This window comes from Leopardus geoffroyi, chromosome B4, assembly GCF_018350155.1.
Source record: "Leopardus geoffroyi isolate Oge1 chromosome B4, O.geoffroyi_Oge1_pat1.0, whole genome shotgun sequence".
NCBI lineage: Eukaryota > Metazoa > Chordata > Mammalia > Carnivora > Felidae > Leopardus > Leopardus geoffroyi.
In genome coordinates, this window is record NC_059341.1 from 49,780,872 (window position 1) to 49,841,819 (window position 60,948).

General features: G+C 38.7%; 1 protein-coding gene and 1 long non-coding RNA gene across 9 annotated transcripts; one reads left to right on the forward strand and one right to left on the reverse strand.

Moving 5' to 3' along the window:
• Positions 1–33,473: 33,473 nt before the first annotated feature.
• On the reverse strand, positions 33,474–42,653 carry LOC123591919. The gene is made up of 2 exons (XR_006709495.1): positions 41,749–42,653; positions 33,474–35,179 (listed from the first exon to the last, which is right to left on the reverse strand). It is a non-coding gene; the product is annotated as an uncharacterized LOC123591919 (long non-coding RNA).
• A 135-nt stretch (positions 42,654–42,788) lies between these two features.
• MGST1 (microsomal glutathione S-transferase 1) lies at positions 42,789–59,059 on the forward strand. 8 transcript variants are annotated; one of them, XM_045466560.1, is made up of 5 exons: positions 42,789–42,922; positions 45,088–45,221; positions 48,911–49,058; positions 51,285–51,379; positions 58,453–59,059. In XM_045466560.1, the coding sequence occupies exons 2-5, from the start codon at positions 45,172–45,174 to the stop codon at positions 58,697–58,699; spliced, it is 540 nt and encodes a 179-aa protein (XP_045322516.1). In that variant the 5' UTR covers positions 42,789–42,922; positions 45,088–45,171; the 3' UTR covers positions 58,700–59,059. The 8 variants fall into 8 exon arrangements, with proteins under 8 accessions (XP_045322516.1, XP_045322521.1, XP_045322517.1 ...); XM_045466565.1 differs by lacking the exon at positions 45,088–45,221 and adding an exon at positions 45,776–45,891 and having other exon boundaries at positions 42,797–42,922; XM_045466563.1 differs by lacking the exon at positions 45,088–45,221 and adding an exon at positions 45,776–45,891 and having other exon boundaries at positions 42,817–42,953.
• Positions 59,060–60,948: the final 1,889 nt, after the last annotated feature.

Sequence of the window (60,948 nt, forward strand, 5' to 3'; positions counted from 1 at the left end):
TTACGGTAACATGGGAGAATTTTCCCATTCTATCTCTTCAGAGTTATATACTACATTCATTAGGGAGGATTTTAACACAGGGGAAAGGAAGCTTGCTAGAATTTGAAGCCAGATGGACTTCCATTCAAATACCAATTCTTCCACGTCCTAGTGAAACATTAAAAATGTTATTTGCCTTTCTAAATCTCTGATTTCTCATTTAAAAATTGGGAATGGCAATATAATACTCCTATGATTGTTGTGGGGATTAAATGAAATAATATATGTAGTATATCTTGGCACACGGTAGACATTCAATAAAATTTTTATTTCTTCCTCCTCTTCCATTTTGTTAAGAAGACTATTCTACTACACAAATCAATGAGGATGTGTTGGAAAATGTAGATAAACATCTGGGATAAATTTAATATGTATTTTATAGAACTAGGAAATCAAAGTACAGTTTATGTTTAATTATTAATAAACTACCACAAATGACATTAAATAGAAAGTTCCAGGTAGGTTCAAGATACTACTGCTACTACTAATATTATCCACTTAGTGATTTGTCACATCCCTTACTAGCTTCCTCTTCACCAACAGAGGCCTTTAAACTTTTTTTCCAATGTATCTTTCTGTATCCTCAAATATTATTTGGGGCAACTCAGACTTGCCTGTTGTCAATAGTATGTAAATGTGTTGTACTAAAAAGTCATCTCGTGTTGTGGAGGACTTTTTTTCCCCTCTTGTTTATGATCCATTGGTCGATAATATTAATTCAGTTCTTGGAGCAAGCAAAGCGTGTGTGTGTGTGTGTGTGTGTGTGTGTGTGTATTGTTTTGAGGAGGGTTGAGCAAAAAGTGAAAGAAATATGCCATTTAACTGGATCCTGTTTCCAAAGCTTCCATCATCCTCCAAGCTGATTTTTGGGGCCCTTGAAGCCTTATTATTTGTTTTGTATTACTGTATATCTTACTTTGTTGCTTAAATAAAAGCCAGTGGATTCTTTGGATTTAGGATGTCAGTGTGGTATGGGAATCCAGCATGAGTGTCCCAGCCTCAAACTACCGGATGGATTTCTTGTTAGTCTGGGCCAAGACTGCAGAAAGCCAATTTGGTGGAGGTCCTATAGAACCTGTGTGGATTGTGGTCTTGAGTGCATTAGCTGTGAAAAAGCTAGTGGTGTCGAGGATTTCTAGATTGTGTTTCAAGCTAAGTTATGATTCATTAAAGAGAATCCATCTTTTATTTTGCTCTCTGATTTGTTTTCCCAAAATCAACCCTGGTTGATTTTGAAGAAAAATAATTCCTAAAGACAGATGTTTACTTTACTTGTTTTTATCTAGAAACCAGCTCTGATCCCATTAAGAGAAGTGCCACAGCAGTATTAATTTGGTTATTTTTACATAAACCTGCATTAATATCCAAGACCCTACTCCAGGTGTGCAAAATAAAGTAGCATTAATTAATTAACGTTACTTCTGTCAACTATATTCAAGCCCAATATTCAAAGCATGAAAGTGGCTGAAACACACAACAGGTATATAAACAAACCAATTAGAGCTTACTCATGCTTAAAGGAGACACACAAAGAAAGTTTGTACACACACACACACACACACACACAAAAGGTGGATGTCACGAATAGATACTCTCATATGTGTAATTGGAACCATGGCCACTCCCTTTCAACTCCTCTCTGCCTCCCCTACCCCAAAAGGACATGTCACAAATAACAATAAACACCCACAAGCTGGAGGGACAAAGAGCCTTAGTCAAGAACTTGATAAAGCTTCCATATACAGGTTTTCAAATTCTCTTATTATTTCAGCATATCTAAAAAGATATGACCTGCCCTCAGAAAAAATCAGTGCAACATTAAATGAGGTCGGGGTAGGGAGCTGAGCTTCTCTCTGTTAGCATATTGTGGGTGTGGGGGAGTGGTTTGAGAGGGAGGTAGAGGGAAGAGAAGGGCATGGAGGGAAGGAGAGAGTAACGAGCAGGTCTAAACAATAAGAGAGACTGAAGTTGCTGCAATGGCTGACTATGTACTTTGATTCACTGGAGTAGAGAATATTACACAGGGAGAGATTATGGAAGAAGAAGAGGGTAAAACTTTTCGGAGACATGGTAATGTATGAAAAAGAGGAAGAAAAAAAAACCCATGGGAGAGATTAAAAGCAAGTTTTCTTTTTCCCAAATAAGCTCCATCTTCTTAACTTTCATAGTACAGACATAGCACATAGCTCATAGTGTGGTTACCTCCATCCTGGACTATCACTAACACCTTTTCTCTGGACTTTGGAGAAAAATTGAAAGCAGTCTAATTTTTACCAATTTTTGTATTACATTCACATATGAACATTATGCAGCAAGTAAACCGAGTGAACTAGAGCCACATGCATTAGCAAGGAAAAATCTCAAAAACACAAGGATGAATGGCAAAAATATGCGAAATGATATATCCAGTGTGACATCATGTATATAAAGGTTAAAAACTAAAAAAAAAAACAATAATTGTCATGGATACACACATATGAACGGGAATGATAAACAGCAAATTCAGTAGAGGTTATGTTCAGAGAGAAGGTAAAGTGAATGGGATTGGGCAGATGTTGATACAGGGGCAACATCTCTATCTGCAATATCATATTACACCCTTTCCTTTCTATAGGAATACAACTTCCCCCCGAGTTTAAAAGGCCACATGGCTGCCTGGCTAGAGATTACGTTTTCCGGTTGTATGCTGTTGTATGCTCATATGACTAAATTTTTGGTAGTGTGATTAGAAGTGATGTGTGTGATTTCACAGTCACTTCCTTAGAGGAAATTGCTTGTTTCTTCTTCTTTCCCAAGTATGGGAATATGGGCGTCATGCTGGCAATCTAGTCTTACCCCTGAGGACGTGGACAGTACTCTGTGGCAGGTGTCCTTGGGCCAATGGCCTCATTTGATTCCTATAGTAGTAATTCATTAGCCTTCACTCCTGTCTTATTTTAGTGTGTGAATACACCATGGTTTATCCTGTTGATTGACATTTAGATCATTTCCTGTTTGGGGCTTTTAAGAATATCTTTCTGGGGTGCCTGGTTGGCTCAGTCGGTTGAGGGTCCGACTTCAGCTCAGGTCATGATCTCACTGTCTGTGAGTTCGAGCCCCACGTCGGGATCTGTGCAGACAGCTCAGAGCCTGGAGCCTGCTTCAGATTCTGTGTCTCCCTCTCTCTCTGACCCTCCCACGTTCATGTTCTGTCTCTCTGTCTCAAAAATAAATAAACATTAAAAAAAATTAAAAAAAAAAGACTATCCTTCTATAAGTCTCCTTCCTGAATGGTTAGAGTTTCTCTGTGATATTTTCTGTCTTTGTCTGCTTGGGCTACTATAACAAAAATAGAATAATCTGGGTGGCTTTTAGATATATATTTATTTCTCACAGTTCTGGAGGCTGGGAAGTCCAAGATCAAGGTATCAGCAGAGTCAGTATCTGATGAGCACCCAGCTTCTAGATGACCACCTTTTCTCTGTGTCCTCACATGGCAGAAGGGGCAAGGGAGCTTTTTCTGGTAGCTTTCAAAAGGGTATTAATCACTGATAGCTCCAGCCTCATGACTTAAATCACCTCTCAAAGGCCCTGCCTCCTAATGTTATCACCTTGGGAATTAGGTTTCAACATATGAATTTGCGGGAGGCACAAATATTCAGACCATAGCATATATATTTAGGAATGGAATTGATGAATCCTAGGATAGGTCTATGGTCAATTTTCCTTAGTACCATCAGAATAAACTTTTTTCCAAGTGGCTGTAAATCTATCATCTATCTATCTATCTATCATGTATCTATTTAAAAAAAATTTAAGTTTATTTATTTTGAGAGAGACAGAGACAGCATGAGTAGGGGAGTTGTAGAGAGAGAGTGGGAGAGAGAGAATCCCAAGCAGGCTCTGCACCACCAGCACAGAGCCCAACACAGGGCCCAAACCCACAAAACGGTGAGATCGTGACCTGAGCTGAAACCGAGAGTCACACACTTAACTGACTTAGCCACCCAGGCACCCCAAAGTGGCTATAATAATTTAAATCATCACCAGCAATGTGTTAGAGACTCTCACCTTGTTTTTGGTTGAATTTAAAATTTTTAATTTATCATCATTATAATTTTCACAAAATTATTCATTTTTTTCCCTGTGTTTTTAATTTACTAATAAGGAGAGGCATCTTACATATGCTTTGGGCTCTTTGCCTTTGCTGTGAAATGCCCATTCACATTTTTGCCCATTTTGCTATTGCATTGTCTTTTTCTTTTTTTTTTTAATTTTTTTTTAACGTTTATTTATTTTTGAGACAGAGAAAGACAGAGCATGAATGGGGGAGGGGCAGAGAGAGAGAGGGAGACACAGAATTGGAAGCAGGCTCCAGGCTCTGAGCCATCAGCCCAGAGCCCGACGCGGGGCTCGAACTCACGGACCGCGAGATCGTGACCTGAGCTGAAGTCGGACGCCTAACCGACTGCGCCACCCAGGTGCCCCTGCATTGTCTTTTTCTTATTAGTTCTGCATATAAATGCTTTGTTACAAATATGTGTAGCAAAAGTCTCCTGCTCTGTGATTTGTCTTTTTAACTCCTTATGTCTTTCGATCAATGCAAGTTTTTAGATTCAATTTAACAATATAACTATCTTTTATATTGTTTTTTTTTTTAATTTTTTAGCATTGATTTATTATTGAGAGACAGAGTGTGAGTTGGGGAGGGGCAGGGAGAGAGGGAGACGCAGAATCCAAAGCAGGCTCCAGGCTCTGAGCTGTCAGCACAGAGCCCGATGCGGGGCTCAAACCCACAAATGCGAGATTGTGACCTGAGCCGAAGTCCAACGCTTAACCCACTGAGTCACCCAGGTACCCCATCAGTTTTATAATCGTTTAAGAAATGCTCACACTCTGAGGTTGCAAAGATATTCTATATTTTATTCTATAATTTCTATAGTTTTACCTTTCATATTTGCCTTAAATCTACAACTAGTAATTTTTTGGGTATGGGTTAAGAATCAAATTTAATTAATTTCCATATAGATAACCAATTGTTCTAGACCCACTGATTTAATAACTATTATTTCCCCCACTGATCTCTTCCTGCTCCATGTTATTTGTGTGGGATTATTTTAGGACTCTATCTTCTCCATTATTCCACTTATCTAACACCATGCAAATGTTACATGTTCTTATTATAACTTTAATAGAAGTAAGTGTTGGTGGCAGATAGGCCAAATCTCCCTCTCCTCTTCTAATGGAAGATTATCTTGAAAAGTCTTGTTTCTCTGCTATTCTATCTTACCTCAGAGTCAGATTGTCGGCTTCTTCCACTGTATCTGTAGATTTCACTGTTCCTATAGATTAATCTGGGGGATAATTTTGGCTTCTGTTTTTAATTTGTTTTTAAGTTTACTTAAACATACTTCTTTTGCATAACTTCATCATAAGCCTGACTTTTATACTTTTTTGTTTTATATAGGTTTTATGTAGGTTGATTCAAAATTAGAGAAAGTAAAGAGGTAGTTGGGGAAGAATTGTTTAAAAAAGAAGAAGAAAGGAAAAGAGTTTTGGTTGTTGCTTAAAGGAAAAATTTATACATTCAGGGGAAAAAACACCTTAGATGGAAACAATGGAAGTGCGGGTCGTAAAGGATAAACATGAGGTGCAAAGCATGTGCTTGATCTTGAAGCATGAGATAAGGAAGTAGAGGCCATGCTGGCTACCAGCTGGCCCAGATTGGTGTAGGATGGCTCAGCTGCATTTTGGAGCACTCCCTGAGGGAGAGAGCAGAGGATCCTGAGGTAAATAGTGAGGGTGGGAAAGAATGAGTTCATTATGTAAATAATAGTTGCAAGCCAGATGTTCATAGCTTGGGTATACCTTACTTGCCTAAGGCAGTAGTACAATGCATTTTGAGCAAGTTTTCATATCCTCAGGGGTCGTGCTATCAAATTCCAAAATTACTCCCTCTCCTCAGACAGATTTCCTCGCAACTGCTGAAAAAAGAAACTGTTAGGAGGGCTTCACATTGAGGAGATGTTGGTAAAGTGTGTTGCATGCAAACAGGAACATAGTGGGAATTAAACAATTCAGATAATTATTGTCATGAAGGCTGGACTGTGTGAAAAGAAAAAGACTTTGCTTTTCAGTGTTTATATACTGAAGTACATAAAATGAAAAAAGAATGCCACGAACCTAATTTTTTAAAAAAACTGAGTAGGCTTTTAGCTGTTCAGATCCCATAAAAATCAAAAGGACGAATGTGACTTAAACTTGCTTTACTGAAGCAAATTTTCACAACCTGGCATTTAAATTGAGCTTTGGGGCCCTCAAATAATCCCACAGCCATGTAAAATCTGATACTATATCTGCATCTAACTATTCTGCTCTGGGATTTGGAATCCCAATTGGCAACCTGGGAAAACCATATTACTTACACTTGCTCAAATAGTCTCTAATTAGTTCTTCTGACCCTCTTGTATACTAATAAATGGCCCATTACGGAACATTAAAACTGAATTCTTTCCATTAAAAATGATTTCCTTGCTAGTGAACATGATCTAGGTTTAATGTACAATGTTGGGTAACATTAGATTGTTCTAATGTACAGTGAATGCTTTCTAGTATGAAGTGATTGTAGTACTAATTAGGCTTTCTGGTTCAGTCAATTAGCTGAGAGGGGGATGAGTCTTCCTACAGTGGTCTAAATATTGCTTATATTCTTAGTTTGTTTTTGGTCTATTACGTTTTGATCTAAAGAGCTGAAAACTCTAATGTGAAATTGTATAATGAGCCTTGGAAAATTATGAGCCTAAAGAGACTTTTAGATCACCTCATCAGGTCAATTTTCAAGTTTTATTTGGTTAGTGGTACAAACAGGCTGATGTAATAAGAACTCCTTATTCTGGCACGCTCCTCAGACCATCCAAGGCCCTGTTGGCGCCTAGTGCAGTGTCCAATGACTACATGTTAGGTTAATGTTGTAAAATGCTTCTAAGTACTATTAATTAATATTTCTGACATTCTTATCTAATCAAGCAATATACAAATATTAATTGAGCACCTATATGTGGCAAGAATTGTGCCAGACAAGCCCTAAGGAAAATTTGAAAGATACATTAAATTTGGCTCTGTGAAACAATATCATAGGGATTATATTATATTATATTATATTATATTATATTATATTATATTATATTCTTTTAGATAATTATAATGATCTTAGATTAGGAGTATCCCCCCCAGAAAACTGGGCCATAGGCTTAATAACCACATGTTAGAATGTTGAGTAGGAGGTCAGGGAAGATTTTAATGCAACAAGCCCATTTTTTTTTTCTGAGTTAATACATTGAGAGTTTCACTCACTGAACTAATATTTATTGAGTACCTGGCATGTGCCCGGTGCCCTGCTAGGTTCTAGGTACATAGATGAAGTGTTATATCTGCCTTTCAGGAAAGAACGGTCAAATGGAAAAGAGGGAGACATGCAAACAAATATTACAGTTAAATGGAGTGAGCATGGCAATAGTTGTGATGGCAGTTTTGGACTGATGGACGCTACCTCCGTGCTGAGCTGGTCTTTGCTTATCCAGATCGAGAGGCAAGAATCCTGACTGGATAAGGATAGCAGGTGGAGCCAAAGGAATTGCTCAAGGGTGTTAGATAACTAGGACTGTACAGGAAATAGGAAGTTGATGAGGAAGGAGGAGATACTTGTTGAATGGCATGGAGTCGGCTAGAGCTTTGGGGACTTAGTTGGCACCCAGCATTGCAAGTGCTTCCTGACTGCTCTTCCTGTTTTCAGCCCGAGCTCATAATTATCAAGTGCATTTTTCTCAGTATATAGCACATTTATGCCCCCCTTCAAAGGTCTCCCTATTTTTAAAAAAATTTTTAATGTTTATTTATTTTTAAGAGAGAGAGAGAGAGAGAGAGCGAGAGAGAGAATGAGTGGGGGAGGGGCAGAAAGAGAGGGAGACATAGAATCCAAAGCAGCCTCCAGGCTCTGAGCTGTCAGCACAGAGCTCGATGTGGGGCTTGAACTCACAGACCTCGAGATCATGACCTGAGTTCCAGTTGGACACTTAATCGACTGAGCCACCCAAGTGCCCCAAAAGTCTCCCAATTTTTTAGGAAAATAGGCCCAATCTGCTTATTTTGGCTTTTGAGGTTATCTGCAGTTTGACTCAACATGCAATTTTGACCTACAAAAATAGTATGTTTATACATTTCAACCACATACCTTTGTCTCTACCTTCTCAAAAACATGCTTAACTTTAGTCAACCTTGACTCCTTTATTGTCTCTGTGCCTTTTAAGAAGTTTTGCTCATTGCTAACAGCCCTTTGCTAATACTGCACTTCGATGGTGCTCTTCCTGGTCCTCCTTCACTGCCATCCGCAGGGAGATTCTTCTTCACTTGAATACATACTGTGATTGATTTCTCTCTGTGGTATCTTCTGTTTTGTATTACAATTATTTATGTACATGTATGTTTTCAATCTGTTTGATTATAAGAGAATCTTATTGTACTCGACTTCTGGGTTGTTTTTTTTTTCTCACTCTGCTTATGAAGCCCATGTTCACCTCGTCATTTCAGATGAAAGAATGAACGCTAGAGATCATATCACCCCAGGCACAGCTGGACCAACCAAGAAACCTATAGGAACGCAGCTCCACCAGCTTACAAGTTGCTAATCAGTCCCTAAAGATGTAGTCACCAGATATACCTAATGAAATCTCTAATGTAGTGAATAAAGGTCTTTTTCAGATTCCAAGTCTCCTGAGATGCAAAACACTTCTGGGGACCAGATGAAGTAGCACCAGAGCATCTGCTGACATGACCTTATGGGCCTCCAATCAGTGGTGTCCACCTTCTCAGAAGACTCCTGCCCCAAATTTTGCCCTTAAAAACCCTCATTTCCAAGTCATTAGAGAGTTCAGGACTTTTGGGCATTAGCTCCCCGTTCTCCTGGGTGGCGCCACGCCAGTAAATAGCCTATCTTTCTTCATTGCAAAAGATCGGCATCAGTTTCTATTGGCTTGCTGTGCAAGGGGTAGAGGAACTCCCGTTTGATTCAGTTACACTCACGGCAATGTGCATAATGTAAGACCGTGCATAACAGTTACAAAAGAAAAAATTGAGTGCCAGACAGAGTTGATAGTGAGAGACTTCAAAATCCCTGGCAGAAGATAGGAGAGATGGGAGAGATGTTGTGTTGTGCTCTGCCAGGGGACTGGTGGAAGAATCTTTCTTGTTCTTGCTCTCTCATTCTCTCTGTCACACGTGTGTGTGTGTGTGTGTGTGTGTGTGTTTGAGGGTCTTCTAAATATTTAAATCAAGATTAGGAAATCTCTACTAAAAGCATTAATAGCTGCAACTATGCAAAACCATTATAACCTCCTTATTTATTGTGTAATGAGATTGACAGCCTCATTTAAACGTTGTGAATAATGCAAAATGCCTTTGTTGAGGATTCTAATGTACAATTTTCCAACAGTTTCAATTAATGAATACAAATTATTTTCAATGCCAGCAATTTCTGAGAATGATTTGACCCTAAAGATTTTTGTCCCTTACTTGCATAATAATTTTATAAAGACATATTATATATATACGTATATATATATACATTAAGAAAATTATTTAGAAGTGCAGCAGAATATTTGTGGATACAGACAGAAAATCTGGATTCAGTACTTGTATGATGAAATATATGTATGAAAAAAGTAAAAGGAAACATAAGGGAGAAATAGAACAGCATATTCAAATAAATAGTGCTAATCTGTATCTGCTAACATTATTTCCAGATATAGCTAGCTTACAACTTATGATGCTCTTTTCATACCTGAAGGAGATCAGCATTTTTTCAGATTTGGAAATAGTCCTAGAAAGATCAAGTAATATGTTTTTTTTATTAAAATTTTTTTCTAAACTTACATCCAAGTAAGTGCATATAGTGTAATAATATATATAGTGCATATAGTGCAATATAGTGCAACATGCACTATAATATGTATAATAGTGCAATAATGATTTAAGGAGTAGAATCCAGTGATTCATCCCCTACATATAACAGCCAGTGCTCATCCCAGCGAGCGTCCTCCTTAATGTCCCTTGCCCATTTAGCCCATCCCTCAACCCACAACCCATTCAACAACCCTCAGTTTGTTCTCTATATTTAAGAGTCTCTTATGTTTTGTCCCCCTCCTTGTTTTTATATTGTTTTTGCTTCACTTCGCTTGTTTCTGTGTTTTGTATCTTAAATTACACGTACGAGTGAAGTCATGATATTTGTCTTTCTCTGACTGACTAATTTTGCTTAGCATAATACCCCCTAGTTCCATCCACATTGTTGCAAATGACAAGATTTCATTCTTTCTGATTGCTGAGTAATACTCCATTGTATATATATAGCACATCTTGTTTATCATGCAATGTGTTCTAATTTCCTTTCTTTCTTGCTCTAGCTTTTGCTCTTGATTTCCTCACCATTTAAAGAAAAACTCATCATGACTGAAGAACTCATTACTCTATGCTCATACTCTATACTCTTGCTCTATTCTATTTTCTGGCCAACATTTTAACCCCAGATTCTATTCTAAAATAGCAAACTGTTCATGAGTGACCGGGTGGCTCAGTTTGTTAAGCATGTGACTCTTGATCTCAGATCTTGTCTCGGGGTCATGAGTTCAAACCCCACATTGGGCTCTGCTGGGTGTGAAGCCTACTTAAAAAAAAATAGCAAATTGTTCAGATGAGGACACTGTTACTGAAGTTAGGCAAAATTTCTTTGGTTTTAATCCCTTCTCTTTCTCTGCCATTCCACCTAGCAGCTCTAAAATACAGTTTTTATCTTCATTTAATCTAGGCTTTATATCTGTATTATTATTCCTGTTTTTCTGATAAGTAGAATGAGGCCAGAAAATTTATGAGTCTTCCCCAAAGTCACCGGGATTCTGGGATTATAGGTTGAATTGTATCTCCCACCTCCTGCCCCTACACCCTTGCCTCCATCCATATGCTGCAGTCCTAACTAACTACTAATACTTCAGAATGTGACTTTATTTGGAAATAAGGTTGTTGCAGATGTAGTTGGTTAAATTGAGATGTGGTCATACTGGAGTAGGATTGGATTATGACTGGTATCCTTATAAAGGAGGATACAGACACACGTACAGGGAAATCACTATGTGAAGATGAAGAGAGATTGGAGTGATACTTGTATTAGCCAAGGAATTCCAAAGATTGACAGCAAACCTCCAAAAGTGAGGGGAGGCACAGATTCTTCCCCATAGTTCTCAGAAGGAACCAACCATGCCAACACCTAGAGTTTGGACTTGAAGCTTCTGGAGCTATGAGACAGTACGTTTCTGCTGTTGAAGATGCCCAGTTGGTGGTACTTTGTTATGAGAGCCCTGCAAATGAGTACAGACTCCAACCCAGACCACTCAGGCCCTGTGACCTTTCTACTACATCACAATTCCATTTTCTGAAGAGATGTCTCTGACATGGGCCTTAAGATTAGGTTAAATTATGGGGAAACACAGAAGAGGAAGTGACTTCTTTTGTCTGGGTGTTCTACAATGTTTTACTGAAAAGCTATCATTTGATGCCGGCTTTGATCACAGCATTGCAGTCTATCATATACAGGCAGATTGGGGTGAGGTTCGGGTAGCAGAAACAACAGATTTCACATTCAAAGATAGGAAAAGGGAAGGAGAGTAGATTAGAAAAAGATTAGGGAGGGTAGATCAATTAGGAAAATGTCCTAAAGACTTCTAGGCATGTAGAGTTTTAATATTTTAAGAAAATTTGTAGGGGATTGATGTGCTTCAGTAAAAACAGTTCTGACCATGAGGATGGACTTAAAAGGAGGTCAGGGGAGGCTGCTCTCCCAGTTACTGCAGTAGACCCAAGGTTATGCATCAGCCCACATCCACCTCGCTCTACCAGTCCCCAAACCCTGCCACTATTAACTGCCTTTCTCCCTGGCCTAGAAGTCTCAGCTATGTCCCTGAGCAGTCTCATGAGCCTCTAGAACAGCCACAATCATTTCATCTCCTAATACCACCAATTGGCTCAACCTCATCTAGAGCAAGGACATCTTCTGGCACAACCTTCATAACTGCGTGAGATACAAATCTCCTTTAAAGCTATCTGTGACTTTAGGGGCTCCTGGGTGGCTCAGTCAGTTAAGCGTCTGACTTTGGCTCAGGTCATATCTCACAGTTCATGAGGTCAAACCCAGCCTCTGTGCTGACAGCTCAAAGCCTGGAGCCTGCTTCGGATTCTGTGTCCCCCCTTCTCTCTGCCCCTTCCCTCCTCTCTCTCTCTCTCTCAAAAATAAATAAATATTTTAAAAATGTAAAAAAGAATAAAGCTGTCTGTGACTTTAATAGTGTGTTTTAACTTGGTAAGGAGGTGCCCAAGCCTATCATTTTCTTTTATTAAGGCCTCCTATGCCCTCACAAATCCCTATCTTACACAACAGTCTTCATAACTGTCAATACCCCAAAGTATAATAGATACTTCCTTTCCTGGTAATACCTTGCTTTGTGTATGTATTCTTTCACCAATTAACCATAGGAGTAAACTTTAAGAACTGAGATCCTTATCCATTCTTATACCATCAGACCAGTGGGTAATTCAATGTCAAAATTCCATTCTGAGTCTGCTGCCTAATATTCCCCCTTATATAGATGTGCTAACCTATCTCAGAAACTGAGGCAAAATAGGCATGCTGGTGTTTTATTTTGGGGGTGGGAGAGGGAAATGAGTCATGATAGTCTGAGAAAGAAGAAATGAAGGGAAAAAAAAGTGAAGTAGGAAATGAAACAAAGCAAATGTAAAGTGAACTGGTTATGGTATCTAACAAAAAAACCCAAAAACCCACAGCTGACTGGCAAGCCTGAATGGCAACTCCACTCAGAACTTGTCAAAAATAGAAAGCAGTTCATTTGCCAATTCTTCCCTGTCTTCTGTCTTTAATTGGCCAAAACCTGTGGGTGTTGATTCCCATTTACCTCTGGGTTGTGTTACCTGGCCCCTCTGGGCAGCTGAGGGCAAAGCCAAAGTCACCATGTAAGGTTGGTTCCCACTATAATAGGAGAGGATGTAAATACAAGGTGGGATTAGTTGTGCTGTTCTGTGACTTTCACCCAGCATTGTCCTCGATATTCCAGTACTTCCCTAATGGGTTTATAAACAGAGTGACCATGGTGGCAGCAATGGAGTCTTAAGATGAGTTCAACGATAGGGTCTTTCACTTACTAAGGCAATCTCACAACTAGCCTTGTGGAATGCAAAATTCGCCAGCAGCTATGATTAACACCCTTTGTAAGCCACCAATTTTTTGGAGCCAGCCATATGATCAGAGACCAATTACATTGAACACCTTCCATCTTGGTGAAGACAGTAGCTCATCCTTACCAGAACTGATAATAGATTGAAGCATAGAAATTTGTTAATATAGGACAATTTTTGTGCTACATAAATGACAATTTTATGTGGTTCAACAAAATGCATTATTCTGGATGTGGGTGTGGCAGGCAGAACAATGCTACCCTCTCCCCAAACACATCTATGTCCTTATTCCTGAAACCTATGAGTATGTTAGTTTACATGACAAATGGGAATCAGAGTTGCAGATGGAATTAAAGTTCCTCATTAATTAGCTGCCCTTAAAATAGAGAGATTATCTGGATTTTATAGATAGGCCCAACATTATAAGAGTTCTTAGAAGTGGAAAAAGAACCAGAAAGATGGCAGTGTGAGAAGGACTCAGCTCAACATTGATGGCTTGGAAGGAAAAGAAGACCGTGAGCTAAGGAATGTGGGTAACTTCTAGAATCTGAAAAGGCAAGGAAATAGATTCCTCCCTAAAGCCCTCAGAAAAGAATTCATCTTGCCAAGACCTTGATTTTAGACCAGTGAAATCCATGTTGATTTTCTGATCTATAGAACTGTAAGATAATTAATTTGTGTTGTTGTAAGCCACTAATTGTGGTGATTCATTATAGCTGCAATAGGAAGCTAATATAGTGGGTTTATTCTCCACCCCGGCGAAGTGCCCATGCCAGCATTACATTTCAGTCCTTTATAGAAAGGGTTATCCATTCGCATGGTGTCTGACACAACATTGCCTTGGTGTAAGAGAGCCATTGTTTGGCAAGGAAGGTACAACATTTGGCTCATGCCCAAGATATTAATGTGTGTTTCTCATAACCCACAAGGAAGCTTGACAAAATGTGGAAGAGCCTATTTGAGGGCTCAGGGCAACAGCTTCGGGGCAATCTTTGAGGGGGGTGGCCAGTATATTGATTATACCTGCAACAAGTAGGTGGAGCCATGTCCCTCCCTGGTAATAAAAATATTTAGAATAAAGAATGAAAGGATAGGAATAGGATTTGTCTATTACATATATATGTGTGTGTGATATATATATATATATATATATATATATATATATATATATAACACAATAAAGTTTGTTTATTTTGAGACAGAGACATCAAGAGTGGAGGAGGGGCAGAGAGAAAGAGAGAGAGATAGAGAGAACCCCAAGCAGGCTCCATGCTTCCAGTGCAGAGCCCAATGGAGGGCTCAAACCCATGAAACCACGAGATCATAATGGGAGCCAAAACCAAGAGTTGGACACTTAACCAACTGAGCCACTCAGGTACCCTGTCCATTTTTATGACACTTTCATTCTCCCACTTACCTCTTATCCTAGAAAATTTAGGCTCTGTGAGGTTAGAACTGGAAGCTATAACTACAGCTTGGGCCCTATGGGGCTTTGTGCAGTAGACCACCAGGCAAAAAGGAGTTACTGTATAGGCCAGGGTAATTGACCCTGACTACTCTCAGGATCTAAGGATTCTACTACACGTGGAAGCAAGAAGGAACGTGCATGGAACTGATGCGATTCATTGGGTCTTTCCTTGATGCTTCTGTGCCCTATAATAATTGTGTACAGGTGACTGTAGCAATCACAACCTGACAAGGACAAGGAAACCAGAGCTCAGACTCTTCCAGAAGGAAGATGCAGGTCACCCACCAGGTAAGAAATACAGACCAGCTAGAGTGCTGGCCAAGGATGAAGAAAATTGAAATGGATGAGAGAAGAGAGATAGGATACATGTCGATATGACTATAGGATTGGCTAAAGCAGCTGGGAACGAAGCTTGGGTTGCTAACCTCTTCAAGTTGTTTTAGGAGATGTCAACTGACACAATCTTAGATACCTGGATTTGTATGTCCAGGAAGTGAGGGCATCTTTTTTACATATAAGATCATATATTAGTAGAGGGTGAAAACAGAACTGAATTGCTCTGAGTGAGCTTTATCGGACTCGGTCAGTTGTGTCCCGACATTGGCTTGCCTCTTTACTCAACCTCAGTAAGTTGCCTTACTTTCCATCCAGATTCGTCCCAGCAATGGCTCACACCATGCCGTGCTGCAGTCTTACTCACCTTATTTCCTAATACCACCGATTGCTCACACCTTCCCCAGGAGATGAGGACTGGGCTTCTGCACAAACATCATGCCACCCACTGCGATGGGGGAGCCATAGTAGTTGTACTGTTAGGTCCTACTTGCTTGAATATATGGGGGCTCTGACTCCTCCAGTGGCTGTCCAGCCAGATCCAGTAACCAAGATGGAACCGTGGGGAAGTTAAAGTCGCAAGAGGTAGACTTTGACCAGTGAAAGATGGAAGATAATCTGCTTGCCCTTCCTTTCCCATAGAGCTTTCTTAGCAATGCTTTTATTCTGCCTTGTGTAACTGAAAAATTCCTTGGATTTCTTTGAGAAGCTGGGCCAGTTCCATAACAGATCATCTTGTATTTGCTTTTCCCTTTTCCCAGCCTCAACCTCTCCTTGTTCTTTATCCTTCCCCTCAATAAAATGTTGGTTAGCATTTGTGTTTTGCCTTAAACTCTGATTTTTAGAAAACCTGGGCTAAGATATTGCACTTTTGAGACATGTTGAAGACTTGGACTACATGAGTCACAATGCAGATGGCAAAGAGGAGTAGATGTGTGAGATAATTAGGGAGAATAAATTCCTGCATTTGCTGTTGCATTGGGTTGGACTTGGAGAGCTGAGTGAGAGTAAGGGAGGCAATTATGAAAACTTTGAAGTTTATAGCATTGGCAACTGCTTAAATGATACATTAACTGAGATTTCAAATATTAAACGTTTGGGGAGAAGGTAATGAGCTGAATTTTGAATCCATTCTGCTTGAGATAGCTGTGGGACAGCCAAGTGTTGAAGTCTAGGAGGAAGTTGGAAATGTGTTCTTGGAGCAAAGGCAGTGGCTTTGGTAAATGAAAGGTTGAGGTCAGCTCACTACAGTGTAAATTTTTTATACACATAGATTTTTTATGGCCACATTTCTGGCAGACACGTAGGTGTGTTTCAGCAGTGAATATAACACCTTTTGGAAAATAAATCATCCAATAGCATTTATTTGAATGTCCCATGCCCTAAAACATTTTAACACTCCTGTCATTTATTTCTTCCAAATCATCTATCATTTATCCTTTCCTGGCTAAGGTTACATTTTTCCACAGGGCTGGCTACGATGTGCTATCACAGGAACCAGTAAGGCTGCTCTCTCAGGAAGCATCTCTCTACTGCCTTGCTCAAGCTTGATATTCACAATTAGTGGCTCTACTACTGAAATGAAAGATGTAATTCATCAAAACTCTGTAGGTCATTAGTGGGTTGGAGAGACTGAGAGTACTAGATTTTTCCTGGGGGGAAGATTTTTATTATAAAGAGAGATGTATGTGTGTGCATGTGTGTGTTAGGATTGGGGGAGCAGGAGGTGGGAAGTGAGAAAGAGAGAGAGAGAGAGAGAGAGAGTTAGGGGTGTCATGAACGGTGTAAAATAGTGGTTCTATTTAGTGGTTAGGAGCTCAGGCTGCCTGGATTCAATTCTAGCTATGGTGACCTTGGTTCTAGCATCTTGGAAAAATTATTTTACTGAGATTTAATTTTGCCACACCTATAAAATTAAGCATAATCACTGTAAATGCCCGTAGGACTGTTGTGTGAATTACATGAGAAAATGGATGAAAGGCACTTAGGTTATAGAAAGCTCTCAAAAATTATTAATAGTATTTTTGAAGTATAGATTGTGGAGCCAAGGACAAACATTACCTACTTTATAATTCTATGTGGAAAAGGCCTTTTTGGTCATGTATCTTCATTTATTAGTGACTTTAGATTCGGGATCCAATTTCTTTTCTCTCAATTCACTTACTGTATAATTTAAATAAATAAATTTATTCCAGGCACCCCTTACTCCACCCCAGTAGAAGTCTCATCCACCTGCCTCACTTCTTGGTTCACTGAGAATGCAGCCTAAAGGGTTACAATGTTCACTCATTTACTTGGAAGGTGTACTATCTGCTTTACCTCCAAAATACACCGTAAATTTTCTCCTCTCATCATCTACACAGCCTTGACAATGAAAGTGACCTCCTGATGGCACCCTAATTTTCGTTTTTTGCCCCTACCATATGTTTTCCTCTCAAAACAGAGACCATGTTGAGAGTCATTCAGTTGATTCCTATTTTGATTAGAGTGAAAGCCAAACTTTTAAACATGGCCTCCAAGCTCTTCTATCAGTAGATTCCTGCCACACCTCCCACCTCATAATGTGTCACAAACGTGTCTTCACAAGTGATGTTCCTACTGTGATTGTTACCACAACATATCCTTCATTTTCTTCATAGCTCTTATATCACAGTTTTTTGTAATTATCTTGTTTATTTATTATTCCATTTGTATAAACCTCTCTCTCTGAGGCTAGATGCTTTATTCCTACCTTGTTTATCTTTGAATCTCTACTGTCAAAAGAGCCTGGCATGGAGAAGTTCCTCAATAAAGATTTGTTTAGTAAATGAATGAATGAATGAATGAACACAGGGACAAATACCACCCATCCACGTCTCCATAAATAATGGTGTCAGAAAATGAAGTGACAAAGAAGACCACCCACATGACAGCAAATACAAAGTGGCTTTATGCCTATGGGTAGTTGAAAAGAAGTAAACGTGAAGGTTTTAACAGCTAAGAAAGCAGAGCATAATAATAGCAGACACATGGTTTTTGTTTGTTTATCAGGGATTATTCCAAGGAATTTAACCATATTAACTCATTTAGCTCTCACTATAACCTCACAGAGTAGAAACTGTTATTAGCATCCTTCCTTTATAGATGAGGAAGAGTCACAAGGGAGTTGAGTAAACTGAGGCTCAAGATCACGCAGTTAACAAGTGTCAGGGCAGGCTGTGAACCCAAGCAGTCCGTTCCAGAACCCACACTCATGCGCACACTACTCTCTGACTCTCTAAAGTAGTCTAACAGACTCATCAGTGTGACACTGATGTGACGTGAAGAAAACAAGAAGCATATCTCATAAATGTTTATATCTACCCAGCACTTAATCCGTTGCCTTACCTGTGATGATTGTGTATCAAATGGAATCTGATATTAAAGTCCCTGAAAATGTCAGCAGGGCTGGTGAAGAAGTAAAGGCCCTAAGATAGACCTTAAAGATCAACAAGTTAGTTGGAAAAATGTTCTAGAGATTGGCAAAAAAGTATGATTAAATAAAATTGGGAAGCATGGTGATAATAAATTCAAATAATAGACTGTTCATGGAATCCCGAAAAAAAAAGTAGGGTGAGAATGAATGTGTTTCTGGGGAAAGAATGGCATTCAAAAGAAAAAGGGTAACTTTACTAGAGAATACAAATATATGATTAAATTGGCAAACATAACCCTTCAGTGGAGAGGAATGACTCACCAGACTGCAGTTTGATGAAAATATCATCTCTTGAGGCCACACGATTTCCATTTCTCTGATTCCATATTTACCAAGCAACCTTTGAATTTAAATTCAGTTTCTCAATGTTTCCTAGCATGGATGAGAAACAAAAAACCAAACATGCAAGCAACCTGTCTGCTTTAAAGTAAAAATTTTCATGGGAAATTATTAGACTTTCTCTGGATTATCAATTCCAGCCATGCTGTTTGAGCACTTTGGAAAGACCTCTTTGAGCTGTGGTGTCATGTGGAGATGATTGGAACATCCTGCTCTCAGCTTACCTACGGTGGTTGTGAGGATGCTTGTTTTTAGTATAAATGTGGGCCTTATTATCATCTGGAGGAGGTGACCATTAAATTCCTTGATCTGTAGCTGTGAGGATCATATACTGGATCCACATTGTCTTGTAGTAGTATATCTCCACCTTAAATGCTCATTTTTCTAGGAAGGAATGTCCCTTTGAGACAGTTTGCTTATTTGGCTCTGTTCGACCTTGATCCCTCCTCCTTCTCTATCCTGTGAACTAGTACTGATCTGGTGAACCAGCAATGGACATTTCCCCAACTGCAGACTAAAATAATAACTGGCCTTCCATGATAGCAACATCCTGTAATATTGGTGCTGTGATCCCCTTTTTAGTTGTGGCCTTGGGAAAACCTAAGAGATAGAGGTTGTGTGATCTTGGCAATAACTTGGAAGATTTTTTTTATTATTCACTTGCATCAAAAAGCCACAGAAGAATGAAGCATTTAAGCCTGTTTTAAAAGTAATCACTTTCAGGGCACCTGAGTGGCTCAGTCAGCTGAGCGTGTCTGACTCTTGGTTTCAGCTCAGGTCATGATCTCACAGTTCATGAGTTCGAGCCCTGCGTTGGGCTCTGTGCTGACAGCACTGTCTCTGCCCCTCCCCTGCGCTCTCCCTCTGTCAAAATAAATAAATAAATAAATAAATAAATAAATAAATAAACAAACTTAAAAATAATTTTAAAAATAAATAAAAATCATTTTCAATGAAGAATTATGTAGCATAATCTCTCTCTCTCTCTCTCTCTCTCTCTCTCTCTCTCTCACACACACACACACACACTGAATATCATTACACAGTCTTTCAATTTTATCATCCCCCCAACACAGACAAGACCACACATACCGTGTGGGGTGAAGATTTTGGAAAGAGGCATGGAAATAACATTAGCTTGAAAGACTTAAGTGAACTTGTTAACCACTGTGACCTTCACCTTTTGTCCTACTTCTAAGCTCCTAACATCTTCTGATTTTCAGCATCACTGCACAAGCTTTGGTGCATGGGTCCCTCCCAAGGCTAATGTTAATAAGTAGATATAAAAATACTCACAATTATGTAGATCTTAAATATGAACACACTCTAAGACAAAGGGAGTGGAGTTTATCACAGAATGGGTGTTTGATAGGTAAGGAATATGGGCTGGATGGCTAGAACACTGCTTTGTACTCTTGCATCTGTGACCTTCAACCCCATGCTTACATACCTAGGCCTCACCTCCACCTCCGGGCTTGACTGAAATCATCTATGCTACATATGAGGCTTTTTTCTTCCCACCCCCTTTTCTCCTCTGTTCCATTACTTTTTCATACTTAATGTCTATGTGGAACTAACTCACTGCACTGTTTTTCAATTCGTACTCCCCAAAGCCTCCTCTGGAGTCATAAAACCATGAATAAGAGGAATTAGCAAACAGAAAGCCTATGATTTTAGAGTATCTGGGGTAAATGGGAATATAATTAGGCTGGTGCTGGTTTACAATTAGGAGAGGGATTATATCTGCTTTTACTCACTATCTCTGAAGGTAACCTGGAGAAATATGACTAATTTGGGGGAGAATTATCACGTTCGCCCATAGCTCTAGGTCAGGCTCTCTCTCCCCCAGCTGTGGTAACCCTACAGGCCCCTTCTTACAGAGAAAGCACCAGCTAGCACCCCTGCTGCTTTATAAATGCTCTCTCCAACCTGAAGGGATTGTGCTCACAGCACAGTGCAATTTTCATTTAGAAATGGGCTTCCAATTGTGTTGACACACCTCATTAGCTAAGCCCTACCTCTTAAGTCAGGGACTTTTGTGCAGGTGTTAAGTACTGGGGGAAAAAATAACAAGGAAAGGAAGAAAAGCATCATTCTTCACCTAAATAAATAAAGGAGGACAGCATTCTTTGTCCCAAGTCCCTTGTACCATGTAATTCTAAACTTTATTACTGTTGTTATTATTGTTTTGTTCTTGCTCACTTTCGTCACTCCAGGGCAAGAAGCCACATTATCTGTAGAGGATGAGGGTGAGATTAGATATGGGTTTAGCTTTTTAGAATTATAGAAAAATTGCTCAATATAGTTTTTCTCTAAAGGGCTTCCACCGCTGTGCATTCTCTTCATTGTCAGGTGTGCCATTTGGAAGTATTCAGTTAAATTTATTTAAATGTTTCATTTTATCAGCCTCTGCTGAGGGCATATTTGGCACTTTATTTTACTTATTGGTTTATTCGATGAGTTGTTTCTCAGTTGTCTACGGGAATATGTGTACTGATAACTGCAGCAGGTGTTTAAGCGTTTGGAAGAGAACCAAGCCAGCTTGGGCCACGTCCTGTGGTAGTAAATTTCAGCTCCACTGTAGGTTTCTCTTGCTCGTCGATGATTTACACGTCAGGAAGAGCATCAAGGAGGTTCTATTGAGTTAGATGACTCTGCCATCCTCAGAAATATTTAATGAATCAATTCTCGTTATAAGACCAGGCTAGAGACAATTGCCCGTTCACTTCACTCTTTTTCTTCCTGTTTCTTTCCAAACGCTTTCCCGAGAAAGGGAATTGCAGCATAAACCTGCTGTGTGCAATTAATATGCGATGCTTGCTTTTTTCTGGACCCTTTTGTATGTTTCCTGATTAGCTTTTGTGAACAGCAGAAATAGGAGACAGAATGTCAAGAGAGAGAAGGGACTGAAAAGGCTTTTGTAACAAACCATATTGTCAAACATTACCAGGAAACACACGGCGGAACAGTGGCAACGTGCAGGGAGGAAATGCACCAATGGCCACCGCAGACAACAGAGTACATTTAATTTCCTTTAAGCTCTTTATTTACAGGTTATGGTTCTGCAAAACATATTCTGGAATGCTCTTTGGGCAAATTGATAGTTTTTGGAGCCACAACATTCATCTTTGTGAACTCAGCGCCCCCTTTCCAGGTTTCCTGGAATTATTTTTGTTTTGGCTCTCATTCTATGTCCTTTTCGTTTGACCTATTTTTAAACTGTACTCTTCCTTCATTCTAATTATTGGCTGCCTCTAATGATGTTTCCAGAGACGCCAAAGCATGATTCTAGTTTTGAATTGCGCCACTCCACCAAAAACAATCAGCAAAGTAGCCCACCACCTGATCCTGTTCTGTTCAAAAACATTTCTTACAGTCCAGAAATTGTGTTTAAGTCTTCACTTGCTCATTGGAGACATGGAGACATCACAGTAATTCCAGTCAGTCTCCAGCTCTGTTCTGGAAAAATTGCCCTAGAGCGGTGTTCCAAAGCTTGAATAACCATAAGAATCAACTTCTTGAAAATACAGATTCCTGCCTAAAATTAGACTGGCTTAGATCGGAATCTCTAGGAAGAAGGTCTCAGGAAGCTGTGATTTTGACAAGAGTTTATTCTTACTATCAAACAAGTTTGGGAAATGCTTCTGTGTCTATGAGCTACTGGTCCAGAGGAAAGAGAATGATCTATGAACAGCAGACATAGGTTTAAGCCTCTGCTTTATCATTTACTAATTACATGGCCTTGAATGAGTGAACTTCTATGAATCTCAGTTATCTAATCTGTAGATTAAGTGTAATACTAATAGTCAAGAGCTGATGTTAAAAATATTTGATAGCTAGAATGGGATGGCAGCAACCAATCAGCATCAACAGTGTCCCGAGCACTGGGCAGGGCACTAACTCTTTAACTGCTGGATCATGCAAGTGGTGGCAAGAGAACCGGGATAGCCAGGGACTCAGGTGGGGGCACTTGGAAGACTGAAGAAGTAGCTACTTACTAATCCATGAAAAAGTATTACAGGACTTTCACAATTGGGAAGGTTATGTTCATATGCCGTTCAGCAGACTATCAGCCCTATTGACATGAAAATGTATGTACATTGTGACTAGTAAAATAACGCTTGAAAACACAGTGTCCGGTATTTTGTAGGTATTCAACAAATAGAAGTTATTATTATCAGTCATGCTTTTTTTATTATATCTATGACACCTGTTCTACTTGGAGTACGAAGTTGAACCTGACCAAAGAAGGTTAGACCCAAGAGTCCATAGACACGTCAGGGCTTCTAGAACAGGATTGCAACTGTATTATTGATCTAGACTTGAGGGGACAAGGATGTGAATATAAAAAGGGAATTCGAAGTTGGGAGATGACTCCAGGAACAAAGAACAGCTGGCATATGAAGTGGGGTTAGAATGAATCTCATGTGTCACCCTAAGCAGAGACAGAGCAGGGACTTATTATGGGAACTGTCTGCCCCCAGAGAGATCTGGCAAAGATCCAAGGAAATAGCTATTCAGACATTCAGGAGTAGATGTCAAGAGCCTAGATGCAGAGATGGGGCATAAATTAGGTGAAAGACCAGGTAATAAACATGGCTCGGGGACAGGAACCCAGACTTGCAGAAACTTGGCTGCATTAATCACAGTGTCATGAAAACAAACAACTTGATGTAACATGGAGATAAAACTTCTCAAATATGAACCCTTAAACTCCTCTGCCTAAGGACTGGGCTGATTGTATTGTATGGGGTAAGTCTTAGCCTATAGATGAAGGCTGAGTGTACATGTTCCCAAGCAATACTCTGATCTACATGGTGAGAGCCAAAGACATCATTGCAAACTCCAGGGAGGTACCGAGGAAGGAATGCGTGAGAGACTATGGCAATGATTTGAAGAAAGACAGGCCTGGGAAACAGGAGTAGTCAGCAGGCATGGAAACTGTCTTTTGGTGACACATCAGTCTTTTTCTTCCTATAGTCACCAGCTCTGTCTGCCTCTCACCAATTTTTCTTTCATCTATCGGACATTTGTTCCCCAAATAATGTAATTGTGTGTGGAAGCATATCTCCATTGCCCTGGGGAAATATTATATACATTTATTAAATGAAAACAGAACTGTATGTAGTAAGTAAACCTGGTTTTTTTTTAATTGAAAATACTACTTTTAAGATAGTGACAGCAGTATAGCCTGCAACCCTGTCATTGAATTACTGTTGGAAGGAAGAATCTAGCAGCTGGCACCTCCGCGGGGCTGGGAGAACCATTGGAGCCAAAACTGAGAAAACTTCACGTTTTGTAACCCACAGCAGTATTGATTATTCTCTGCTGCCTTCTGTGGGAACCAGAAATAATTGCAGCAAGAAGGCTGGCCAGGGGCAAGTAGAAAAAGAGGTTTCCAAGTAGTTGAAGAAGCACCAGGGAGAGGAGTATCTATCGACTGGGATCTCCTGGTCCCAGGCTGCCTTTTGCAACCTGCCTCTTCCTCCATTTACCTCTGGCCAGTATTGATGTGGAGTAATTGGGAACATTTCTTCACTCCACTTAACCAGACTGCCTCCTGGCGCTCTCATTTCTAAATTTTGAGCTGGTGACTAGAGTTACTACAAGGTGGGTACCTGGTACCCAATGACTTAAATAATGCATATTTATTTATATCTTTGAATAAGTTTTTTTAGGCACTTACTGTTCTAAGAACTGTCACAGTGAAGCTGAAGGGGGGTGAGTTTGGGCTGGGAAGACAGTTTCTGTTTTTTGAGTTTAAATTAAATCCTTGACATTATAAAACATTACAGATACATTACCATTGTCGATTGTGTACCGTTCGTATGTTTTTGCTATTGCATTATTCAGAATTAAGTTAAAAATTCTTTTTATTGTGTCTTAATGTTTCTAGGATGTGGACAGATCAATATTTCTAGTCTGTGCACACACTCTACCTAAGGGCTGTGAGTCATATTTGCTTTGAAAGAAATAGCACTTAAGGACTGTCAGTCAAGTCAGTTGTAAGAAACATAGAGCTCTTTAAGAATTACTCTGCTTCCTCCTCACATCTAAATATAGCTAACCAGTTGGAGTATCTGAGAAAGATAGCTAAGCTGTATTTAAAAAATGGTATAATTACAATTAATCAATGCAAAGAAGAAACTCAAGGTCTTTGTCCCTATATGTATTGGATATAGAATCTTTATTAAATTAAAATTTGTACAACACTATGAGTGAGGAATATTTGTAAGGAAATGACCCAGTTTACTATAGTCATTTGTATGTCAATATTATGGTGTTCTGTTTTAATAGGTTCCTATGCCCTGGTTGGGAAAGCACTGGGCAGTGTGTTCACACACTGGGATGGGATTTTTAGTCTCCATTTGGCCACTGCTTAACTGCATGGCTTTTCATTTCTTCCTCCCCAAGGTCTGAATCTCGTTTCACACTACAGGTTTTGAGGACTACTATTAAGAATTAACTGTATATCTTCAGCTTTACTTGCTGTGTCCCCATGAGAAGCTGACATTAATATCAGTACAGTTTGATATGGAAGAAATTCTCCTTTAGCACTAAAACTGGCTTGCCTAATTCAGATCTGTTTACTGTCCCTGATAGTAAATAAAAGCAAAATTGTCCCTTTGGTATCTAATAGACAAATAATGTGGCAACTGTTTATCCAGTGACTACTTACCTTTGCTTCTTCAATGTGTTAGGTGTGTGTATATTTAATCTTCTCCCTATATGAACTTCCATTTACCTACCACATAATTTATATTTGCAAAGTGATATTTGGATTCTTCTGGCATATTACTGTCACGGGTGCCAATAAAGGAACCATGCTGTGCCCTAATATCCTTGATTATATTTGTAGCAGTGTCTGTAGAGGTTGTATCAGCAGACGGAAGAATGGACTGTACCATTAAATTAGCACAATTTTGCAGCATTGCCTGGCAGATGCTCACGCTTAATCCAAGAGGTTATTCAACCCTATCCAATATGATTACTCTATAAATATTTGCCCAAGCTCAGCACCAGCCGTTATATCACTAATCACACACAGGTTTGTTATAGCGAAGACCCCCAGTGTCAGCAATTTGAAAAACAAAGCTAATTAGTTTTGATTTAGGGATGGGAAAACTTATTAAGTTGAAAGTGAAGAGTTTGCATAGGATGGCGGCTATTTAGAACACATATGAATAGGAAAGAGATTTACTATTGTTTGCATGGGATTTTGAGAAGGAATGGAAGGACTGCTAGGCTAAGGATAAGGGCATATGCGACAACAAGCAGTGATGACTGGGGTGAGGGTGGGACAATAGCACAATCCCTTTAAAAATGCTACAGCAAATAAATATACATGAAATAAACAGTGTACTTTCCATGCAGTCAGCTTTAGGACAAGTCTTTGGTTTCCTATACCAAACAGATCACTGCTTCTAAACTCCTCCAATAGAGAATTCTGGTACCAAAAACAGAGTTTACCCATATAGTTTGATTCGTGAGGAAGGTAGCAAAGGAGACCTTTACCTCTATATCCCTCAGTTACCAGTCTACTGTGGTACTGAGGTTGTTATTATTGTTGTTGTTGTTGTTGTTATTATTATTATTGTTATTATTATAATGTTGGAATCCTTTAAAAAATATTTTGAATTGCAAAAATTTTCCATAGTAAAATATATCTTTTTTTTTGAGAGAGAGAGAGAGAGAGAGAGAGCACATGGGTGCAGGGGAGAGGCAGAGAGAGGAAGAGAGAGACTCCTAAGCAGTCTCCATGCTCAGTGCAGACCCAGATGGGGGCTTGCTGAGATCATGACCTGAACTGAAGTCAAGAGTTGGACACTTGACCAACTGAGCAACCCAGACGCCCCAACATATATCTTTATTAGTACCAAATAATCCAGTACTACTTATTCCAGGGTTTGAAAGGCACTGTCATTCAATGGAAAGATCTCTATCCTGAGACATGAAAGGAAGAGAACTCACATTGAGTCCTGACATTGGGTCATCCTCTGGACTGCCCTTTTTAATTTTTTTTTAAATGTTTATTTATTTTTGAGAGAGACAGAGACAGAATGCGAGTGGGTTAGGTGCAGAGAGAGAGGGAGACACAGAATCCAAAGCAGGCTCCAGGCTCTGTCAGCACAGAGCCTGACGCAGGGCTCGAACCCACAAGCTATGAGATCATGACCTGAGCCAAAGTCAGACACTTAACTGACCGAACCACACAGGCTCCCCTGTGCTACCCTCCTTAATATGCTTTCACTTAATTTAATTTAATACTCACTTAAATTTAATTTAAGTTTACTTCGTAGGGCCCATAATTTCCCCTTTAAAGATGAGGAAACTCAGACCCCATGGGCTTAAATAACTTGGCTATGGTCATCTCACACTGTCTCCCATTGAAAACCAGATTCTTCTAATAATAGTTGAGATCTTGGGTAAGCTGTTTCCTTCTTTGGGGTCACTTGCCTCCTCTGTGATCTCTTCTGTGAGATCACTGCTTTCTCAACTTTTTTGATTACACTATCCTATCAGTAAAAAAATGGGCATTTACTCTCTAGCACATATGTATTATAAGATATACATATATACATATACATATACCATTATGAACCCATTCTTTAACTAGCAAGCTCATTTCTTTCTTAAATTACACATTTAAAATGCATAAAAATATAAATCCCAATATATTTCTCCCTCAACTGAATGAATCAAGACTCCTGTGCACCCTACTTTGGAAACTACTGGACTAGATGATCTCCGCAAGTTCTAAAAATCTATGATTTTAGGTTGTCTGTTCAGTTCTGTAAACTATAAAAAGAATGCACTGATAAAAAATCTTACAGCCATGGGTAAATTATGATACAGGAGCCAGAAAGAACCTGGAAAAACTAGGCCAGGCAAGTTCAGCTGAGAGCAGCGAGAAATGTAATGTGGAAAAACTAGGAATTCAATACATAGGGGAGAAGTAGGGATCAAAGGAGATTATAATGAATAATAATAATAATAATAATAATGATAATTACAATAGCATACTTTCTCTGTTCCAGGCCCTGTTTTAATAATTTTACATGTATTTATTTATTATTATTTTTTTAATGTTTATTTATTTTTGACAGAGAGAGAGCACAAGCGGGGGAGGGGCACAGAGAGAAGGAGACACAGAATCTGAAGCAGGTTCCAGGCTCTGAGCTGTCAGCACAGAGCCCGATGCGGGGCTCGAATTCACAGACCGTGAGATCATGACTTGAGCCAAGTCGGACACTCAACCAACTGAACCACCCAGGCACCCCTACATGTATTTATTTATTTAATCATCACAAAACCCTATGAGGTAGGAACTATTATTATCTCTATGAGAAACAGAGACAAAAATGAGGAACAGAGACAGAGGCCAAGTAACTTACCAAAGGTCATTTATCTGATAAGTTGCTGAACTGAGATTCAAACCTAATCACTTGTCCTAAAGAATGAGCTACAAAAGGAAGCAGAGAGGACAAAAAGTCACAAACAATTGTTAGGCCTTTGTGGATATTTGTTCATTGTCTTACTAGAAGCCAAGCCTCCCTACTTCCTTCCTAAAACCATTCCCAGTCTCTCAATCAACATTTGGATGAAGCTCTCTCTTATCCCCACCTCTGGAGGTAGAGTCACTCACCAGTTGTATTAGTCAGGGGTCCCTGGGGTTCCCCAGAGAAACAGAACTAGTAGGATAAATAGATGAATAGATGGAGAGATAGTTAAATTAGATAGGCAAAGAGGTAAATAGATTTATTATAAGGAATTGGCTTGTGTGATGATAGAAGCTAGAAAGTCCAAAATCTTCAGTATGGACTGGCAGCTTGGACACTAAGGAGAGCTGATGGTGTAGACGAACACCACTGGCAGTCTGCTGGAGGATTCCCTCTTGTTCTCAGAGGCTGGTCTTTTTGTTCCATGTAGGTCACCAACTGATTGGATGAGGCCCATTCACATTATATAGGACAATCTGCTTATTCAACGTTCACAAATTTAAATATTAATCTCATCTCAAAACACCCTCCATGTTGACACATGGACCATTTAACCACCACACGCATGACCAACTAACCACCACAACAGTGTAAGTATTTCAATGTAAGTTATTTTATCTACCCCTTTTCAGAGATGCATAAGTGACCTAATTAACACCAAATAGGGTCAGGAAAGCTTACCTCTACGACTTGATCTATTTCTGGGGACAGGACTAGCTTGCAAACATGAGGGGAGAGGGTGCCTGGAATGCAGCCAACATCAAGCAAGCAAAGCTGAGTAATGGAGAGAGATTCCAAATTCATTTTATAAAACTTCATCTAAGTCCTTAAAGAAACTGAATATACTTGTGGACTAACCAATTGTGTGAGTTAATAAATCTCTTTTAATTGAATTTGGGTTGGGTATTCCGAAGGTAAAAAACAAACAAACAAATAAATAAATAATAATAAAAAAAAACCTCTAACAAATAGAGAGAGAGAACTTGGGCAGAGGGATGAGCCCAAACTGTTTGACACTAACCTTAGAGTGTAGGCAGCTGCCATGCTATTCCATAAAAGAATCAGGACAGCTGACTCTTAGATCCGGAACAGCACTGCAGACATTTACGTATATTTCTAGGTGCAGAGAAAAGACTGGATGACATTTTCTGCCAGATGAACTCTTGCCTACCTTATGGTTTCACCTAAGGCTCACTTAATGACTAATAAACAAAGAGAAGGATGTGGCCATACATGAATTAAATCAAAGGCAGATACATGAAAGGATTTATGACTATAATTATCTTAATATACTCTACAAAATTATTCATCTTAAACTCCAGTGAAAAATAATCTTGCATGAATCCTTCTGCCAACATTTTACTTTTTTTTTTTTTCAATCAGGTCAATCTCTATGTATTTCTAAACAATTAAAAAAAATTTATTGAGAGATAACTGACATACATCACTGTACCAGTTTAAAGCATACAGCCTTTGGGCACCTGGGTGATCTTGCCGTCTGTGAGTTCAAGCCCCGTGTCAGGCTCTGTGCTGACAGCTCAGAGCCTGGAGCCTGCTTCGGATTTGAGTCACCCTTTCTCTCTGCACCTCCCCTGCTTGCTCTCTCTCTCTTTCTCTCTCTCTCAAAAATACAATAAACATTAAAAAATAATAATAAAAATTTAAATATTTTTATTTTTGAGAACAAGAGAGACAGAACACATGTAGGGGAGGGGCAGAGAGAGAGGGAGACACAGAATCTGAAGCAGGCTCCAGGTTCTGAGCTTTCAGTACAGAGCCTGATGCGGGGCTCAAACCCACAAACCGCAAGATCATGACCTGAGCCAAAGTCAGACATTCAAAGGACTGAGCCACCCAGGCGCCCCATACTTTTTTGAGGATCCTCAATCCTGTTTTCCATAGTGGCTGCACCAATTTACATTTCCATCAAAAGTGCACAGGAGTTCCCTTTGCTCTGTATCCTCACCAACGTTTGTTATCTGTTGTCTTTTTGACGACAGCCCTTCTAACAGGTGTGAGGTGATATACCTCATAGTGATTTTAGTTTGCATTTCCCTCATGACAAATGATGTGGAGCATCTTTTCATGCACCTGCTGGCCTTTCATATATCTTCTTTCGTGAAATGTCTATTCAGTCCCTTTGCCTATTTTTAAATTAGATTATTATTCTTACTTCCTTATGGAGTCTAAGGAGTTGTTTATATATATTTTTATTTAATTTCTTATCAGATACATGGTTTGCAAATATTTTTTCCCATTCTGTATGTTGTCTTTTCACTTTATTGATGGTTTCTTTTGCTGCACAAATCCTTTTAGTTTGACATAATCCCACTTGTTTATTTTTATTCTGTGACTTATGCTTTCAGTGTGATATCCAAAACATCATTACCAGGACCCATGGTGAAGAGCTTATTACTATACCTTCCTCTAGGAATTTTACAGTTTCAGGTCTTGCGTTTAAGTCTTTAATCCATTTCAAGTTGATTTTTGTGAGTAGTGTAAGATACGGGTCCAGTTTCATTCTTGTATATGGGAGTATGCAAATATCCCAACATCATATATTTAGACTATTTTTGGCTTCCTTGTCAAATATTAGCGACTCTATATGCTTAGGTTTATTTCTAGGCCCTTGGTTCTATTTCATTGGTCTATTTGTCTGTTTTTATGCCCGTACCACACTGTTTTGATGACTGTAGCTTTATAGTATAGCTTGAAATCAGGAAGTGTGAATTCTCCTGTTTTGTTCTTCTTTCTCAGGATTTCTTTGGCTATTTGGAGTCTTCTGTGGTTCTTTATAAACTTTAGGAGTAATTTTTCTACTTCTGTAAAAAAAATGTCATTGGAATCTTGATAGGGATTGCATTGAATCTATAGATGCCTTTTGGTAGTATGGACATTTTAAGATTAATTTTCCAATCCATGAACACAGGCTACCTTTTCATTTATTTGTGTCTTCTTCAATTACTTTCATCCATGTCTTAGTTTTCAGCATAGACATTTTTCACCTTCTTAGTTAAATTTATTCCTAAGTATTTTATTCTTTTTGATGCTGGTATAAATAGTATTGACTTTTTAATTTTTTTCTCAGAAAATTTGTTGTTAGTGTAGAGAAATACTACTGATTTTTATATGTTAATATATGAATACTGAAACTTTATTGAATTCATGAATTAGACCTCACAGTTTTTTGGTTGAGTCTTCAGGATTTTCTCTATAAAAATCATATCATCTGCAAATAGAAACAATTTTACTTTTTCCTTTCCAATTCTGTTAACTTTTGTTACTTTTTCTTGCCTGATTGTTTTAGGACTTCTAGAACTATGTTGAGAGGGGTGTGAGTGGGCACCCTCGTGTTGTTCCTGATTTTAGAGAAAAGCTTAGTCATTTGTTGTCTTATACCATTACTTTGTAGACTTGTGTGCATGAAAAAAAAAAAAAAAAGAAGTTATATATCACTTCAATCATTCTTAGAAGACCAAGACAGAATGTACTCAAGGATTTTCTCTATGGGCTTGGCAAAAAAGAGAAAGCATAATCACGGAAAATTCTAAATGTGTTGCTCAGCTTGGCGGTGGTAAGTTTAGAGAAAAGCACATGGAAGCTGAAGTGCTTTCAAAATGCAAGGTCAGCCCAAATGTGTAATAGACAGAAAAGATGAACCTTCAGGTTCAAACAAATCCTGTCTGTCAAAAGAGGAACAATGTAGCAATGAGCATATGGTCAGATAAGAGGCCAGGCATTAAGACAAGCCCTGGGAAATCAGATAAAAGCTATTGAGTATCAGATTTTTGGCAGGGAAGCCATCTCTGAGGTCTCAAATGAAAGCAGGACTCTAGACATTGAAGACTAGCAAAGGGTAAGGAGCCAAGAATTCAAATCACGTGTATGTCAGTCTAGAATTGAGTCAGAGAAATGTAATGCTCTAAAATAATTGCAATTAGGAATTAGGACATTATGGCATAATAGCCAGAACCTTAGACTTAGAAAGTGTAAGCTCTAGTTACCAGCTGAGTTATCTTGACAGATATTACAACCTCTCTGCATCTCATTTTACTCTATGGTAAAAATAAGAGGATTGGACTAGAGGAACCCCAAGATTCCACGAAAGTGATTTAGGGATTTCCTAGCCAAGGAAATGCATATTTGCTCCAATCACTAGAGATTTAGGACCATCTGAGAAACCTGTACCTTGGTGTAAATTATTTAAATATTAAGAGTCTGTGTAAGATTTTGTTTAAAAGCATAATTATACTTAAAAAATAGTTTGAGGGGTGCTTGGGTGGCTCAGTTGGTTAAGCATCCAGCTCTTGATTTTGTCTCAGGTCATGATCTGACCATTCATGAGTTTGAGCCCTGTGTCAGTCTCCACACTGACAGTGTGGATCGTGCTTGGAATTCTCTCTCTCTCTCTTCCTCTGTCTTCCCCTACTCCTTGTGCATTCTCCCTCTCTCTCTCTGTTTCTCTCTGTCTCTCAAAAATAAATAAATAAACATTTAAAAAAGTAGTTTGAAAACCACTTGAACTGGTGCTACTTGAGTTTGTTTTCATTATTGAACATGAGAACTAAGATTATTTATCCTTCCTGCAAATAACCCTACATGGTCACTGGCTTGTATTTTATTGATATCATTTGAGAGTATTTTGTGGGGAAAAAAAAGTTTGGAAAAGGGAGTACTCAAATATTTGAATTTCTGATCAAAAATGTTTGTTATTGTATTTTACATTAAAAAAAGTAATGGATATTATGATGGACATTTTTCAAAAATAGAGATAAGTAAAAGGAAGAAAATGGAGATCATACAGATGCCTATAGGCCAGAAAGTACAATTATCACCATTTTGTTTATTTCCTTCTAGTTTGTGTGTGTGTGTGTGTGTGTATGTGCGCGTGTGTGTGTCCACATGCATGTACACACATGCACATTGTTTCTCAACGTGCTTAGAGCCCTATATATTCACTGTGTATTTAAAGGTGAGTATGGGTAGTCTAGTGGGAGTGTTATAATGTTATGAAAGCAATCAAATCATAAGATAATGTAAACATACCATAAAAAAAGTAAAACAAAAGTTCAGTAGAGAATGAAATCACTTTTAATTTGGCAAAAGCCTCAAAATTAAGGGAAAATAGAAGTTAGGTTAAGCTATGTGAATTTTAGATAGACTGAAGTGAAAAAAGAAGATATTCTCAGATAAGACAACAGAGGAGAGGTACAGCAATGGAAACTGGTAGAACATATGTCGATTAACCAACCCCAAAGTAAGCAATGCATTTAGACTCTTTTCCCCCAGTCTTCTGATTTCTCTGCCTGTCCTGGAATTTCATATATAGTTAAGATATCAATCATTTGTACACTGGCCCCATAAGCTATTAAAGTATTTTGGCATTCCTAAGCCATCGCTGACAGAGATTAGGAAGGAGAGAAGCTTCACAGTGTTGACAGAAAGGGTCTTGTCACTGTCAATGTAGAGCAATCTATTTTCAGATCTCATGTGAAGCAGGAAGCAACTGTATCCTACTAGAGGGTTTAAACCCCGTCTCTAACTTGCTTGTTCATTGTAAGAGCTTAGATGGTTACTGATATTACAAAGAGATGGCAGACGTAGAGAATATCATTGTTTGCAGCCAGTCAGCACTTAAAGATCATATTGAAAAGAAAAACTTTTCCATAGAAGCTATAAATAGATTTCTGTATGTATGGACTGCACTAGGGGCAAGTGCCCAAGTAAAGATCAAGATATCATAGTAAAATTTCTAAAGCAAGATGCAGCATGGGTTTTGCTGGACAAAAATAGAGTAGAATATATAGGGGGAAAAATCATTCTGGATCAACTTATTGCCAGTTATTGAGTGATTGAATCCAATTATTGCCATTTTCTTCCCAAGGAGGACTTGGAACTGTCATCAGAGTCACTGTATATTCATTGTACCTTAGTGGTTTAACCAAGACATGGCTGTGTTCAAGGGCCCTCTACATTCTCAATCTGTTTGTTGGAGGCCAACTCAGCACCTCTTAGGAGTTCCACAAAGAAAATCAACTCCCTAAGACTTTGGAGAGAGTTGGATACTTTACTAAGGACTATATGGGGAATGAAAGAGAAGGAAGGTTACATTACACATTGTGCCTGAAATCCTGATGAAAATCCTCATTGATCACATCTGTTCTTCTTCTGAAGCTCCTCTCTTCCCCAGCCACCTATCCCCTTCTCAATCCTTTCTCCAATAGCTGCTGTTGACCTACTGGCTCTGGTTTGTAAAGTTTCTGCTCTAGCAACACTTTCTTCTTTTTATCTCTCCTCTATCTTCTATAGAGTTATTTAAAATCTCTCTTTTTTAGTTGCCACCTCCTTTTGAGGGTGTCAGGAAAGGCGTGAGTTTTAGTAAACTAAAAATTTTCCATAATACAAATATTATAGTTTTGCATATGTATAACTAGGATTTATTGTCTATTTTCAAAATGTCTCGTTAGCAATTTCCAATGAGTCCTTTATGCTCTTTTCAAAGAGAAGCTCCTTTGGTTACTATTATAGCTGGGTGCAGGTCCAACTTATTTCCATATTACATCAAGATTTAGATGTCCCAGAAGTTGACCAAATGAGGTAAGAAAGTCCAGTCCATTTCCCAACATTTTACTTTTACTGTAATATAATGCACCCTACAGATGAGATTGGAAATCATTGTTTCTTGAATCCTATCTTGAATTTCTTGTATAGGAGAGTGACTTCATCAGAGCTGTGTTCCAGAAAGTCCAAATAAGCAGAGCTGGGTAGGCTACACTGGTGGGGACATAAGATAAATTGGAGAATCTAGTTAAAAAATTGTGGTAATATTTCTGTGGTCACGTGGAAGGTATCCCCTGAAGGGCACCTGAGATCATTTTCCAAGTTCTACTACAACCTGGTGAAGTATTTCCTTTGTTCTGGACAATTTGTTATTTCTCCATTGGTTTCCCACTTAGAAAAGGAGTACATTGTAATGTAGGTAGGACTAGTCTGGCCAAAGGGAAGGCAGAACTTCCTCTTTTTATTTAATATAAGAATTCTGATTTATAAATCAACAAAAATAGATTAGTATGAATTTATTTCGGAGAGCCTGAACACTGGCCTGGGTCAATAAAAAGGAAATATTTAAAGACAGAGGCATCTGAGAGGCATCTTATCCATGTTCCCCATCCTTCCCTTTATTTTTTCAATGATCATAGCACATTTCAAGGTCATTTAACCTCTGTTCTTAAGTTGTTTTTTTTTTTAATATATATTTTTTTTCAACGTTTATTTATTTTTGGGACAGAGAGACACAGTGAACGGGGGAGGGGCAGAGAGAGAGGGAGACACAGAATCGGAAACAGGCTCCAGGCTCTGAGCCATCAGCCCAGAGCCCGACGCGGGGCTCGAACTCATGGACCGCGAGATCGTGACCTGGCTGAAGTCGGACGCTTAACCGACTGTGCCACCCAGGCGCCCCTGTTCTTAAGTTTTTAAATCTATGCCAAGAAGGTAATACTTGTCCTAAAGTGCTGTTTTAAGAATCAAATTATCAGTGGAAGAAAAGACCTTTGGAAAAAAATTGAAGTGTTGTAAAAGCGTAAAGGGTAGAATGTCAACTTTTAAACAGAAATTGTTTGGCCTGTGTTCCTGATGGGTCATACCTGGCTGTGCTGAAAGAGTAAAATACATTTAATTTATAGAAAATCTATGTCCCTGTCTATGAATATTTGCTGTAATGTGCTCCATTCTTGGGCTTTTTAAAATATTGAGAAACATTTCTATTAGATTTATGTGATTTCTAGGATAAAAATTTTAGTTTGTATAAACTGGTAACCCTATGAATGTTTTCTGAAATGGTTGGAAAGATGTCCAACTAAGATGAGCCAAATCAGATGTTCTCAGTTTGAGGTATGTTGTTCTGTGCTCATCATAAATACAGTACTTCTTAGCATTTAATAATCTCAGTGCCCGAGTCTCCCATTTCCAGCATTCATGCCATACCTGAGACTTGCTTGAAAATTTGTATTGTTGCTACCACTGATATATCTGTTCTAGAAAGAAACCAGCTTTCATATCTAGGACTGTCAAATCAGGAGCGTTCACAAGAGCACAAAGATTCACTCTATTACTGCACATCATAGAACTCATGCCTGTAGCTTGAAAATAGAAGTCTTTGGTGTAGGCATTTGCTTGTTTGACAGTTCTGTTCTAAATTTTGAAACTACTGGTACCGTAAAGTGCCTGTCTGACAATGGTGTACCAGAGCTTAGTCATGCAAAATAATTATTGTTCACGGTTCCTTAGCTGAAGTCAATAGCTCCGTGCAAAACACAACATAATGCAGAGATCTAAAGTTACTAAATCAAAACTGAGAAAAAGAAGACTTTTAAACAGGTTTGGCAGGAAAAAAATGTAGGCTCTACGAGATTTGCCAAGTGATTTCTCTCAGCACATGGAAGGCTCTAATATTTGTAACAGAGGCTCCATGGTAGAAATGATGGGATTAGTACATTCTGGTTATTGCTGTCAGTAAGCTTATATGATGTGAAAGAAGCAAGAGCAATTACGGAGATATTAGCAAATGGTGCATAGTGCTTATTTTCTAAACTTGAAATATTTTCAGGTTTGCTTCTGGGAATTCAGTGTTTTCAAGTCTCCAAAATATCACCTACACTGAAGGGCTTAGTTAAATTAACCTAAATTATGTAACTAAACTGGAGTGTCAGGATGCCTTCCCTGGACTTATAGTAGCATCCATGAATGAGTGTAGTGGTATGTGCCGGAGAAGTTAACATTAATCCTACAAATGAAGAATTATGTCTCCATGTTGCCGGCCACATTTGCCAGAGAATCTTGGCGGGATTAGGTGTTGCTATTTGACTGCTTCAGTGAAAGGGATGATGTCCTGCTTAATCCTTGGCAGACAATTGCACTTAAGAATATCCCTTTTCTGGGAAAAACAAGCAATACCTACTGTTTCTATGGAGGAGGGAGAAGCACAGAAATAAACAAGGAGTTCACAGTTTCCTCTGTAACATATTTACCTACATTTTCCTCCAATACTCTCAAACCAATATTAAGAAGGAACTGATAGAGGTGAATATGCAATTATTTTAGGTTTAGCTCATTGCCGCCTTTCGTAGAATTCATAAATTTAAAAAACGTTTATTATTTTTTTTTGAGAAAGAGAGAGAGGGAGGGAGAATGCATGTGTGAGTAGGGGAGAGGGACAGAGAGACAGGGAGAGAGAGAATTCCAAGCAGGCTCCACACTGCCAGCACAGAGCCCAACGTAGGGCTCAATCCCACAAACCATGAAATCATGGCTTGAGCTGAAACCAAGAGTTGGATACTTAACTGACTGAGCCACGCAGGTGCCCCAAGATTCATAGTTTTTTTTAAATTAATTTGTTATTGAGGGGTGCCTGGGTGGCTCGGTAGGTTTAGCATCTGACTTCGGCTCAGGTCATGATCTCATGGTCTGTGAGTTTGAGTCCCACATCGGTCTCTGTGCTGACAGCTCAGAGTCTGGAGCCTGCTTCGAGTTCTGTGTCTCTCTCTCTCTCTGCCCCTCCCCTGCTTGTGCTCTGTCCCTGTCTCTCTCTCAAAAAAATAAACACTAAAAACCTAAAAAATTAATTTGTTATTGAAGTATAATTTGTACACAGAGAATTATATGTAATTTGTATATAGATTTTACATGTATAGTTCATTGAGTTTTGATAAACGAGTACTCTCATGTAGATATTCTGAACATTTCCATCACTCCAGAAAGTTTTCTTAGGTTCTTTTTCAGTCAATTGGTACCCCATCCGACTGCAAATAACCACTTTTCTCATTTCTATTGTCACAGATTAGCTTTCCTTTTCTTTGAACTTCACATAAATAAAATTTTACAGAATGTAGTCTTTTGTATTTTGCTTTCTTTTTTTAAATGTTTATTTATTTTTGAGAGAGAGAGAGATAGACAGAGTATGCCCAAGCAGGGGAGGGGCAGAGAGGGGGACAGAGGATCTGAGGTGGGCTGCGTGCAGACAGTAGAGAGACTGACATGGGGCTGGAACCTGAACCTGTGAACCATGAGATCATGACCTGAGCTGAAGTGGGATGCTTAATCGACTGAGCCACTCAGGCACCCCAATGTGTTTTTTTTCTGTGTGTCGGTTGTTTCTTTTTATTTTTTTTATATTGACCTAGTTAGTATTTTTATGTGAATGTTACCACAATTTGTTTTCCATTCTTCTGCTGATGGACATTTAATTTTTCCCAAGTTTCAGCAATTATAAATAAAGCTGCAAAAAAATTCTTAAACAATTCTTTTTGTGTCTATATGTGCTCATTTCTGTTGAATGATACCTCAGCATGGAATTATTGGATTATAGCCTGGATCTATGATTATAAGAAACTACAAGAGTTTTCCTAGTGCGGGTGTTACATTTTATACTCTCACAGTCAATTTATAAAAATCTCACTTGCTGGGGCACCTGGGTGGCTCAGTCGGTTAAGCATCCAACTTCGGCTCAGGTCATGATCTCATGGTTCATGAGTTCAAGCCCCGCGTCGAGCTCTGTGCTAACAGCACAGTGCCTGGAGCCTGCTTCAGATTCTGTGTCTCCTCTGCCTGTCTCTCTCTCAAAAATAAATAAACATTAAAAAAATTTTAAAAATCTCACTTGCTTCACACCGTGATCAATATTTTATTTTCTCTGTCTTTTTAATTCTTGCTGTTCTAATGTTTGGGAAGAAGTATCTCATCGTGGTTTTGATTTGCATATCTCTGAATACTAATGACATCAGGTACCTTTGTATATGACCCTGGGCATTTATATAACTTCTTTTGTGAATTGTCTATTTAAATCTCTTGCACATTTTTCTAGTTTTAATTGTATACTTCTGTCTCTTAATTATTGTTATAGGTATTCTTTGTATATTTTGCATACAAGTTCTTCATCAGATAAATGTTTTGAGAATATTTTTTCCAGCCTATAGCTTGCCTATTCATTTTTCTTAATGATATTTTTTGATTAGAAGATTTTAATTTTGATGAAGTTCGCCTTATCAATTTTTCTTCTCTTATAGATAGTGCTTTTTGTGCCTGGTCTAAGAAATCCTTGCTCACCCCAAGGTATTTCCCTGTTTTCTTCTAGAAGTTTTATGGTGTTAGTCTTTAAGTCTATGATCCATCTTGAATTAATTTTTGTGTATGGTGTGAACTAGAGTTAAAGTACATTATTTTTTTAAATGTGACTGTCTAGTTGTTACAGCTCCACTTGTTGAAAACATCCCTTTTTCCATTGAATTGCTTTGGCATCTTGTTGGAAATCAATTGACTGATTCAGTGTGATTCTATTTCTGGACTGTATTCCATTCTTTTGACCTATTTGCCTATCCTATACCTTTGCCATATTCTCTTGATTAGTTTCATGAGTTTTGTTATTCTTTAGTCCTGTTTCTCCCATTGTAGCTACTTTTACCTTATGTAGGTAGTAGATTCAGAGTTTATTTCAGAAGTTGGTAAAACCCAAAATGCTCTGGAATTATCTCACAGTATATATATATATATATATATATATATATATATATATATATATGTATAGTAGGAAAAATAAAATAAGAACTCTGTTACAGGATTGTTGGAAGAAATAAACAATCTAGTATACTTTTATTTATTTATTTTTTAATTGTTTATTTATTTATTTTTGAGAGAGAGAGAACACGAGCAGGAGAGAGGCAGAGAGAGAGGGAGACACAGAACATGATCCAGGCTCCAGGCTCCGAGCTGTCAGTGCAGAACCTAACACAGGGCTTGAACTCACAAACGGTGAGATAATGACATCAGCTGAAATCAAGAGTCGATCATGACCTGAGCTGAAGTGGGATGCTTAACTGACTGAGCCACCCCTCTAGTATACTTTTAAAAAGCACATTATAATTCTAAAATAAAATTTGTATGCTTAGAATGTTGCTTATTTTTATTTCACTTTTCTTAAAAGTTTTCGGGCATGTTTACTCAAATCTTCAAGAAGGATATGCCCCCTTAGTTTCAGATTATAGGGACACGTTTTCTGTGGATTTAGAAAAAAAAAAATCTCAGATAATTACAAGAAATGATGGGCACCTGATCCCTTCCACTTACAGTAAGCCATGTCTTGTAGTGATGTCAGTCCTCTCTGATATTTCTCCTCTGTGGATTTTTTAAAAGGCAAGAACTGCAAGATTGCAAATGCTTTATTCTTCTAGACCTTTCTGATTTGATTTCCTTTGTCTTTGCTGTGGCAGCTACTGTGCTGAATGACCACTGCTCTCCCCACCCCCAAATCACTGACCTTTTAAACTGTTTTAATATTTACTAGGGAATTACTTGTTCTGGAGCTTGGATAGGACTTCCCTGAAAGATTTTATTATAGACTTAAAACAATGATGAAGAGAAGGGTTCAAAGTCTGAACCCCTCCCTTTACCCAAGGTAAAACAAATTGGATAAAAACTTTATTTTCATTTTTTAAATGTTTATTTATTTTTGAGAGAGAGAGTGTGAGTAGGGGAGGGGCAGAGAGAGACACACACACACATAGAATAGGAAGCAGATTGCAGGCTCTGAGATATTAGTGCAGAGCACGAGGGGGACTCAAACCCATGAGCCATGAGATTAGGACCTGAGCCAAAGTTGGAAGCTTAACCGACTGAGCCACCCAGGCGCCCCAAAGGTGTCAATTCTTTATCGCCCTAGTTCATACCCCAATTATCATTCTCATTTCTAAACGGAAATATTTTCTTCCTCAAATTTGGTCACCTTCTTACATTTTTGGCCATTGTCTTTGTTTTCTAGATTATAAACTCCTTGAGCAAAATTATCTGATGCTATTTATCTTAGTTTCAGATTTTAGCATCAAGCGAAGTGCTTTGAATTCACTTCATAAATGGCTTTTGAATTAAATTAATTACTGCCAAGGGTTGACATTGTACTAAAGACCGTGTCATATATATAACAGGCAATAATTGCTCATGGTTTATTGATAGCAGGAGCTCACGGTTTCTTCATTGATTAGTTAAGTTTGGATACATTTTATAATTAGAGCATCAGATGAATCAGGTGCTCCTTTCTCTCCTTTCTTTTCAAAAACATGTTAGAACTGCTCAACTGGAATTCTAGAGATAAAGTTACTTAATAATATCTCTCTGTGCCTTTGTCTGTAATATTATGGTTTGGGCTGTATCACCTCATAATAGATGAAAAGAGTACTAACCTCCTATGGCGAGAATTCATCTCAAAGTCCGTCCTACTCCTGTTAGTGTTATAGACAGGTTCCAGAACACTTTACTGAGATAAGTAAACAAGTATAATTTTCAAAGATGCAGACCTGAAAATGAAGCACTGATGCTAGATTCCCAAATACTCCTACTGAGATGCTTGTACAGAAGTTGTTCTCAGACTTGTGATTAATTTCTGCTTCCTAGAGCAAACTGGTAAGTCTTACTTCCCTTTTTGGTAGAACAAGGACTTGTCCATCAAATCCTGGACAGCTAGTCCTGAGGGCACTCCTTAGAACCTGAAGTAGGTAAAATTAGGATGAAAAAAAAAAAGAAAAAAGAAAAAGAAAAGGCAGTATACTACACAGCAGGTGGTAAATGTGTGAGAAGTATTACCAGGAGAGAAGTAACATAGATTGCAAACATAAATCCTTAAACGGTTTTAGATAAAACCAGGGAAGCTAGATCCATAAATATTTTTGTGGGGACTAGGAAGCTTGGAAATATCCCTAATCTAGATATTGACGTTAGAATAACCATGCCTCCCTAAAATACTCCCTAAATGTCCCTGAAAAACCGTACTAAGCTGATTGTGTAATCAACTGATCCAATATAATCTCCTCTAAATCCAGTTTGGACCCTGAACAAGAGGGGACAGAGCGAGGAAGCAAGGTGCTTGGGATCCCAGATTTGGAAGACTATAGGTGCTCTTTACTAAATGTTATATCGTGTCCCTGCCAGCTTTTGCCTTGCCACGTGCTCAGGCAAAGCGAAGTTCATTGGAAGGCAATTTTATCAATGATTTCTAATCAGGTTTTGTTTTCTCCCCCAGAGATTTAAATCTTCTAAAGCTTTAAAGCTTTCAAAACGCTACAGTAAAACCTTTAAAAACTGTTTTCAGCTAACTAGGACTCATCTGCCTTTTCCTTGCTTTCCACTCCCACATTGGAAAAGTCCGAGGAGACCAAGGTCCTAGACTAACCGCTCACACCCCCACCCCCCTGAATAGGGGACACAGCGCGGGGGGCGGGGGCAGGGCTTCGACCCGAGCGCAGGAGCGCAGCGGAGGAGGACCCAGCGGGGAACGCGTGGGCCACGGTTCCTCCCTCGCACAACAATCGGGTGATTTGGGGGAGGTGCTTCGCAGGGCTGGGAGTCCTGCTTCTGGAGCTGCAGCGCGAGTACCAGGAAATTAGCAGAGTGGGCAGGGGGCCTGCCTGCTGTCCAGTCTGCCCGCGCTGTGAACGCCCCGCGGTGGCAGCGCGACACGCCCGCTGGGGACAGGTTTGTGGCTGGATTCCTACTCGGATTCACTGTACGTGCCGGGCAGGGGATGCGGAAGGAGAGGGCACCGAGAGGGTGGTGGGCGGGCAGGAGCCTTGCAGGAGGCCGGTGTGGGCTGGAGTGGTCTTTGCCCGCGTGAAACTCCTTGGTTCCATTTAGCTGCTACGCGCTGGCTTTTCAATCTGTCACCTCCGAAAGGGAGCTGAGCCCCTCCTCCCTTGTAGGTAAGTTTTTCCCTTTGTCAAACTCCGGGAAAGAAACTTGAGAGAGTCAGTCTTGAGTTTAAGTGGTGAGTTACTCATGTTTTATTCTCAAGCCAGAGGAACGTCCACTTTGAATGGGCCCCCTGGAACTTAGGGAGAATAAAAAGGAGGTGCAAGTTGTAGTCATATGTGAAAGTGCTACCGTTGAAGCAACGTCTGTTCACCCTGAGAGTGTGAATTCCTGCAGCCCTGGGCCAAGTTGGCTTTCCCACCGCCGGAAATACAGGAAAAACTTGCTCCTCGTGGTTCACTTTCACAGGCAAGAAAAACACCAGCAAGTCTAATGATAATGAGATAACCACAACGGCCACAGCAGCGGCAAAGTGCAGGAGGACATAGGTTAAACTTTGTAATATTGTAGCCAGCTCCCCAGTCCAGAGGCAGAAGCAGTGGGAAACTCTGATTTGGGAGTTGAGGCCTCTGACAGTATTGCTATCACCGGACTGGGGCAGTGGAGAGAAGGGTGCATGTAAATCTCCCATCTCCTTGTTTCCTTTGAAATAGTCCCAAGGCCTTTTGGTAGTCTGAGCACTCTTATTTTCTCCTTTGCCTTCTGCCTGTTTTCTCTCCAAGGGAATGCCAAGTGGGTTGTAATCAAGCATTGTTGTACGGCAGATGGAAAATTCCCCCAGACCCTCAGGTTACAGCCTTTCAGCCATGTAAGACTAGAGTTCTTAGGGCCTTAGAACCAAGCTACACACACCTTTTGCATCCCCTGGTGGCTTCCTGCCCTGGGAGTTAAGGTAGATTATAATAGGGTTTGTGGTCCTGTGCTGTTTCCAAAATAAGAGGACTATGTGTGTTCGTTGACCATCTTTGGTCATTTTTTTAAAATGACAAATAGTCCAAATTTGAATATTGCTCTGTGGTGGAAAAGTACAGTTTTTCTAAGGGTTTGTTTGAGAGAGGACTTTATTAGTCGCTGAGGCTGGGAAGGGAGGTCAGCACTGGCCCCTGAGAACAGCCTTACCCCACATCCACTCAGATCCCTCAGCATTTTCCTCCCAGCACCTGGGTTCTGAAGTATAGGAGGCCAGGGCTGCAGTCGCCTCAACCCATCCAGAAATTCTAGAATTGATAACCAGCAAAAAGGCCATTGAATCATCTTTTTTCTTTATCTTGTGGTAGCATTCTATTTGTTTTAGAAGGTGAAAAGTTGCGGAGTCATGGCTCCGGAGATGTGTGCCCAGATTTTTTGTGTGTTTCGCAACATTGATGTTGCAAGGCCACCATAAATGAGAACTTTGTCCTTTTTGGCCAAGAGCCTGTAAAGACAAGAGGGATAGTCCATAGTTGAGAGATAGACTCAACTGAATAGATACAATGGGGGTAGGCATGGTGTTGGGTGGGGACGGCAAGGTAGGAAGATGAGATTGGGCAGAAAAAGGCTCCCAGAAAACCAAAGTAGTCTAGAATTCTTAGCCTTGATGGTGGATAGCCCATGATGAGCTGAACACTTAAGAAAACTGGATTCTAGTCTTGGTCCCTCTACTGTGAATTTGGGTCAGATTACTCACAATACCTCTCCAGGCCTCGGTTTCCTTATACCTTAAAGGCAGAGACAAATATTACTTGCTCCGACTACCTTAGAGTTTTCTAGATCAAGTGACATCATGTAAAAGCTTTTTGAAAACTCTAAAATGATCTCCTCAGTGCCTAGGACAGTGCCAAAGTAGGAACTTATTTACCAAATGCTTATATAGCACTTACCAGGTCCGAGTACTTTTCCAAGATTTTCAGACTTTACTCATTTGACACTCACAAGAATCCTGTGAGAAAGGAAGTAAATAAGTCCCCGAGAAGTTAAATCCCCACCAGTAAGTGGCAGAATCTAATTCACCTGGACTCTAGTCTAGTTCCAGAGTCTCTGTGTGCTCAACACTCTTCTCCTTGTCCCTTCAGAGGAGAAGCAGTCACCTCTCCCTTAGGGGACTGAGCCCTACTCTCTGGCCAAAATGATGGAGGTATTCTCTGCTGTGCTGACCCATGATGGACAATGAAAGGAACAGTACACTATACAAATACGACTTATCATTGTAATATTGTATTTTCTTTTTTTAATGTTTATTTATTTATTTTGAGATAGAGAGTGGGGAAGGGACAGAGAGAAGGAGAGAGAGAATCCCAAGCAGGGCTTGCACTGACAATGCAGACCCCGATGTAGGGCCTAATCCCGTAAGCTGTGAGATAATGACTTGATCCGAAATCAAGAGTCAGAGGCTTAACCAACTAAAGCACCCAGGCGCCCCGTAATATTTTATTTTTCATAATTCATAACCAACTTGCATGTTTTGTCTTTTCTTCGATGATTTGTACCTCACTCCTAGAATACTCAAAACACCTAACATTTTACTCTTTTAATTATTAGTACTACTATATTGCTCTCCTCCCTCCTGGCAACCTATTCTAGTAAAAAGCTTTCAGTAATTGCATGTTGACTACAGTGTCCAGCCATGATGTGGGCTCAAGGCAACTTACTGACAAATCAGCTTTGAAAAGAAGTCTAGTCTGGCATCATTTTATTCCATGCTATGAATCACTTCTCTATTTCTTAATGTGTTACCTTCATTATTCCTCACCTGGCCCTCAGGTCTCTGAGAGGTGGTTTGTGGTATGAAATCAGAAGCTTGGCATTGGCCCATTTCCCCAAACCACAGACCTGAGGAGTTCAGCCACATTCTCCGTGTTGGAAAAACTTTGTGTGAGGTGCACTTTCAATGTGTTGTTCACATTTAAAGAAAAAAAACCTCTCATTGCCCTTTTCCTCCAACTGCTGACATCTTTGTGTGCTTTTACCACCAGCTGTTCTGGAAAGCTTCCACTTTTTCTCTACTTTTTCTTAAAAAAAATTTTTTTTTCATGTTTATTTATTTTTGAGAGAGACAGAGTGCGAGCTGGGGATGGGCAGAGAGAGAGGGAGACACAGAATCTGAAGCAGGCTCCAGGCTCTGAGCTGTCAGCACGGAACTGGATGAGGGACTCGGACCCACGAGCTGTGGGATTATGACCTGAGCCAAAGTCGGACGCTTAACTGAGCCACCCAGGCACCCCTCTACTTTTTCAATACCAATTTTCACAAAGGGAAGACCATTCTCTGGGCATTCCACTGCTAAATAAATTTCATTCTGCAAACATTCGTAGAGACCTACAGAAACTGTTTTAGATGTAAAATTATTGTTAAATAACAACAATTCCTACTTGATAAACTTTTCTCAATTTTTTTAAATTAACATTCCTGCTATGTTTCTTCAGATCTCTGTCCAGAGGCTTAGGGATCCCTTATTAAGCTAATTACATGAACTCTGAGGGATAGTGCAGTTTATTCATGACTTCCTCCCCACCCCTGCCCCCACTAGTGGAACAAGATCAGATACGTTAAATGGCACTAAAAGTATTGTCTTGCACTGAGAGCTTATATAACATTCTGTGCTTTCAAGACTATTGATCTGTGGAGGTGGATTAGTTTATTGTATGTATTTGGTTTTGTTTTTTAAATGGGGGCATATAGTTTCTGTTTGCTTAAATCCAAAGTACCTTTTCAGCCTACCTTGTAAAACAGGGGTTACTTGGGAAGCTTTGGTTTCTTTATCTGAAAAATGGGAATAATAGTACCTACCCTGTGGCGTCATTGGAAGAGGAAACAAGATAACAGATGTAAGATGTGCCAACTGGCCACAGAGCAGGCATTCAATCAATGTTAGTTGAATGAGAATTAAACAGTTTGCAGTCTCTCTTTTTTTTATTTTTGAGAGAGATAGAGTGTGAGCAGAGGAGGGGCAGAGAGAGAATCCCAAGCAGGCTTCGGGTTCTGAGCTGTCAGCACAGAGCCCCACGCGGGGCTCAAACTCGTGAACTGCAAGATCATGACCTGAGCTGAAGTTGGGTGCTTAACTGACTGAGCCACCCAGGCACCCCAGCAGTTTGCAGTCTCTTGAAGAAGATAATACAGTGTAGTTAGTGTACAAGATATGAAGTCATAGGCATGGGTTTGCGTCTTAACTTGGCTGCTTAACATCTTGGAGTGACATTTTCTTCATCTATGAAATGGATATAGATATAAGGATTGTAATGGTATAGTTACAAAGATCAAATAATGCATATAAAGTACATGACAGAATTGGACACCTAGTGAGCTCTTACAAAATTAAGCGTATATGTATGTTGTTTCGATCACACTAACAGCAATGCGTAGACACAGGATGACCAGTAACACAGTATAAGAAGAGATATAAATTTATAGATTATTGGTAGATGGATAGAATGATCAGAATTTGATAGATGTCACTCTAATAAGGTGGCATTCAGGGGTTGAGTTTTAAAGGCGGGAGTGGACATTGCGTATAAGAGACAGTACTACATGCCAAGGGTGGATATGAGAAAACATGTGTGTTTATGTGGACAAGATAGAAGAAGCAGATAGCAGGGCTGATCATAGAATGAGAGGACATTAAAGAGAATGGCTACCGGACAGGGTAGGAAATTTAAATTTGAAGCTTTACTTAATCCCTACCCACTTTGACTTCAGTATCACCGGTCTATCTTAGCTTTCCTTCTGAGTACATTCCCAATTATACTTCCAACTCCAGACAGATAGTAACACTCATTGCAATGTGAAGTAACCTGAAGACTTATATAAAGATAATCTTCCTGGGGCATCTGGTGGCTCAGTCAGTTGAACGTCTGGCTTTGGCTCAGGTCATGATCTCACGGTTCATGAGTTCGAGCCCCAAGTCATGCTCCCTGCTGTCATTAAGGATCCTCTGTCCCCTTCTTTCTCTGCCCCTCCTCACTCGTGTGCTCGCTCTCTTTCTCAAAAATAAAATAAAATAGAATAAATTAAATTTAATTTAAAAAATTAAAGATAATCTTTCTTCCCTTATTCCTTCTATGAAAGTACCATCAATGCCAATTCCTTACTTTGCATTTGCCTAGCATTTTGTTTCTAATATCCTGCTTCCCCTTCTTCACTTGTGTTGGTATTGATGATAACCATAATCATGCTGATAATGATGATCATAACAATATAATAAACCTTACTGAGGGTGTTTCATGGGCCAGGTGCTGTGCTAAGTATAAATTTATTCCACATGCTATCTCAATTAAATCCTGGCAACAAACCAGTAAGTTAGGAGCCATTACTATTGCTATCTTATAAATGAAGAATTTCGTTTCAGAGAGGTCGAATCTCTGAACCAAAGTTAACCAAATGGTGGGACTGGAATTCAAATCTTGTAGCCTGGGATCCTAAACACTATTGAAATGGCAAAAAGCTATAAGCTGGGTTTCTAAAGCAGGACATGTATTAGAATTTAGGCATTCCCAATCAAACATTAATGGTGCTACTATGTACATAATTTGATGTTTCTAATGAGATCAGTCCATGAACTCTGGTCTTTGGGGTCCAGCTTGCAGTTTGATGCAAAAATATTATTTTAGTCTCTCTTTATAGAATTTTGCCCATTTATCTTTGCTTCTCATACCCCTACATTTTCATTTTCGCTCCATGCTTGTTTGATATCTTCAAGCTTAATGTTATAGAACTAGAAAACAACCTGATACTATTTATTTTGAAATTGAAAAAAAGATGATTTCTTCTGTGAATAAACCCAAGATCCTTTTTTAAGAACAATATAGTTAATGCTGCAATGTAAGTACATTATGTGACTGTCAAGTTATTTGGGGTATTTATGTCTGCTTTTCCTATCTTGTCTAAAATATTTTTAAGATTCCAGACCAAAATTGAAAAAATGGTTGACCTCACTGAGCTTATGGAAAATGAAGTATTCATGGCCTTTGCTTCCTATACAACGATTATTCTTTCAAAAATGATGTTTATGAGTACTGCAACTGCATTCTTTAGATTGACAAGAAAGGTAAGACATTTAGGGGCGATATTTTCCTTTAAGACTTGAAATTTGGGAAAACAATTTTCTTAATTTACTTTTTTTTTTTTTTGTAAAGCCCAATGGCACATTGTTTAACATTGCAAATGCATTATGCAGTCATTTGGTACAGATGCATCTGATATATTTATGGAACAGGTACTTTCTCCTGGAAACTGCTAAGTGGTTGTTTTCATTGTGGCTTTTACCTTTTGTCATGCTGCTTAGTATATGAGATTCCTGTATTCTATAAGCAGATTCCATGCTTCTTAGTGTATGAGATTCCTGAGATTCCTGTATGTTCCTCATATTAGTATATGAGATTCCTGTAGTATCAAAGTTTTCAAGGAAACGTTCTATAATTTTGGAGTTAATTTTGCCTGCTAGAGTTTAGAAAATAGTCATTTTCCAGACAGTTAACTGGTGTTTTCAGTTCTATGACAGGTGAAGGATATACCTTTGGGGACAGAATTAAGTTCTTATGATTATCAATAGAGTCTTTTATGACTGGGACAAGACATTTGAATTTTGTGTAGTTCCAACTTCTTAAGTAGATGCTATTTCTGCCCAGCATTATAAGAATGTGATTTTTGCCTAAAATGGAGGGTTGGGGAAGGTATTAGAAAGATTTTGGAACATATATCCCGTACTCAAGCAGGGTTTCTAGCACAGTAAGGGGGGTAGAGCAAAGTTACCTTGACAGAGAAACTATTTTCATTGGTGTCGTCCCTCGTCAGCAACTACTTCCTGGAAACACCTATTTCTCTATGAGTGCCTGTCCTGAGTTTTTGTCCAGAGACTTGCTTTTGTCCAGAGCTCACAGTCATCCTTAAGATATTTCCCTGTTACTGTCTTGAGGTATAATTCCTTCCCAAGGACATTTACATTTTAACGCGGGCACACACAGACATGTTTAAGGCTCTAATAGGTCCAGGTGTTAGAGCAGCAAGCAGTAAGGTAGTTGCCTACCACCAACTCCACAGTGTCCTCTAGAAACATGGCACGCAGCATAGCAGAAATGTTCCCCGTCTTATAAGGAAAGGAGAAAGGAACTCACATTTGTGGAATACCAATGATATGTAGCCGTGTGGTGCTCTTGGTATGTGTGAAATCACAGGATCATTTTACATCATCGTTCATATTATCACGGGAAATGAGGGTTAGCCCCCCCTTTTACAGTTGAGGAACTGTAAAATGCACCAAGACGTTATGCACCAATAAAGGGTGATGCTGAGATTCTAATTCAGACTGCTTTAAACTCAAATCTCATGCACCTGCCATTGTAATACATTTGTTTACTTGTTTGAAACATGTTTATTGAACATCTAGTGTGTGCCAGACAGAGCTGACTTCAAGAGCTGATCCTGTATCATGTCCTTTCTCATCAGTTCTCTTCAACATCTTAATCTGAAATAAATGTTTATATCATGTTAAGAAAAATATTATAATATTTATGGATTTCTAAGTGTAAATTAGGCTAATTTTGTAGTTCATGTTTTTCTTTGCTTTGAATTATTAAGCAGTGGAGCATACTTAAATATTTCTTAAATGCATTTTTCAAGTTTCAAGGGATGGGGAAATCATATCAAAGAGCGTAATCATTGCAGGAAGAAATAAATGAATATATGCCGTAGAACATGTCCTTTATAGGAATGCAATTCAACTTCTTATATTTCACTATATTATTCAACCCAAAGTGTTAATTCATCAAAAGAAAAGAGATACACATATCCTAACAAAGTACAAAATACATTTCCTGCCTCTCACTCTTTTATGTTTCTTGCCCGTTCTCTAACATCCTTGGCTGGTAAACTTACAACTTTCCTATGGACCAGTCAGTTGGAAATGTTAATACCCTTGAGAGAAGTTATATCAACATCACTGTGAAAAAAAATGCCAATTCACCATAATAATAGTCAATGATAACTTAAAATTATGCTCTCTTTTCCCTTTTTGGTTCCTTTTTGCTATTTTTATACACTGGTTTTTATTTAAGTCCCTATTTATGCTTTTCTTTAAAAAAATTTTTGGACTGTTAATAAAAATGAAGATTTAAAGTATAGACCCTTACTTGTGCTTGAGCTCTGAATTTTTTCCTAAGGGCCAATCTGGATGCCTGTATTTCTTCTGTTAAAATCCAAATAACTTATCAGGTAGAATACTCACCTGTTATTTGGTATTTGAACAGCATTTTTTATTCCTTGGTATTTGGAATAGGCTTTTGCCAACCCAGAAGACTGTGCAGGCTTTGGCAAAGGAGAGAATGCCAAGAAATATCTTCGGACAGATGACAAAGTGGAACGTGTGCGAAGGTAAACACACTGCCTCCTGAAATTATCTATTTTATCAAAGAGTTTTGGTCAAGGAGCTCAGTGAGATGTTGAGGGTCATAAGAAGAGGGAAAAGCAGTCATCTTATATAGTCCATATAATAATTATGGAAAATTGGGATGTAGAAGTCTCCAACTCTCACTGCAATTGTACATGTTGCCAATTTCCTACTTTGTTGGGGTTAATAACTTTGTTCTGTGTAGGGATTTTTCGAAAGTAGTTACAGGTAGGAGGTAAAATGAGGATAGTAGATTCTTGTGTTTTGTCATCTTTCTCTAGAGTTGAGAGTGTCAGCTTGTGTGAAAGGTTGAAGATACTTTTGCATAAGACTCAAAATGTGGGTGGGTGACTCAGTCAGTTAAGTGTCTGACTCAATTTTGGCTCAGGTCATGATCTCACTGTTTGTGACATGGAGCCCCATGTCGGGCTCTGCACTGACAGCATGGAGCCTGCTTGGGATTCTCTCTCTCTCTCTCTCTCTCTCTCTCTCTCTCTCTCTGCCCCTCCTCGTCTCATACACACTCACTCTCTAGCTCTCTCTCAAAATAAATTAAAAAAAATTGAAAAAACAAGACTCAGAATATGAACATGGGAAATCTTGCCCTTCTTTCTCTCTGTCCTTTGTAGGTATTATGTTTAATGCACTGAGAATTCAATAAACAATGAAAAGCAATAAGGCAAGATACCATTCACGCAGGTTCCTAGTATAATTAATATATATATACATATACATATCTATATATAGATAGATAATTAATATACTTAGATCTATAATATACTTAAAGCATCCAGGTGTCCCTGGATGATCTATCCATTGTTGAAAGTGGGGTATTAAAATCCCCTACTATTATTACTATATTGTCATTTCTCCCTTTTGGTCTGTTAATATTTGCTTTATATATTTAGATGCTTCTATGATAGGTGTATAAATATTTACTAATGTTATATCCTCTGGATGAATTGACCTCCTTCATCATTATATAATGGCTTTCTTTATCTCTTATAATCTTTAGCTTGAAGCCTGTTTTGTCTGATATAAGTGTAGCTATTCCTGCTTTCTTTTGTGTTCCATTTCCATGGAATATCTTTTTCCATCCCTTCACTTTCAGTCTTTGTGTCCTTAAAGCAGAAATGAGTCTCTTGTAGGCAGCATCTAGTTTTATCTTGTTTGTTTTTTTTATCCATTCATTCTGTATCTTTTGTTATAGTTATTTATACTACTTTCGTCTTTTAGTCTTTTCTTTTTTAATTTTTTTTTTAGTGTTTAATTTTGAAAGAGAGAGAGAGACAGAGCACGAGCAGGGGAAGGGAAGAGGGAGAGGGAGACACAGAATCTGAAGCAGGGTCCAGGCTCTGAGCTGTCAGCACAGAGACCGACATGGGGCTCAAACCTACAGACCATGAGATAATGACCTGAGCTGAAGTCGGTCGCTTAACCGACTGAGCCACCCAGGTGCCTGTCTTTTAGTCTTTATAGTAGAGTTATGTGATTTACCCACCATCATTACATTAGTATATTTTGAATTTAATTATATTTGCTTTTACTGATGAGTTTTATACTTTCATACAATTTTCTTCTAATTGCTGTCCTTTTGTTTCAGCTTAGAGAACACCCTTTAATATTTCTAGCTGCTTTAGTGGTGGTGAACACTTTCAGCTTTTATTTGGAAAACTCTTATCTCTTCTTCAATCTGAAGGACAACTTTGTCAGGTATAGGATTCCTGATGGCAGGTTTTTTATTGTTGTTGTTGTTGTTGTTGTTGTTTTCTTTTAAAATGGTAGAATATATCATCCACTCCCTTCTGCCTTGTAGTTTCTGGTAAAAAATATTCTGATAGTCTTATAGGGTTCCTTTGTATAAAACAACCTGCTTTTCTCTTGCTGGTTTTAAGAGTCTCTCCTGTCTTTAACTTTTGGTAATTTACTTATAATGTGTTTCAGTGTGGGTCTCTTTGGATTCATATTTTTTTTTAGTTTCTGAGGTTCCTGTATCTGGATATCTGTTTATTTCTCCAGGTTAGGGAAGGTGTTAACCATTATTTTTTGGGCTAAGCTTTTCACCCTCTTCTACTTCTGGGACCTCCATAATACATACATACATACATACATAAAATTAATCTTTTTAATTATATTCCATAAGTTCCATAAACTATATTTACTTTTTCATTATTTTTTTTTCTTTTTGTGCCTATAATTGGATGAATTCCACTGCTATGTCTTCAAGTTTACTGATCCTTTATTCTACTTGATCTAGTCTGTTGATGAACCACTCTATTGAATTTTTAAATTCAGTTACTGTATTCTTCTGCTCTGTGTTTTCTTTTAGGCACTTTTTAATATTTTCTATTTCTGTTGTAAATCTTGCTTTGTTCATGCATTTCTTTCCTGACCTTAGTGAGCATCTTATGATCATTATTTTGAACTCTGTATTAAGTAAATCTAGTTATTTCTGTTTCATTAAGATCTGTTCCTGTAGATTTATCTTGTTCTTTGGTTTGAAACATATTCTTCTGTTTTTTCGTCTTCCTTGGCACTGTGTTGGTTTCTGTGCATTAGATAAAACAACCACTTCTCTCAGTCTTGACAGAGTGGTCTCATGTAGGAAATGAACCTTGTCAATTATCCTAGCCTGAGCCCTGTTGTCTCTCAGACCTTCGTGACAGTCCAAGCTGCCGTCTTTGTTTTTACTGGCTCCCAATAGTTCAAGGTATGTCAAGATTTGTCAAGTGTTCCAAAGGGAGGATCACAGTCAACATTTGAATATAGGCTAATTGGAAGCTGGACATTTAAGTAACAGCTGGGAAAGTATGTAGTTATGCCCCTTCTAAGGAGATACTGGGTTTGGGCATTTTAGTCAACTCCATCTGTGCTGGGCCTGCGTATAGCCATGTGGACAGATAGCCGAAGTGACTGCTTGAGCTTGTGGAGAACTGATTCTTTGCTATGTTTTGTGGGAATAAAATCTAACTAACTAACTCGTGACTGTTAGTGCTGATCAGGGCCAGGTGACCCAGGGACCCCTCCCTAGGACTGCAGCCATAAAAGTTGGAGTGCACACATGTGTATAAACTCCTTCCAGGGAGATAGTGGTGACTGGGATCAAGCTAGAGAGAGAAGACCAGGGAGGTATCCGCCGGCTTCCCTGGTTTCTACAAAGGATCAAAGACTGAACCTAGATAGAAGTGTGCTGATGCTTAGGCAGTAGATTTCAAAGTATGTAGTTGCAGACCTTTAAGAGAAAGACTGGGAGATGGACAGTTTTGCCTGCTCCCTCTGTGCTGACACACAAGTCTTGTACATCCCTTAACTTCTCTATTTTATTTGTTGTAAGTCTCGTGGGTCTTTGAGATGCAATCCTCAGTAATTTTCAGAGCAAGATATTTTAGGGGTTCTGTCCTGGGGTGAGAGTCTTAAATGTTTGGGCACTAAATGTGAAGTCCAAACCCACTCCTCCTCAGGAAGAAGCTGGGAGTTGGAAATTCCCTCTCAGTTGTGTGACAGTAAGCTGGGGGTAGGGTTTATGGCAAGACTGTGTCTCAGCCTTAAAGATGGGTATTGTTCAATGTCTAGGAGTCACGCAGTTGTTTTCTGGATTTCTTTCAGATGTAATTACTTTGTGTGGAGCTCTACATTTGATGTGGCTGTGGAAGGGAGGGAGTTCAGGAGCCTCCTGTGTTACCATCTTGGCTGTCCCTTTTTCACCCACAGAATTTTTGTTGTTGTTGGGATTCTATTACTGATCTATTAATTACCGTGTCCTAACACTGAAACATCAAAGTTATATATCAATTTCTCATTTAGTGTATTCTTTTTTCTTTTTTTTAATGTTTATTTATTTTTGAGAGAGAGAGATACAGAGCATGAGCAGGGAAGGGACAGAGAGAGGGATACACTGAATCTGAAGCAGGCTCCAGGCTCTGAGCTGTCAGCACAGAGCCTAACACAGGGCTGAGGCTCACAAACCACAAGGTCATGACCTGAGCTGAAGTCGGATGCTCAATTGACTGAGCTACCCAGGCGCCCCACATCTAGTATTTTCTTTTTTTTTTTTTTTTAATTTTTTTTTCAACATTTATTTATTTTTGGGACAGAGAGAGACAGAGCATGAACGGGGGAGGGGCAGAGAGAGAAGGAGACACAGAATCGGAAACAGGCTCCAGGCTCTGAGCCATCAGCCCAGAGGCTGACGCGGGGCTCGAACTCACGGACCGCGAGATCGTGACCTGGCTGAAGTCGGACGCTTAACCGACTGCGCCACCCAGGCGCCCCAAGTATTTTCTAATGCTCATCCACACATGGTGCAATTCTAGGCACATTTCAAGGAATAAGTAAACTTATATAAAATTAAAGAAACAATGAAGTGTTTTCACAACCATACTCAAACATACAGATAGTTAGTTTTGTGGCGAATAGTTAAGATAGGAAACATCATGAGTATAGCTGATGGCACCACTTCTGTTTGGTGAATATGAAGAGTGAAATGGATACTGAAATAAGAAAAATTTACTTCTGTAATTCAGATATCAGTTAGAATCTCTAGTCCCTTTAGGATCTAGATCATATTTACATTATCACATTTTTGATTCCCAGTGAGAGTCTGAAACCTCTCCCAAGATTTCTGCAGATTCCCTGTCAGTCTGGTCCCTACATTTGTGCGTGTTTCCATTGTCTACGTTTTGTGAGACTAGCATAAACTTGGCTCTTTCCTCAACTCTCGACAAACCAACTTAAGAAATGTGGCTAAAATAGACTTGACTAAATTGAGTCACGTTACGGCAACGCAAATGTTTCAAGCTGTAGGTTAGACAGAGCTCTGACGGTGTCCTTCAGCAGCCTCTCCCTGGGAAGTTGCACTGTACCTTCTTTGCTTCGGATGATGCCCAGCAGGACATCATTTTGCAGGCTCTGCTTTTGCCTCATGCATTCTCTTGTTCTACCAGTACCAAAATGAAATTCACATTTTTTTCTTATGCAAAAATTCAATCCCAAGTTATTTATTAAACAAGAATGTTTTTGTTCTAAGAAGTCTGTGCTAGATAGCGTGAATAAAATTTTAGCCTCTGCTTCACTTAGTTATATATTTGTTAAGTTAACAGTCCTGCAGAGTAAATCAGCCAGTCTTAAAAATGGACTGTGTGTCTGGGGCGCCTGGGTGGCGCAGTCGGTTAAGCGTCCGACTTCAGCCAGGTCACGATCTTGCCGTCCGTGAGTTCGAGCCCCGCGTCGGGCTCTGGGCTGATGGCTCAGAGCCTGGAGCCTGTTTCCGATTCTGTGTCTCCCTCTCTCTCTGCCCCTCCCCTGTTCATGCTCTGTCTCTCTCTGTCCCAAAAATAAATAAACGTTGAAAAAAAAAATTAAAAAAAAAATAAAAATAAAAAAAAATGGACTGTGTCAAGCGTGTGGATCTAAAATAGTTTCAGGACAGAGAATCAACGTGAAAATTTCAAACTGTATCAGAAAATTATAAGTGTTATGGTGAAAAAGAATAAACTTTAGAAAAGGTGAGTAATGCTTTGTGGAGTTACTAACACCACCAAAAAGACAGTAAGCAGTTTAAAACTTTGTCTTTACCTTTTTGTACCTCCCTTCTAGAGAAGGTAATCACATCCATGATGCTAATCATGACCCTATACTCATAACATTGCCCGGGACTTGAAAGTGATAACAATTAGACTCTCAATAGCATTAGTAAGTTTGAAGGGAGGATCCAAGTGTCATGTGTGAAAGCTTAATAAAAGATATTTTATTATGAGATTTTAGATTCTTCCCCACTTTCCCTTCCCATTCCCACCCCCCATACCCATTGTACTTCTAGAGGAGAAAGCCATTATTGAAGCTGATCTTCTAGTCAGGTTGTCAATAACCATTGACCTTAGTTCTGAAAGGAGTCAGTATCCTTAGAGATGCAGCGACTGTGTGCACAGCGCCCCCTGGTGATCAGACACTGGGTTTTCAGTGTGGAGACAGGAGAAAGAGTCTCCAAGAAAGACTGTTGGGTTTCCTGTTGTAATTTTTGAGACTTTATCGACCCCACCAAAAAGTTTCTAGTAACAATTCGCCATTGGAGATACTTTGCAGATAAAGATTTTCCAGAATCTCCCCATTTCATTTTTAACCTTGACTTTTTTTTTCTTTTCATTACTTCCACATGTAAAGCTATTTCTATTAGTATAGAAATATGTAAATTTCCACATGTAAATCCAATGTCAGGGACTGAGTGGGGCTACAAATGAAGTGAAATGAAGTATGCTTTCAGTATGCAATACTGAAAAAATTGATATCGATGACATGTGGGACAAATAATTAAAAACATAAAGTAATATGTCTTGGAAATGTTAAGATAAATGAATGGCTTAAAGTAAGTTACTTGCATTTGGGCAGACAGAAATCAGTGATGATTAGAAAACATTTTACATATGTATTTATTTAATTCTATCTCACCATGTTCTGGAAAGAATTTGAGACCATATATACATTCAATACAAGATAAAAGGAAAGTTGCAAGGTAATCAGAGCAGCTGGAGAAATAAAGGGTACCATTCAAAAGGAAAAGAAGGAAGGCTTGGCTTTGGTATATAGGGAAAGGAGAGATGTTTAGAATATACTGCTTTCAAAGGCAGAGAATCCCCTTTCACTCAGAGTGCTTAATCAAGTCTAGGTGATACTCACTGGGGATTCTGCTAAGGGACTGATGCATGGGCTAGGAGTTGACCTAGATGGCTTCCCTTCTGGCCCCAGTGCATGAACAAAGCATTCACTGAGACATTATTGTGTGTGTATCACTGTCACTGCTTCTATTGGGATAATATAAAAGAGCTTTAAGACTGATATTCCTGAAAGTGCAAAGTGTCTTCGTTATTATATGTTGAGATACACTAATAATAGAAACAAAAATAATGATATGTTAAATAAAAGCCAGATGGTTAAAGGCAAGGCAATTTAAACAAAAATGAAATAAATACACATTTAAAAAATCCGTTTAGTTTTAAAAGAAATGGAAAAATGAATATATGTCTACTGATTTTGAAAGTAGTGTTTTGCTAATTTCCCACAGAGCTCACCTGAATGACCTTGAAAACATTGTGCCATTTCTTGGTATTGGCCTTCTGTATTCCTTGAGTGGTCCAGATCTCTCTACAGCCATCCTGCACTTCAGACTCTTTGTTGGAGCACGGATCTACCACACAGTCGCGTATTTGACACCCCTTCCCCAGCCAAATCGTGCTTTGGCTTTCTTTCTTGGCTACGGAGTTACTTTTTCAATGGCTTACAGGTTGCTAAAGAGTAGATTGTACCTGTAAGGAGAATCCTACAACTCATCATCCAGTTATTTTCTAAGAATTCTGTACTTCCAATTTATGATGATTTTTTTTTTTTTTTAGATTTTAAGTGGGAGGGGAGCAGAGAAATTTAGATGGGGCAAACAGCGTGAATATTAACATGACCAATATCCTTTATTCTTATGCTTGTACTGAAATTTTAACACAATTCTTAAGTCTTTTGATTTCCTATTTAAGTGCCTTGTGATAAATTCAGATTATAATTTGTAACATTCATTCAACATTTAATATTTTAAATCTATAAAAAGGGTGAGTATATGTATGATACCCCTGAATTGCAATATTGCTGAAACAGACACGAAATAAAGAATTTGAAGAATAGTTTAATTTGGTTTAATTTTTCCCATCTTATATTTTCAAAAGTTTTAAACCTACAGGAAAGTGGAAAAGTAGTACAATGCTCCTTTATATATGTTTCACCCAAGTTTACCAACTGTTAACATTTTTCTTACTTGCTTTCACTCTCTCACTCAATGTTTTTTTCTGAATCATTTCAAAGTAGGTTGCAGAAATCATGATACTTCACTTCTAAATACTTCAACATGTATCTCCTATGAATAAGACAATCTCCAAATAAGTGCAATATCATGATCACACACAAGAAATTTAACATTAATATAATAATGTTATATATAATTCATTTCTAAATTTCCCTGATTTTCCTAATAACGTCCTTTATAACTGCTATAGTTTTGATCCAGGAATCAAACAAGGACCACACAAGCATTTTGTTATTGTTTCTATTTAGTTTTCAATGAAATTGAAGAGTTCTTTCATTTTCTTTTCTTTTCTTTCTTTTTTTTTTTTTTTTGTCTTTAATAACATTGACATTTTTTTGAGGAGTAAATGCTCGTTTTACGGGATGAACCTTAATCTGACTTTATTTTTCTATTGTTTTCTTGTTCTTATATTCAGATTAAACATTTTTGGTGACGCTGTGTCTTCCACATTACAACATATCAATAAGCATATGATGTCAGTTTGCCCTGTTAATTGGTGTTGTTCAATTTGATCAACTTAGTAAGGTTGTATCAACCATATTTGTCCATTGTAAAGATATCTTTTTATTTTTGTAATCATACATGGGGACAAATTGACACTACCCAAATACTGTTTTCCTATAAACTTTCACCCAATGGGTTGAGCATTCTAATAATGCTGTTTGGTTTCCACATAAAAATATCAATATATACATATAAAAATTCATGAAATATATATAAGTATACAAACATATAAACCATATAAATCCACACAGATTTAGATTTTTAAATGGAATTATGTGTACTTAATATCTTATAATAAAGGATGAACTTCTAAAATATCAATATTACACTTGCCACTAAATTTATATTATTAGTTTTGCTATCTCTTGATTAGTCTCAACTATAAATACATATTTCTTAAAAAAAGTGCTTTTAGTGGCTCTCATAATTGTTCATTCAGGTTTACCGCACAAGAGAATATCATTGTGTAATATTTTAGGTCTCATAATTTGAGCAACTCTTAAGTACATAAACAGAAACTGTTGGCCTATGGAGAATTCTGTACAAGTTTCTTTTTACTTTTTTTTTTTTCTATTTAAAAGCAGCTTGGGCATAGCATGGGTCTTGGCTTCAGAAAAGCTTGTGGTGTAATTAATGGAAAAGTCCATGAGCTTAGAAGTGAAAGGCCCAAAGTTCAAGGATTGGATCTACCTGCATAAACACACACACACACACACACACTCTCTCTCTCTCTCTCTCTCTCCCTGCTCTTTGGATTTGGATAACCTATTTACCCTGTCTGAGCTTCATTTTCCTCAAATTTTTTGTGAGATTTTTTAAAGGTCTAATGATCTCTGTGTGTGGAGCCTATTAAAAAATACTTTCTAAACAATTAAGTGTTCTCCATGTGAAAAATTATCTGAGTAATCTATCAGGCTTAATGATTCAGTTAGCTGAAGTTTTCTTAGCTTCATGTGAGATCTTTAACCATGGTCATTCTTCTCTTTGTTTTTTTTAAATTTCTACTTCCCTAGTAATGCTTCTCAGAGTATTAGCTGAGTAGACTGTGGTTATCATAATGGTTATCCATTCAGTTACTAATATTTGATACCCATCACTAAACTGTTAGGACAAAAAAAAAGATGTTTAAGTTTTATATTCTCAGAGGCATAAGAACTATGTGTATGTGCAGAAAACACTTAAGAAAAAATGAAAATGTCCAGAAAT

Excerpts from the sequence above, each read along its gene's own strand:
- MGST1 (XM_045466560.1), top strand. The coding sequence starts at position 45,172 with ATGATGGACAATGAAAGGAACAGTACACTATACAAATACGACTTATCA. Across the intron at positions 49,059-51,284 it reads TCTTTAGATTGACAAGAAAG|GCTTTTGCCAACCCAGAAGA; the intron begins GTAAGACATTTA and ends TATTTGGAATAG. Across the intron at positions 51,380-58,452 it reads AAAGTGGAACGTGTGCGAAG|AGCTCACCTGAATGACCTTG; the intron begins GTAAACACACTG and ends AATTTCCCACAG.